This window comes from Microtus oregoni, unplaced genomic scaffold, assembly GCF_018167655.1.
Source record: "Microtus oregoni isolate MIOR12 unplaced genomic scaffold, Mior012 000000F_ref0000247, whole genome shotgun sequence".
In the NCBI taxonomy this organism is placed as follows: domain Eukaryota; kingdom Metazoa; phylum Chordata; class Mammalia; order Rodentia; family Cricetidae; genus Microtus; species Microtus oregoni.
The window spans coordinates 33065785-33137873 of NW_024543059.1; the positions used below are offsets into that span (position 1 = coordinate 33065785).

Here is a 72089-nt window from a genome sequence, read left to right on the forward strand (position 1 = left end):
CAGAGACAACAAGGGAAATGGAATGACTCTCACAATATGGGAAATAATCAGGCCTTCCTGCCTAAATTGTGAAAGGAACAGGAATCCCAAAGCTCTCCAAATTTGGCAGTCAGGGTGGGCACGAGTCCTGCCACCTCCTCTTGCCCTCGTCCCATTGTAGTTATGTCCAATTCATCAGAGAGGATCATTGAGATTCTCTGTAATGAATTCACTGCTTCCACCTCTTTTTGAGTCCTTCTTTCATGCATGTAAGGGCAAATAACTTCAAACCAATGTACAGTCTGGGCTTTCGTATGGTTCTTTTTCGAGGCAGAATATGGAAGCAGAAAGCTGGACAATTTTCACTTCCAGCAAGTTGCTCTTCTCTCAAAATTTAGGAGATCAAAGCCCGTCTGCACTGTAACTGCCTTCCTTTAAAAGGCAAGAGTGCTAGCCATGTTCTGGAAGCATCACGGTCGTCAAGACCACCACTTATCTGGACCTCAGAGGGGTTATGTTTGAGTCAATCAGCGTCCTCAGAAACCTGTTGTCATCATCGATCCAGAGAAGGCAGCTTTGAACACATGAGCATCCCCAGTGACACTGGAAAGCAGTGAAAGATAGACTCTTTGGCTTTGAAGAGGAAGATCAACATTGTGCAGCAGGCTTCTTTCTCAGGATCTCAACTGAGGTAAAGCATCAAGGAGATCATCAAGACATTTTCTCCTATACGTTATAGCCCATTAGTCATCAACAAATATCAACACTCTATTGTGCCACAGGAACAGAACACAAGATAAACACATGATGAATTTTGATGAATTGAATTTGATCTTGACAACTAGCTTCATGGACAAAAAGAAGAAAAGTATAAAATAAAATGCAACAAAAATACAGGGGTGTACTTAATATGTTTCAAAGGGCAAAAATGTTCCTGGATTTCTTGATTACCTATTCAAGATGGAAGTTTTTGATAGTTTCCAATTCCTCCTATTTCATTGTGTCATCATCATCATCACCATCACCATCACCATCACCATCATCATCATCATGATCATCAACATTGTTTTATGCCTTATCATCCACCATTTCTAGCAGCCAATTCTTTCCTCAGTTTACCTCTATGGACATTGCAGTCAGTCTTGCCAGTGTCCATGTTGCTTTCATGTTGAAATTCTTAGCCTAACAACCTCAACCACATGGCTGTCTCTGCCCTCTTGTCATGAGAGGAAAGCCAGCGGAACCAACAATAATAGGCAATTATAACCAATGAATTTAAAATCAATTTTATCTTTCTGGTAGAGTTTTTTGTGTTTGTGTGTCTCTTGTGACAACATGCTCTTTTATTTCATGAATATTAACAAAGGTTCAGCTTCAACTTCCATATTAGGTAAATATTATATAGGACTTGACTCTGATCCTTTCTCTGAGCTTTGGAACCCACAATCGCTCCACACAAACCTACTTTTCAGATTTGAGATAAAATGCTTTTTATAAAATATATATGATCAAGCTGCCATTTGGAGAGGCTCTCCATGAAAAGAAACACACCCAGATGCACCAGTAACCTGGAAGTCTGAAGATTTTTTTTGTGAAACTGAAAGGGGGAAATTTCTGAAATCACATAAATTAAAGACAGAGTAGCAAAACACTTATCTTGCTTCTCAGTATGCTAGATGGCTACATTCAAGGGTGGGCTCGCCGGCAATTCTCAAGAAGAGGACTGCTCAAAACGGGTGGAAAGAAGTGTTGGGTGAATGGAGGTGAGGTGAAAAACCCTTAAATCATGGGATACATGAAAATTGAGCATCCCAAATTTACCATACATCAGAAAGATTGAATAGAATGGTGGTTTGAAGAGACATTTTTGAATAACCTTCACACACCTGAGGTCACTCAATGGTGATATTTCTAAAATTTTTCACTAGCTGAGAAGTGAATTCCCCTCTATGAGACCTAGTATGTCAAAAATGAAGAGTGATAGACTTAAGGACATGGGCAGGAACAAAAACATAATGGTCAAGAGAGTATCACCTTAGAACTTAAACTCTGTGAAATTATGAAGTCCAAGATGGGACTTTTAGAAAGCCCCAGACTTTGCAAAAATGATTGAGCCAAGAGATAGACACTCGGTGCTTACCTTTTCTGCATGAAGAATAAGAAGACCTCCAGGATTCTGTCCTGTAACAGTAGAGAAATAAAAGTTATCAGGGATGCTAAGTTTTCCACACAACACTGTCTGCCTTGATAGCCACATTATGCAGACTACCTAGCATACCCACCCTTTCCATCCAACCTTTACCTGTTTCTTCCTTCCTCTATTTTGGCTTGTCTTACAATGACACCTTTCCTTCCTGATTGCTTCTACCAAGCTGCCAGTCTCTGTCCTTTAGACAATAACCTAAGTGGAGACAGTAGTTTTCCCTTCGATTTACTACGGGCAGATGGAGAGTAGCATGGGGATGTCATGGTGCCTCTCTCTCATACTCCTTTGTCCTGACATCTTCTATTCCACATCTCCTAGCACACTGTATCTGCTTTAAGAAGGATGGGGCCTGACAGAATCTCGGATGTTGCTTTCACATCTTTTAGAAGACATGGCTGAGCAAACAGTTCCCTAGAGGTGTATCATCTTCCGATTCATCATGAGAAAATATTTTTCACCCAAGCACAGCAACAGCATTATGGATGATAGAATCAAGAGAGACATCCATCAAAAAGCAGACAATGTCTGGACCTTGAGCAACTCCACTTAATCCCAAGACAGGTAATATCTTTGAATATGTAATGTGAGCAATTCTTATTTCTCTGAAGTATAGGAAATGGCAACATGAGCTAAACTGGTGGATGGCAATCCAAAATTCTCTTGCGAACTTCTGGTTGGGAATGGTGTATGTCATTTGGAGAGCAGGAGGTGTTGTTCATTCGAATTCCCTACCCATGTACAATGTTGGTGATCATAACATTTCTCTGGATCTTTGGGGAAATCTGAGGATTTTTTTTCATCATGTCTCTGTGTTATATGCAACTTATCTCTGAATCTTTTTCTGTTAGTTGGGAATTGGTTGCGCTGATCAGTGATTGCCTTCACCCCTGTTACACGTGAAAGCTTCATGTGTCTGCTGCATTATTTATGCTCCTCGGGAACATGCTTCCCATTTTGTCCCAGCTGATTGGTTTGGAGGCCTGCATGGAAGTGAAATGCTTGATGGACGTTGGAATTGTATCTCTGAGCCAACTATACTTCTTGTGAATCTCTCAGCATGCAAATAAATCAAAACAGTGTAAACAACGTGAAGGTCCGAATCACAGACCAGGCTGATGAAAAGACAGATTTTAATTGGACTTTATCAAAAAGTTCTCTCATCTTTTAATAAGAAATTATGATAGTAAGATATGAGAGCTGAGAATATCCAGACATGAAAAACAACTCTATATGGTGGCTGGAGCGTGAGATGACCATTAGCATGGAGAATTGATACAGCATCCAGGGAGTGTGATATATTCAGAGACAACAAGGGAAATGGAATGACTCTCACAATATGGGAAATAATCAGGCCTTCCTGCCTAAATTGTGAAAGGAACAGGAATCCCAAAGCTCTCCAAATTTGGCATTCAGGGTGGGCACGAGTCCTGCCACCTCCTCTTGCCCTCGTCCCATTGTAGTTATGTCCAATTCATCAGAGAGGATCATTGAGATTCTCTGTAATGAATTCACTGCTTCCACCTCTTTTTGAGTCCTTCTTTCATGCATGTAAGGGCAAATAACTTCAAACCAATGTACAGTCTGGGCTTTCGTATGGTTCTTTTTCGAGGCAGAATATGGAAGCAGAAAGCTGGACAATTTTCACTTCCAGCAAGTTGCTCTTCTCTCAAAATTTAGGAGATCAAAGCCCGTCTGCACTGTAACTGCCTTCCTTTAAAAGGCAAGAGTGCTAGCCATGTTCTGGAAGCATCACGGTCGTCAAGACCACCACTTATCTGGACCTCAGAGGGGTTATGTTTGAGTCAATCAGCGTCCTCAGAAACCTGTTGTCATCATCGATCCAGAGAAGGCAGCTTTGAACACATGAGCATCCCCAGTGACACTGGAAAGCAGTGAAAGATAGACTCTTTGGCTTTGAAGAGGAAGATCAGCATTGTGCAGCAGGCTTCTTTCTCAGGATCTCAACTGAGGTAAAGCATCAAGGAGATCATGAAGACATTTTCTCCTATACGTTATAGCCCATTAGTCATCAACAAATATCAACACTCTATTGTGCCACAGGAACAGAACACAAGATAAACACATGATGAATTTTGATGAATTGAATTTGATCTTGACAACTAGCTTCATGGACAAAAAGAAGAAAAGTATAAAATAAAATGCAACAAAAATACAGGGGTGTACTTAATATGTTTCAAAGGGCAAAAATGTTCCTGGATTTCTTGATTACCTATTCAAGATGGAAGTTTTTGATAGTTTCCAATTCCTCCTATTTCATTGTGTCATCATCATCATCATCATCACCATCACCATCACCATCACCATCACCATCACCATCATCATCATCATGATCATCAACATTGTTTTATGCCTTATCATCCACCATTTCTAGCAGCCAATTCTTTCCTCAGTTTACCTCTATGGACATTGCAGTCAGTCTTGCCAGTGTCCATGTTGCTTTCATGTTGAAATTCTTAGCCTAACAACCTCAACCACATGGCTGTCTCTGCCCTCTTGTCATGAGAGGAAAGCCAGCGGAACCAACAATAATAGGCAATTATAACCAATGAATTTAAAATCAATTTTATCTTTCTGGTAGAGTTTTTTGTGTTTGTGTGTCTCTTGTGACAACATGCTCTTTTATTTCATGAATATTAACAAAGGTTCAGCTTCAACTTCCATATTAGGTAAATATTATATAGGACTTGACTCTGATCCTTTCTCTGAGCTTTGGAACCCACAATCGCTCCACACAAACCTACTTTTCAGATTTGAGATAAAATGCTTTTTATAAAATATATATGATCAAGCTGCCATTTGGAGAGGCTCTCCATGAAAAGAAACACACCCAGATGCACCAGTAACCTGGAAGTCTGAAGATTTTTTTTGTGAAACTGAAAGGGGGAAATTTCTGAAATCACATAAATTAAAGACAGAGTAGCAAAACACTTATCTTGCTTCTCAGTATGCTAGATGGCTACATTCAAGGGTGGGCTCGCCGGCAATTCTCAAGAAGAGGACTGCTCAAAACGGGTGGAAAGAAGTGTTGGGTGAATGGAGGTGAGGTGAAAAACCCTTAAATCATGGGATACATGAAAATTGAGCATCCCAAATTTACCATACATCAGAAAGATTGAATAGAATGGTGGTTTTAAGAGACATTTTTGAATAACTTCACACACCTGAGGTCACTCAATGGTGATATTTCTAAAATTTTTCACTAGCTGAGAAGGGAATTCCCCTCTATGAGACCTAGTATGTCAAAAATGAAGAGTGATAGACTTAAGGACATGGGCAGGAACAAAAACATAATGGTCAAGAGAGTATCACCTTAGAACTTAAACTCTGTGAAATTATGAAGTCCAAGATGGGACTTTTAGAAAGCCCCAGACTTTGCAAAAATGATTGAGCCAAGAGATAGACACTCGGTGCTTACCTTTTCTGCATGAAGAATAAGAAGACCTCCAGGATTCTGTCCTGTAACAGTAGAGAAATAAAAGTTATCAGGGATGCTAAGTTTTCCACACAACACTGTCTGCCTTGATAGCCACATTATGCAGACTACCTAGCATACCCACCCTTTCCATCCAACCTTTACCTGTTTCTTCCTTCCTCTATTTTGGCTTGTCTTACAATGACACCTTTCCTTCCTGATTGCTTCTACCAAGCTGCCAGTCTCTGTCCTTTAGACAATAACCTAAGTGGAGACAATAGTTTTCCCTTCGATTTACTACGGGCAGATGGAGAGTAGCATGGGGATGTCATGGTGCCTCTCTCTCATACTCCTTTGTCCTGACATCTTCTATTCCACATCTCCTAGCACACTGTATCTGCTTTAAGAAGGATGGGGCCTGACAGAATCTCGGATGTTGCTTTCACATCTTTTAGAAGACATGGCTGAGCAAACAGTTCCCTAGAGGTGTATCATCTTCCGATTCATCATGAGAAAATATTTTTCACCCAAGCACAGCAACAGCATTATGGATGATAGAATCAAGAGAGACATCCATCAAAAAGCAGACAATGTCTGGACCTTGAGCAACTCCACTTAATCCCAAGACAGGTAATATCTTTGAATATGTAATGTGAGCAATTCTTATTTCTCTGAAGTATAGGAAATGGCAACATGAGCTAAACTGGTGGATGGCAATCCAAAATTCTCTTGCGAACTTCTGGTTGGGAATGGTGTATGTCATTTGGAGAGCAGGAGGTGTTGTTCATTCGAATTCCCTACCCATGTACAATGTTGGTGATCATAACATTTCTCTGGATCTTTGGGGAAATCTGAGGATTTTTTTTCATCATGTCTCTGTGTTATATGCAACTTATCTCTGAATCTTTTTCTGTTAGTTGGGAATTGGTTGCGCTGATCAGTGATTGCCTTCACCCCTGTTACACGTGAAAGCTTCATGTGTCTGCTGCATTATTTATGCTCCTCGGGAACATGCTTCCCATTTTGTCCCAGCTGATTGGTTTGGAGGCCTGCATGGAAGTGAAATGCTTGATGGACGTTGGAATTGTATCTCTGAGCCAACTATACTTCTTGTGAATCTCTCAGCATGCAAATAAATCAAAACAGTGTAAACAACGTGAAGGTCCGAATCACAGACCAGGCTGATGAAAAGACAGATTTTAATTGGACTTTATCAAAAAGTTCTCTCATCTTTTAATAAGAAATTATGATAGTAAGATATGAGAGCTGAGAATATCCAGACATGAAAAACAACTCTATATGGTGGCTGGAGCGTGAGATGACCATTAGCATGGAGAATTGATACAGCATCCAGGGAGTGTGATATATTCAGAGACAACAAGGGAAATGGAATGACTCTCACAATATGGGAAATAATCAGGCCTTCCTGCCTAAATTGTGAAAGGAACAGGAATCCCAAAGCTCTCCAAATTTGGCAGTCAGGGTGGGCACGAGTCCTGCCACCTCCTCTTGCCCTCGTCCCATTGTAGTTATGTCCAATTCATCAGAGAGGATCATTGAGATTCTCTGTAATGAATTCACTGCTTCCACCTCTTTTTGAGTCCTTCTTTCATGCATGTAAGGGCAAATAACTTCAAACCAATGTACAGTCTGGGCTTTCGTATGGTTCTTTTTCGAGGCAGAATATGGAAGCAGAAAGCTGGACAATTTTCACTTCCAGCAAGTTGCTCTTCTCTCAAAATTTAGGAGATCAAAGCCCGTCTGCACTGTAACTGCCTTCCTTTAAAAGGCAAGAGTGCTAGCCATGTTCTGGAAGCATCACGGTCGTCAAGACCACCACTTATCTGGACCTCAGAGGGGTTATGTTTGAGTCAATCAGCGTCCTCAGAAACCTGTTGTCATCATCGATCCAGAGAAGGCAGCTTTGAACACATGAGCATCCCCAGTGACACTGGAAAGCAGTGAAAGATAGACTCTTTGGCTTTGAAGAGGAAGATCAGCATTGTGCAGCAGGCTTCTTTCTCAGGATCTCAACTGAGGTAAAGCATCAAGGAGATCATGAAGACATTTTCTCCTATACGTTATAGCCCATTAGTCATCAACAAATATCAACACTCTATTGTGCCACAGGAACAGAACACAAGATAAACACATGATGAATTTTGATGAATTGAATTTGATCTTGACAACTAGCTTCATGGACAAAAAGAAGAAAAGTATAAAATAAAATGCAACAAAAATACAGGGGTGTACTTAATATGTTTCAAAGGGCAAAAATGTTCCTGGATTTCTTGATTACCTATTCAAGATGGAAGTTTTTGATAGTTTCCAATTCCTCCTATTTCATTGTGTCATCATCATCATCATCATCACCATCACCATCACCATCACCATCACCATCACCATCATCATCATCATGATCATCAACATTGTTTTATGCCTTATCATCCACCATTTCTAGCAGCCAATTCTTTCCTCAGTTTACCTCTATGGACATTGCAGTCAGTCTTGCCAGTGTCCATGTTGCTTTCATGTTGAAATTCTTAGCCTAACAACCTCAACCACATGGCTGTCTCTGCCCTCTTGTCATGAGAGGAAAGCCAGCGGAACCAACAATAATAGGCAATTATAACCAATGAATTTAAAATCAATTTTATCTTTCTGGTAGAGTTTTTTGTGTTTGTGTGTCTCTTGTGACAACATGCTCTTTTATTTCATGAATATTAACAAAGGTTCAGCTTCAACTTCCATATTAGGTAAATATTATATAGGACTTGACTCTGATCCTTTCTCTGAGCTTTGGAACCCACAATCGCTCCACACAAACCTACTTTTCAGATTTGAGATAAAATGCTTTTTATAAAATATATATGATCAAGCTGCCATTTGGAGAGGCTCTCCATGAAAAGAAACACACCCAGATGCACCAGTAACCTGGAAGTCTGAAGATTTTTTTTGTGAAACTGAAAGGGGGAAATTTCTGAAATCACATAAATTAAAGACAGAGTAGCAAAACACTTATCTTGCTTCTCAGTATGCTAGATGGCTACATTCAAGGGTGGGCTCGCCGGCAATTCTCAAGAAGAGGACTGCTCAAAACGGGTGGAAAGAAGTGTTGGGTGAATGGAGGTGAGGTGAAAAACCCTTAAATCATGGGATACATGAAAATTGAGCATCCCAAATTTACCATACATCAGAAAGATTGAATAGAATGGTGGTTTTAAGAGACATTTTTGAATAACTTCACACACCTGAGGTCACTCAATGGTGATATTTCTAAAATTTTTCACTAGCTGAGAAGGGAATTCCCCTCTATGAGACCTAGTATGTCAAAAATGAAGAGTGATAGACTTAAGGACATGGGCAGGAACAAAAACATAATGGTCAAGAGAGTATCACCTTAGAACTTAAACTCTGTGAAATTATGAAGTCCAAGATGGGACTTTTAGAAAGCCCCAGACTTTGCAAAAATGATTGAGCCAAGAGATAGACACTCGGTGCTTACCTTTTCTGCATGAAGAATAAGAAGACCTCCAGGATTCTGTCCTGTAACAGTAGAGAAATAAAAGTTATCAGGGATGCTAAGTTTTCCACACAACACTGTCTGCCTTGATAGCCACATTATGCAGACTACCTAGCATACCCACCCTTTCCATCCAACCTTTACCTGTTTCTTCCTTCCTCTATTTTGGCTTGTCTTACAATGACACCTTTCCTTCCTGATTGCTTCTACCAAGCTGCCAGTCTCTGTCCTTTAGACAATAACCTAAGTGGAGACAATAGTTTTCCCTTCGATTTACTACGGGCAGATGGAGAGTAGCATGGGGATGTCATGGTGCCTCTCTCTCATACTCCTTTGTCCTGACATCTTCTATTCCACATCTCCTAGCACACTGTATCTGCTTTAAGAAGGATGGGGCCTGACAGAATCTCGGATGTTGCTTTCACATCTTTTAGAAGACATGGCTGAGCAAACAGTTCCCTAGAGGTGTATCATCTTCCGATTCATCATGAGAAAATATTTTTCACCCAAGCACAGCAACAGCATTATGGATGATAGAATCAAGAGAGACATCCATCAAAAAGCAGACAATGTCTGGACCTTGAGCAACTCCACTTAATCCCAAGACAGGTAATATCTTTGAATATGTAATGTGAGCAATTCTTATTTCTCTGAAGTATAGGAAATGGCAACATGAACTAAACTGGTGGATGGCAATCCAAAATTCTCTTGCGAACTTCTGGTTGGGAATGGTGTATGTCATTTGGAGAGCAGGAGGTGTTGTTCATTCGAATTCCCTACCCATGTACAATGTTGGTGATCATAACATTTCTCTGGATCTTTGGGGAAATCTGAGGATTTTCTTTCATCATGTCTCTGTGTTATATGCAACTTATCTCTGAATCTTTTTCTGTTAGTTGGGAATTGGTTGCTCTGATCAGTGATTGCCTTCACCCCTGTTACACGTGAAAGCTTCATGTGTCTGCTGCATTATTTATGCTCCTCGGGAACATGCTTCCCATTTTGTCCCAGCTGATTGGTTTGGAGGCCTGCATGGAAGTGAAATTCTTGATGGACGTTGGAATTGTATCTCTGAGCCAACTATACTTCTTGTGAATCTCTCAGCATGCAAATAAATCAAAACAGTGTAAACAACGTGAAGGTAAGAATCACAGACCAGGCTGATGAAAAGACAGATTTTAATTGGACTTTATCAAAAAGTTCTCTCATCTTTGAATAAGAAATTATGATAGTAAGATATGAGAGCTGAGAATATCCAGACATGAAAAACAACTCTATATGGTGGCTGGAGCGTGAGATGACCATTAGCATGGAGAATTGATACAGCATCCAGGGAGTGTGATATATTCAGAGACAACAAGGGAAATGGAATGACTCTCACAATATGGGAAATAATCAGGCCTTCCTGCCTAAATTGTGAAAGGAACAGGAATCCCAAAGCTCTCCAAATTTGGCAGTCAGGGTGGGCACGAGTCCTGCCACCTCCTCTTGCCCTCGTCCCATTGTAGTTATGTCCAATTCATCAGAGAGGATCATTGAGATTCTCTGTAATGAATTCACTGCTTCCACCTCTTTTTGAGTCCTTCTTTCATGCATGTAAGGGCAAATAACTTCAAACCAATGTACAGTCTGGGCTTTCGTATGGTTCTTTTTCGAGGCAGAATATGGAAGCAGAAAGCTGGACAGTTTTCACTTCCAGCAAGTTGCTCTTCTCTCAAAATTTAGGAGATCAAAGCCCGTCTGCACTGTAACTGCCTTCCTTTAAAAGGCAAGAGTGCTAGCCATGTTCTGGAAGCATCACGGTCGTCAAGACCACCACTTATCTGGACCTCAGAGGGGTTATGTTTGAGTCAATCAGCGTCCTCAGAAACCTGTTGTCATCATCGATCCAGAGAAGGCAGCTTTGAACACATGAGCATCCCCAGTGACACTGGAAAGCAGTGAAAGATAGACTCTTTGGCTTTGAAGAGGAAGATCAGCATTGTGCGGCAGGCTTCTTTCTCAGGATCTCAACTGAGGTAAAGCATCAAGGAGATCATGAAGACATTTTCTCCTATACGTTATAGCCCATTAGTCATCAACAAATATCAACACTCTATTGTGCCACAGGAACAGAACACAAGATAAACACATGATGAATTTTGATGAATTGAATTTGATCTTGACAACTAGCTTCATGGACAAAAAGAAGAAAAGTATAAAATAAAATGCAACAAAAATACAGGGGTGTACTTGATATGTTTCAAAGGGCAAAAATGTTCCTGGATTTCTTGATTACCTATTCAAGATGGAAGTTTTTGATAGTTTCCAATTCCTCCTATTTCAGTGTGTCATCATCATCATCTGCATAACCATCACCATCACTATCATCATCACCATCACCATCACCATCATCATCATCATGATCATCAACATTGTTTTATGCCTTATCCTCCACCCTTTCTAGCAGCCAATTCTTTCCTCAGTTTACCTCTATGGACATTGCAGTCAGTCTTGCCAGTGTCCATGTTGCTTTCATGTTGAAATTCTTAGCCTAACAACCTCAACCACATGGCTGTCTCTGCCCTCTTGTCATGAGAGGAAAGCCAGCGGAACCAAAAATAATAGGCAATTATAACCAATGAATTTAAAATCAATTTTATCTTTCTGGTAGAGTTTTTTGTGTTTGTGTGTCTCTTGTGACAACATGCTCTTTTATTTCATGAATATTAACAAAGGTTCAGCTTCAACTTCCATATTAGGTAAATATTATATAGGACTTGACTCTGATCATTTCTCTGAGCTTTGGAACCCACAATCGCTCCACACAAACCTACTTTTCAGATTTGAGATAAAATGCTTTTTATAAAATATATATGATCAAGGTGCCATTTGGAGAGGCTCTCCATTAAAAGAAACACAGCCAGATGCACCAGTAACCTGGAAGTCTGAAGATTTTTTTTGTGAAACTGAAAGGGGGAAATTGCTGAAATCACATAAATTAAAGACAGAGTAGCAAAACACTTATCTTGCTTCTCAGTATGCTAGATGGCTACATTCAAGGGTGGGCTCGGCGGCAATTCTCAAGAAGAGGACTGCTCAAAACGGGTGGAAAGAAGTGTTGGGTGAATGGAGGTGAGGTGAAAAACCCTTAAATCATAGGATACATGAAAATTGAGCATCCCAAATTTACCATACATCAGAAAGATTGAATAGAATGGTGGTTTTAAGAGACATTTTTGAATAACCTTCACACACCTGAGGTCACTCAATGGTGATATTTCTAAAATTTTTCACTAGCTGAGAAGGGAATTCCCCTCGATGAGACCTAGTATGTCAAAACTGAAGAGTGATAGACTTAAGGACATGGGCAGGAACAAAAACATAATGGTCAAGAGAGTATCACCTTAGAACTTAAACTCTGTGAAATTATGAAGTCCAAGATTTGACTTTTAGAAATCCCCAGACTTTGCAAAAATGATTGAGCCAAGAGATAGAGACTCGGTGCTTACCTTTTCTGCATGAAGAATAAGAAGACCTCCAAGATTCTGTCCTGTAACAGTAGAGAAATAAAAGTTATCAGGGATGCTAAGTTTTCCACACAACACTGTCTGTCTTGATAGCCACATTATGCAGACTACCTAGCATAACCACCCTTTCCATCCAACCTTTACCTGTTTCTTCCTTCCTCTATTTTGGCTTGTCTTACAATGACACCTTTCCTTCCTGATTGCTTCTACCAAGCTGCCAGTCTCTGTCCTTTAGACAATAACCTAAGTGGAGACAATAATTTTCCCTTCGATTTACTACGGGCAGATGGAGAGTAGCATGGGGATGTCATAATGCCTCTCTCTCATACTCCATTGTCCTGACATCTTCTATTCCACATCTCCTAGCACACTGTATCTGCTTTAAGAAGGATGGGGCCTGACAGAATCTCGGATGTTGCTTTCACATCTTTTAGAAGACATGGCTGAGCAAACAGTTCCCTAGAGGTGTATCATCTTCCGATTCATCATGAGAAAATATTTTTCACCCAAGCACAGCAACAGCATTATGGATGATAGAATCAAGAGAGACATCCATCAAAAGGCAGACAATGTCTGGACCTTGAGCAACTCCACTTAATCCCAAGACAGGTAATATCTTTGAATATGTAATGTGAGCAATTCTTATTTCTCTGAAGTATAGGAAATGGCAACATGAACTAAACTGGTGGATGGCAATCCAAAATTCTCTTGCGAACTTCTGGTTGGGAATGGTGTATGTCATTTGGAGAGCAGGAGGTGTTGTTCATTCGAATTCCCTACCCATGTACAATGTTGGTGATCATAACATTTCTCTGGATCTTTGGGGAAATCTGAGGATTTTCTTTCATCATGTCTCTGTGTTATATGCAACTTATCTCTGAATCTTTTTCTGTTAGTTGGGAATTGGTTGCTCTGATCAGTGATTGCCTTCACCCCTGTTAAACGTGAAAGCTTCATGTGTCTGCTGCATTATTTATGCTCCTCGGGAACATGCTTCCCATTTTGTCCCAGCTGATTGGTTTGGAGGCCTGCATGGAAGTGAAATGCTTGATGGACGTTGGAATTGTATCTATAAGCCAAATATACTTCTTGTGAATCTCTCAGCATGCAAATAAATCAAAACAGTGTAAACAACGTGAAGGTCCGAATCTCAGACCAGGCTGATGAAAAGACAGATTTTAATTGGACTTTATCACAAAGTTCTCTCATCTTTGAATAAGAAATTATGATAGTAAGATATGATAGCTGAGAATATCCAGACATGAAAAACAACTCTATATGGTGGCTGGAGCGTGAGATGACCATTAGCATGGAGAATTGATACAGCATCCAGGGAGTGTGATATATTCAGAGACAACAAGGGAAATGGAATGACTCTCACAATATGGGAAATAATCAGGCCTTCCTGCCTAAATTGTGAAAGGAACAGGAATCCCAAAGCTCTCCAAATTTGGCATTCAGGGTGGGCACGAGTCCTGCCACCTCCTCTTGCCCTCGTCCCATTGTAGTTATGTCCAATTCATCAGAGAGGATCATTGAGATTCTCTGTAATGAATTCACTGCTTCCACCTCTTTTTGAGTCCTTCTTTCATGCATGTAAGGGCAAATAACTTCAAACCAATGTACAGTCTGGGCTTTCGTATGGTTCTTTTTCGAGGCAGAATATGGAAGCAGAAAGCTGGACAGTTTCCACTTCAAGCAAGTTGCTCTTCTCTCAAAATTTAGGCGATCAAAGCCCGTCTGCACTGTACCTGCCTTCCTTTAAAAGGCAAGAGTGCTAGCCATGTTCTGGAAGCATCACGGTCGTAAAGACCACCACTTATCTGGACCTCAGAGGGGTTATGTTTGAGTCAATCAGCGTCCTCAGAAACCTGTTGTCATCATCGATCCAGAGAAGGCAGCTTTGAACACATGAGCATCCCCAGTGACACTGGAAAGCAGTGAAAGATAGACTTTTTGGCTTTGAAGAGGAAGATCAGCATTGTGCGGCAGGCTTCTTTCTCAGGATCTCAACTGAGGTAAAGCATCAAGGAGATCATGAAGACATTTTCTCCTATACGTTATAGCCCATTAGTCATCAACAAAAATCAACACTCTATTGTGACACAGGAAGAGAAAACAAGATAAACACATGATGAATTTTGATGAATTGAATTTGATCTTGACAACTAGCTTCATGGACAAAAAGAAGAAAAGTATAAAATAAAATGCAACAAAAATACAGGGGTGTACTTAATATGTTTCAAAGGGCAAAAATCTTCCTGGATTTCTTGATTATCTATTCAAGATGGAAGTTTTTGATAGTTTCCAATTCCTCCTATTTCAGTGTGTCATCATCATCATCATCATCACCATCACCATCACCATCACCATCATCATCATCATGATCATCAACATTGTTTTCTGCCTTATCCTGCACCCTCTCTAGCAGCCAATTCTTTCCTCAGTTTACCTCTATGGACATTGCAGTCAGTCTTGCCAGTGTCCATGTTGCTTTCATGTTGAAATTCTTAGCCTAACAACCGCAACCACATGGCTTTCTCTGCCCTATTGTGATGAGAGGAAAGCCAGCGGAACCAACAATAATAGGCAATTATCACCAATGAATTTAAAATCAATTTTATCTTTCTGGTAGAGTTTTTGTGTTTGTGTGTCTCTTGTGACAACATGCTCTTTTATTTCATGAATATTAACAAAGGTTCAGCTTCAATTTCCATATTAGGTAAATATTATATAGGACTTGACTCTGATCCTTTCTCTGAGCTTTGGAACCCACAATCGCTCCACACACTCCTACTTTTCAGATTTGAGATAAAATGCTTTTTATAAAATATATATGATCATGCTGCCAGTTGAAGATGCTCTCCATGAAAAGAAACACGACCAGATGCACCAGTAACCTGGAAGTCTGAAGATTATTTTTGTGAAACTGAAAGTGGGAAATTTCTGAAATCACATAAATTAAAGATAGAGTAGCAAAACACTTATCTTGCTTCTCAGTATCCTAGAAGGCTACATTCAAGGGTGGGCTCGCCGGCTATTCTCAGGAAGAGGACGGCTCAAAACGGGTGGAAAGAAGTGTTGGGTGAATGGAGGTGAGGTGAAAAACCCTTGAATCATGGGATACATGAAAATTGAGCATCCCAATTTTACCATACATCAGAAAGATTGAATAGGAGTGTGGATTTAAGAGACATTTTTGAATAACCTTCACACACCTTAGGTCACTCAATGGTGATATTTCAAAAATTTTTCACTAGCTGGAGAAGGGAATTCCCCTCTATGAGACCTAGTATGTCAAAACTGAAGAATGATAGACTTAAGGACATGGGCAGGAACAAAAACATAATGGTCAAGAGAGTATCACCTTAGAACTTAAACTCTGTGAAATTATGAAGTCCAAGATGTGACTTTTAGAAATCCCCAGACTTTGCAAATATGATTGAGCCAAGAGATAGACACTCGGTGCTTACCTTTTCTGCATGAAGAATAAGAAGCCCTCCAGGATTTTGTCCTGTAACAGTAGTGAAATAAAAGTTATCAGGGATGCTAAGTTTTCCACACATCACTGTCTGCCTTGATAGCCACATTATGCAGACTACCTAGCATACCCACCCTTTCCATCCAACCTTTACCTGTTTCTTCCTTCCTCCATTTTGGCTTGTCTTACAATGACACCTTTCCTTCCTGATTGCTTCTACCAAGCTGCCAGTCTCTGTCCTTTAGACAATAACCTAAGTGGAGACAATAGTTTTCCCTTCGATTTACTATGGGCAGATGGAGAGAAGCATGGGGATGTCATGGTGCCTCTCTCTCATTCTCCTTTGTCCTGACATCTTCTATTCCACATCTCCTAGCACACTGTATCTGCTTTAAGAAGGATGGGGCCTGACAGAATCTCGGATGTTGCTTTCACATCTTTTAGAAGACATGGCTGAGCAAACAGTTCCCTAGAGGTGTATCATCTTCCGATTCATCATGAGAAAATATTTTTCACCCAAGCACCGCAACAGCATTATGGATGATAGAATAAAGAAAGACATCCATCAAAAAGCAGACAATGTCTGGACCTAGAGCAACTCCACTTAATCCCAAGACAGGTAATATCTTTGAATGTGTAATGTGAGCAATTCTTATTTCTCTGAAGTATAGGAAATGGCAACATGAACTAAACTGGTGGATGGCAATCTGAAATTCTCTTGCGAAATTCTGGTTGGGAATGGTGTATGTCATTTGGAGAGCAGGAGGTGTTGTTCTTTCGAATTCCTTACCAAAGTACAATGTTGGTGATCATAACATTTCTCTGGATCTTTGGGGAAATCTGAGGATTTTCTTTCATCATGTCTCTGTGTTATATGCAACTTATCTCTGAATCTTTTTCTGTTAGTTGGGAATTGGTTGCTCTGAGCAGTGATTGCCTTCACCCCTGTTACACGTGAAAGCTTCATGTGTCTGCTGCATTATTTATGCTCCTCGGGAACATGCTTCCCATTTTGTCCCAGCTGATTGGTTTGGAGGCCTGCATAGAAGTGAAATGCTTGATGGACATTGGAATTGTATCTATGAGCCAACTATACTTTTTGTGAATCTCTCAGCATGCAAATAAATCAAAACAGTGTAAACAACGTGAAGGTCCGAATCACAGACCAGGCTGATGAAAAGACAGATTTTAATTGGACTTTATCAAAAAGTTCTCCCATCTTTGAATAAGAAATGATGATAGTAACATATGATAGCTGAGAATATCCAGACATGAAAAACAACTCTATATGGTGGCTGGAGCGTGAGATGACCATTAGCATGGAGAATTGATACAGCATCCAGGGAGTGTGATATATTCAGAGACAACAAGGGAAATGGAATGACTCTCACAATATGGGAAATAATCAGGCCTTCCTGCCTAAATTGTGAAAGGAACAGGAATCCCAAAGCTCTCCAAATTTGGCAGTCAGGGTGGGCACGAGTCCTGCCACCTCCTCTTGCCCTCGTCCCATTGTAGTTATGTCCAATTCATCAGAGAGGATCATTGAGATTCTCTGTAATGAATTCACTGCTTCCACCTCTTTTTGAGTCCTTCTTTCATGCATGTAAGGGCAAATAACTTCAAACCAATGTACAGTCTGGGCTTTCGTATGGTTCTTTTTCGAGGCAGAATATGGAAGCAGAAAGCTGGACAGTTTTCACTTCCAGCAAGTTACTCTTCTCTCAAAATTTAGGAGATCAAAGCCCGTCTGCACTGTAACTGTCTTCCTTTAAAAGGCAAGAGTGCTAGCCATGTTCTGGAAGCATCACGGTCATCAAGACCACCACTTATCTGGACCTGAGAGGGGTTATGTTTGAGTCAATCAGCGTCCTCAGAAACCTGTTGTCATCATCGATCCAGAGAAGGCAGCTTTGAACACATGAGCATCCCCAGTGACACTGGAAAGCAGTGAAAGTTAGACTCTTTGGCTTTGAAGAGGAAGATCAGCATTGTGCAGCAGGCTTCTTTCTCAGGATCTCAACTGAGGTAAAGCATCAAGGAGATCATCAAGACATTTTCTCCTATACGTTATAGCCCATTAGTCATCAACAAATATCAACACTCTATTGTGCCACAGGAACAGAACACAAGATAAACACATGATGAATTTTGATGAATTGAATTTGATCTTGACAACTAGCTTCATGGACAAAAAGAAGAAAAGTATAAAATAAAATGCAACAAAAATACAGGGGTGTACTTGATATGTTTCAAAGGGCAAAAATGTTCCTGGATTTCTTGATTACCTATTCAAGATGGAAGTTTTTGATAGTTTTCAATTCCTCCTATTTCAGTGTGTCATCATCATCATCAAAATCACCATCACCATCACCATCACCATCATCATCATCATGATCATCAACATTGTTTTATGCCTTATCCTCCACCCTTTCTAGCAGCCAATTCTTTCCTCAGTTTACCTCTATGGACATTGCAGTCAGTCTTGCCAGTGTCCATGTTGCTTTCATGTTGAAATTCTTAGCCTAACAACCTCAACCACATGGCTGTCTCTGCCCTCTTGTCATGAGAGGAAAGCCAGCGGAACCAACAATAATAGGCAATTATAACCAATGAATTTAAAATCAATTTTATCTTTCTGGTAGAGTTTTTTGTGTTTGTGTGTCTCTTGTGACAACATGCTCTTTTATTTCATGAATATTAACAAAGGTTCAGCTTCAACTTCCATATTAGGTAAATATTATATAGGACTTGACTCTGATCATTTCTCTGAGCTTTGGAACCCACAATCGCTCCACACAAACCTACTTTTCAGATTTGAGATAAAATGCTTTTTATAAAATATATATGATCAAGCTGCCATTTGGAGAGGCTCTCCATGAAAAGAAACACACCCAGATGCACCAGTAACCTGGAAGTCTGAAGATTTTTTTTGTGAAACTGAAAGGGGGAAATTTCTGAAATCACATAAATTAAAGACAGAGTAGCAAAACACTTATCTTGCTTCTCAGTATGCTAGATGGCTACATTCAAGGGTGGGCTCGCCGGCAATTCTCAAGAAGAGGACTGCTCAAAACGGGTGGAAAGAAGTGTTGGGTGAATGGAGGTGAGGTGAAAAACCCTTAAATCATGGGATACATGAAAATTGAGCATCCCAAATTTACCATACATCAGAAAGATTGAATAGAATGGTGGTTTTAAGAGACATTTTTGAATAACCTTCACACACCTGAAGTCACTCAATGGTGATATTTCTAAAATTTTTCACTAGCTGAGAAGGGAATTCCCCTCGATGAGACCTAGTATGTCAAAACTGAAGAGTGATAGACTTAAGGACATGGGCAGGAACAAAAACATAATGGTCAAGAGAGTATCACCTTAGAACTTAAACTCTGTGAAATTATGAAGTCCAAGATGGGACTTTTAGAAATCCCCAGACTTTGCAAAAATGATTGAGCCAAGAGATAGACACTCGGTGCTTACCTTTTCTGCATGAAGAATAAGAAGACCTCCAGGATTCTGTCCTGTAACAGTAGAGAAATAAAAGTTATCAGGGATGCTAAGTTTTCCACACAACACTGTCTGCCTTGATAGCCACATTATGCAGACTACCTAGCATACCCACCCTTTCCATCCAACCTTTACCTGTTTCTTCCTTCCTCTATTTTGGCTTGTCTTACAATGACACCTTTCCTTCCTGATTGCTTCTACCAAGCTGCCAGTCTCTGTCCTTTAGACAATAACCTAAGTGGAGACAGTAGTTTTCCCTTCGATTTACTACGGGCAGATGGAGAGTAGCATGGGGATGTCATGGTGCCTCTCTCTCATACTCCTTTGTCCTGACATCTTCTATTCCACATCTCCTAGCACACTGTATCTGCTTTAAGAAGGATGGGGCCTGACAGAATCTCGGATGTTGCTTTCACATCTTTTAGAAGACATGGCTGAGCAAACAGTTCCCTAGAGGTGTATCATCTTCCGATTCATCATGAGAAAATATTTTTCACCCAAGCACAGCAACAGCATTATGGATGATAGAATCAAGAGAGACATCCATCAAAAAGCAGACAATGTCTGGACCTTGAGCAACTCCACTTAATCCCAAGACAGGTAATATCTTTGAATATGTAATGTGAGCAATTCTTATTTCTCTGAAGTATAGGAAATGGCAACATGAACTAAACTGGTGGATGGCAATCCAAAATTCTCTTGCGAACTTCTGGTTGGGAATGGTGTATGTCATTTGGAGAGCAGGAGGTGTTGTTCATTCGAATTCCCTACCCATGTACAATGTTGGTGATCATAACATTTCTCTGGATCTTTGGGGAAATCTGAGGATTTTCTTTCATCATGTCTCTGTGTTATATGCAACTTATCTCTGAATCTTTTTCTGTTAGTTGGGAATTGGTTGCTCTGATCAGTGATTGCCTTCACCCCTGTTACACGTAAAAGCTTCATGTGTCTGCTGCATTATTTATGCTCCTCGGGAACATGCTTCCCATTTTGTCCCAGCTGATTGGTTTGGAGGCCTGCATGGAAGTGAAATGCTTGATGGACGTTGGAATTGTTTCTCTGAGCCAACTATACTTCTTGTGAATCTCTCAGCATGCAAATAAATCAAAACAGTGTAAACAACGTGAAGGTCCGAATCACAGACCAGGCTGATGAAAAGACAGATTTTAATTGGACTTTATCAAAAAGTTCTCTCATCTTTGAATAAGAAATTATGATAGTAAGATATGAGAGCTGAGAATATCCAGACATGAAAAACAACTCTATATGGTGGCTGGAGCGTGAGATGACCATTAGCATGGAGAATTGATACAGCATCCAGGGAGTGTGATATATTCAGAGACAACAAGGGAAATGGAATGACTCTCACAATATGGGAAATAATCAGGCCTTCCTGCCTAAATTGTGAAAGGAACAGGAATCCCAAAGCTCTCCAAATTTGGCAGTCAGGGTGGGCACGAGTCCTGCCACCTCCTCTTGCCCTCGTCCCATTGTAGTTATGTCCAATTCATCAGAGAGGATCATTGAGATTCTCTGTAATGAATTCACTGCTTCCACCTCTTTTTGAGTCCTTCTTTCATGCATGTAAGGGCAAATAACTTCAAACCAATGTACAGTCTGGGCTTTCGTATGGTTCTTTTTCGAGGCAGAATATGGAAGCCGAAAGCTGGACAGTTTTTACTTCAAGCAAGTTGCTCTTCTCTCAAAATTTAGGAGATCAAAGCCCGTCTGCACTGTAACTGCCTTCCTTTAAAAGGCAAGAGTGCTAGCCATGTTCTGGAAGCATCACGGTCGTCAAGACCACCACTTATCTGGACCTCAGAGGGGTTATGTTTGAGTCAATCAGCGTCCTCAGAAACCTGTTGTCATCATCGATCCAGAGAAGGCAGCTTTGAACACATGAGCATCCCCAGTGACACTGGAAAGCAGTGAAAGATAGACTCTTTGGCTTTGAAGAGGAAGATCAGCATTGTGCGGCAGGCTTCTTTCTCAGGATCTCAACTGAGGTAAAGCATCAAGGAGATCATGAAGACATTTTCTCCTATACGTTATAGCCCATTAGTCATCAACAAATATCAACACTCTATTGTGCCACAGGAACAGAACACAAGATAAACACATGATGAATTTTGATGAATTGAATTTGATCTTGACAACTAGCTTCATGGACAAAAAGAAGAAAAGTATAAAATAAAATGCAACAAAAATACAGGGGTGTACTTAATATGTTTCAAAGGGCAAAAATGTTCCTGGATTTCTTGATTACCTATTCAAGATGGAAGTTTTTGATAGTTTCCAATTCCTCCTATTTCAGTGTGTCATCATCATCATCAAAATCACCATCACCATCACCATCACCATCATCATCATCATGATCATCAACATTGTTTTATGCCTTATCCTCCACCCTTTCTAGCAGCCAATTCTTTCCTCAGTTTACCTCTATGGACATTGCAGTCAGTCTTGCCAGTGTCCATGTTGCTTTCATGTTGAAATTCTTAGCCTAACAACCTCAACCACATGGCTGTCTCTGCCCTCTTGTCATGAGAGGAAAGCCAGCGGAACCAACAATAATAGGCAATTATAACCAATGAATTTAAAATCAATTTTATCTTTCTGGTAGAGTTTTTTGTGTTTGTGTGTCTCTTGTGACAACATGCTCTTTTATTTCATGAATATTAACAAAGGTTCAGCTTCAACTTCCATATTAGGTAAATATTATATAGGACTTGACTCTGATCATTTCTCTGAGCTTTGGAACCCACAATCGCTCCACACACTCCTACTTTTCAGATTTGAGATAAAATGCTTTTTATAAAATATATATGATCATGCTGCCAGTTGAAGATGCTCTCCATGAAAAGAAACACGACCAGATGCACCAGTAACCTGGAAGTCTGAAGATTATTTTTGTGAAACTGAAAGTGGGAAATTTCTGAAATCACATAAATTAAAGACAGAGTAGCAAAACACTTATCTTGCTTCTCAGTATCCTAGAAGGCTACATTCAAGGGTGGGCTCGCCGGCTATTCTCAGGAAGAGGACGGCTCAAAACGGGTGGAAAGAAGTGTTGGGTGAATGGAGTTGAGGTGAAAAACCCTTGAATCATGGGATACATGAAAATTGAGCATCCCAATTTTACCATACATCAGAAAGATTGAATAGGAGTGTGGATTTAAGAGACATTTTTGAATAACCTTCACACACCTGAGGTCACTCAATGGTGATATTTCAAAAATTTTTCACTAGCTGGAGAAGGGAATTCCCCTCTATGAGACCTAGTATGTCAAAACTGAAGAATGATAGACTTAAGGACATGGGCAGGAACAAAAACATAATGGTCAAGAGAGTATCACCTTAGAACTTAAACTCTGTGAAATTATGAAGTCCAAGATGTGACTTTTAGAAATCCCCAGACTTTGCAAATATGATTGAGCCAAGAGATAGACACTCGGTGCTTACCTTTTCTGCATGAAGAATAAGAAGCCCTCCAGGATTTTGTCCTGTAACAGTAGAGAAATAAAAGTTATCAGGGATGCTAAGTTTTCCACACATCACTGTCTGCCTTGATAGCCACATTATGCAGACTACCTAGCATACCCACCCTTTCCATCCAACCTTTACCTGTTTCTTCCTTCCTCCATTTTGGCTTGTCTTACAATGACACCTTTCCTTCCTGATTGCTTCTACCAAGCTGCCAGTCTCTGTCCTTTAGACAATAACCTAAGTAGAGACAATAGTTTTCCCTTCGATTTACTATGGGCAGATGGAGAGAAGCATGGGGATGTCATGGTGCCTCTCTCTCATACTCCTTTGTCCTGACATCTTCTATTCCACATCTCCTAGCACACTGTATCTGCTTTAAGAAGGATGGGGCCTGACAGAATCTCGGATGTTGCTTTCACATCTTTTAGAAGACATGGCTGAGCAAACAGTTCCCTAGAGGTGTATCATCTTCCGATTCATCATGAGAAAATATTTTTCACCCAAGCACCGCAACAGCATTATGGATGATAGAATAAAGAAAGACATCCATCAAAAAGCAGACAATGTCTGGACCTAGAGCAACTCCACTTAATCCCAAGACAGGTAATATCTTTGAATGTGTAATGTGAGCAATTCTTATTTCTCTGAAGTATAGGAAATGGCAACATGAACTAAACTGGTGGATGGCAATCCGAATTCTCTTGCGAAATTCTGGTTGGGAATGGTGTATGTCATTTGGAGAGCAGGAGGTGTTGTTCTTTCGAATTCCTTACCAAAGTACAATGTTGGTGATCATAACATTTCTCTGGATCTTTGGGGAAATCTGAGGATTTTCTTTCATCATGTCTCTGTGTTATATGCAACTTATCTCTGAATCTTTTTCTGTTAGTTGGGAATTGGTTGCTCTGAGCAGTGATTGCCTTCACCCCTGTTACACGTGAAAGCTTCATGTGTCTGCTGCATTATTTATGCTCCTCGGGAACATGCTTCCCATTTTGTCCCAGCTGATTGGTTTGGAGGCCTGCATAGAAGTGAAATGCTTGATGGACATTGGAATTGTATCTATGAGCCAACTATACTTCTTGTGAATCTCTCAGCATGCAAATAAATCAAAACAGTGTAAACAACGTGAAGGTCCGAATCACAGACCAGGCTGATGAAAAGACAGATTTTAATTGGACTTTATCAAAAAGTTCTCCCATCTTTGAATAAGAAATTATGATAGTAACATATGATAGCTGAGAATATCCAGACATGAAAAACAACTCTATATGGTGGCTGGAGTGTGAGATGACCATTAGCATGGAGAATTGATATAGCATCCAGGGAGTGTGATATATTCAGAGACAACAAGGGAAATGGAATGACTCTCACAATATGGGAAATAATCAGGCCTTCCTGCCTAAATTGTGAAAGGAACAGGAATCCCAAAGCTCTCCAAATTTGGCAGTCAGGGTGGGCACGAGTCCTGCCACCTCCTCTTGCCCTCGTCCCATTGTAGTTATGTCCAATTCATCAGAGAGGATCATTGAGATTCTCTGTAATGAATTCACTGCTTCCACCTCTTTTTGAGTCCTTCTTTCATGCATGTAAGGGCAAATAACTTCAAACCAATGTACAGTCTGGGCTTTCGTATGGTTCTTTTTCGAGGCAGAATATGGAAGCCGAAAGCTGGACAGTTTTTACTTCAAGCAAGTTGCTCTTCTCTCAAAATTTAGGAGATCAAAGCCCGTCTGCACTGTAACTGCCTTCCTTTAAAAGGCAAGAGTGCTAGCCATGTTCTGGAAGCATCACGGTCGTCAAGACCACCACTTATCTGGACCTCAGAGGGGTTATGTTTGAGTCAATCAGCGTCCTCAGAAACCTGTTGTCATCATCGATCCAGAGAAGGCAGCTTTGAACACATGAGCATCCCCAGTGACACTGGAAAGCAGTGAAAGATAGACTCTTTGGCTTTGAAGAGGAAGATCAGCATTGTGCGGCAGGCTTCTTTCTCAGGATCTCAACTGAGGTAAAGCATCAAGGAGATCATGAAGACATTTTCTCCTATACGTTATAGCCCATTAGTCATCAACAAATATCAACACTCTATTGTGCCACAGGAACAGAACACAAGATAAACACATGATGAATTTTGATGAATTGAATTTGATCTTGACAACTAGCTTCATGGACAAAAAGAAGAAAAGTATAAAATAAAATGCAACAAAAATACAGGGGTGTACTTAATATGTTTCAAAGGGCAAAAATGTTCCTGGATTTCTTGATTACCTATTCAAGATGGAAGTTTTTGATAGTTTCCAATTCCTCCTATTTCAGTGTGTCATCATCATCATCAAAATCACCATCACCATCACCATCACCATCATCATCATCATGATCATCAACATTGTTTTATGCCTTATCCTCCACCCTTTCTAGCAGCCAATTCTTTCCTCAGTTTACCTCTATGGACATTGCAGTCAGTCTTGCCAGTGTCCATGTTGCTTTCATGTTGAAATTCTTAGCCTAACAACCTCAACCACATGGCTGTCTCTGCCCTCTTGTCATGAGAGGAAAGCCAGCGGAACCAACAATAATTGGAAATTATAACCAATGAATTTAAAATCAATTTTATCTTTCTGGTAGAGTTTTTTGTGTTTGTGTGTCTCTTGTGACAACCTGCTCTTTTATTTCATGAATATTAACAAAGGTTCAGCTTCAACTTCCATATTAGGTAAATATTATATAGGACTTGACTCTGATCCTTTCTCTGAGCTTTGGAACCCACAATCGCTCCACACAAACCTACTTTTCAGATTTGAGATAAAATGCTTTTTATAAAATATATATGATCAAGCTGCCATTTGGAGAGGCTCTCCATGAAAAGAAACACACCCAGATGCACCAGTAACCTGGAAGTCTGAAGATTTTTTTTGTGAAACTGAAAGGGGGAAATTTCTGAAATCACATAAATTAAAGACAGAGTAGCAAAACACTTACCTTGCTTCTCAGTATGCTAGATGGCTACATTCAAGGGTGGGCTCGGCGGCAATTCTCAAGAAGAGGACTGCTCAAAACGGGTGGAAAGAAGTTCTGGGTGAATGGAGATGACGTGAAAAACCCTTAAATCATGGGATACATGAAAATTGAGCATCCCAAATTTACCATACATCAGAAAGATTGAATAGGATGGTGGTTTTAAAAGACAATTTTGAATAACCTTCACACCTGAGGTCACTCAATGGTGATATTTCTAAAATTTTTCACTAGCTGAGAAGGGAATTCCCCTCTATGAGACCTAGTATGTCTAAACTGAAGAGTGATAGTCTTAAGGACATGGGCAGGAACAAAAACATAATGGTCAAGAGAGTATCACCTTAGAACTTAAACTCTGTGAAATTATGAAGTCCAAGATGTGACTTTTAGAAATCCCCAGACTGAGCAAAAATGATTGAGCCAAGAGATAGAGACTCGGTGCTTACCTTTTCTGCATGAAGAATAAAAAGACCTCCAGGATTCTGTCCTGTAACAGTAGAGAAATAAAAGTTATCAGGGATGCTAAGTTTTCCACACAACACTGTCTGCCTTCATAGCCACATTATGCAGACTACCTAGCATACCCACCCTTTCCATCCAACCTTTACCTGTTTCTTCCTTCCTCTATTTTGGCTTGTCTTACAATGACACCTTTCCTTCCTGATTGCTTCTACTAAATCTCCCAGTCTCTGTCCTTTAGACAATAACCTAAGTGGAGACCACTGCTTTCCCTTTGATATAGTAGTGGCATATTAACAGTATTATTGAAATGTAAGGCACATATTTCTCACACTAATTTGTCCTGACATCTTATATTCCACATCTCTTAGCACACTGTACCTGCTTTAATAAGGATGAATCCTGACAGTATCTATGATGTTGCTTTTATAAGTTTAAAATGATATGGTTGAGCAAACAGTTCTCTTGATGTGTATCATCTTCTGGGTCTTCATTTGAAAATGTATTTCACCCTAGAAAAGCAACAGCATTATGGAATGAAAGCTGAAACAGAGATATCCATCAAAAAGCAGACATTGTCTGGACCTTGGGTCATTCCACTTAATCCCAAGAAAGGTAATATCTTTGAATATGTAACATGTGCAATACTTATTTCTCTGAAGTATAGGAAATGACAACATGAACTAAACTGGTGGATGTCAATCATAAATTCTCTTCCTATCTTCTGGTTCGGAATGGTGTACGTCATTTTTTGAGCAGGAGGTATTTTTCACTTAAATTCCCTTCCCATGTAAAATGTTGGTGATCATATTCTTTCTCTAGATCTTTGGGGAAACCTAAGGGTTTTCTTTCATCGTGTTATATGCAACTTACCTCTGAATCTTTTTCTCTTAGATTTGAATTGGTTATTCTGAAGACTGCTTGCATTCACCCCTGGAAAACTTGACAACTTCAGGTGTCTGCTGGATTATTTAGGCTCCTTGTGAATATGTTTCCCAATTGTATTCCCGGCTCTCTGGCTTGGAGGCCCGGATGGATAAAAGCTGATGGACGTTGGAAGTATATCTATGTGCCATGCCAACTATATTCTTTGTGAATCTCTCAGCATGCTAATAAATCAAAACAAATTAAACAAATTGAAGGTCCCAATCACAGACCAGGATGATAAAAAGACACATTTTAATTCGACTTTATCAAAAAATATTCTCATTTTGAATAAGAAATTATGATAGGAAGATATGATTGCTGAGAATATCTTGATGTGAGATCAACTGGATATGATGCCTGGAGTGTGAGATGACCATTATCATGTAGAATTGATACACCATCCAGGGATTATGAAGTATTCAGAGACAAAAAAGACAAATGGAATGACTGTCCCAAAATGAGAAATTGTCAGGCATTCCTGCCTAATTGGGAAAGGAACAGGAATCCAAAAGCTCTCCAATTTTTGTACTTAGGGTGGGCACGAGTCCTGACAGTTCCTCTGACCCTTGTCCAATTGTTGTTATGTCCAATTCCTCAGAGAGGATCATTGGGAATCTCTTTTATGAATTCACTGCTTCCACCTCTTTTGTGTCTTTCTATCTGGCATGTAACAGCAAAAACTTCAAATCAATGTATATCTAGGGTGTAGTACATTGCTTTTTAGAAGCAGAATATGGAAGCAAAGATCTGGACAGGTTTTGCATCCAGCAAATTGTTCTTCTCTCAAAATTTAGGAGATCAAAGCCCGTCTGCACTGTAACTGTCTTCCTTAAAAATACAAGAGTGCTAGCCATGTTCTGGAAGCATCACGGTTGTCAAGACCACCACTTATCTGGACCTCAGAGGCTTTCTCTTTGACTCCATCAGCGTCCTCAGAAACATGTTCTCATCATCAATCCAGAGAAGGCAGCTTTTAACACATGAGCACCTCCAGTGACACTGGAAAGCAATGATAGATAGACTCTTGGCTTTGAAAAGAAAGATCAGCATTGTGCAGCAGGCCTCTCTCTCGGGATCTCAACTGATATAAAGCATCAATGATATTATGAGACATATTCTCCTAGACATTATAGCCCATTTGTCAACAAAATATCAGCAGTCTCTTCTGCCACAGGAACAGTAATCAAAGCTAAACACAACCAGAATTTTAACGAGTTGAATGTCATCTTGACAATTAGCTTCATGAACAAAGAGAAGAAATGTATAAGATAAAATGTAGTAAACATATAGGGGTGTACATAATATGATTCAAAAGGCAAAAACTTCCCTTGCCGTCTTGAATATCTACTCAAGGCAGAAGATTTTGATAGTTTTATTCTCCTCCTACTTCAATGTGTCATCCTCAACATCATCATCACTCTCACTATCATTGTCCTCCTCCTCCTCATCATCATCATCAACATTGTCTTATGACTTATCCTCCACACTTTCTACCACACAATTTTTCCTCAGTTTATCTTTATGAACTTTGCAGTTATTTTTGCAAGTGTCCATGCTTTTTCATCGTGAAATTCTTATTCTGATAACCTCAACTTAGTGGCATTCAACCGTGCTATTATCATAAGGAAAAATCCAACAGAAACAACAATAATAGGCAATTACACCAATGAATTCTAATTCAATTTTATGTTTGTGGTGGAGTTTTATGTATTTGGTTGAATCTTGTGACAACGTGAACTTCTATTTCATGAAAATTTGCAATGTTCACCTTCAAATTCCATATTAGTTAAAAATTCTATTGGAATTGACCCTGATACTTTCTCTGAGCTTGGGAATCCAGATTTGTTTGACACACTCCTATTTTTCAGATTTGAGATTAAATGCGCTCTGCAAAACATATATGATCAACCTGCCATTTGGAGAGGTTCTCCATGAAAACAGACATGCCCAGATGAACCAGTAACCTGGAAATCTGACAAAATAGTTCTGAAAATCAGAGGGGGACAACTCAGAATTCACATGAATTAAAGTCAGAGTAGCAAAACACTTATCCTGCCTCTCAGTGTGCTAGAAAGCTATATTCAAGGGTGAGCTCTGTTGCATATCCCAGGTACATAACAATCACAAAAGCGTGGAAAGAAGAGTTGGGTGAATGGAGGTCAGGTGAAAAACTGTTGGAATATGGGGTGTATAAAAATTGGGCATCTTAAATTGACCATACATCCTAAAGGTTGAATATGATGGCGCTTTTAACAGACATTTTTGAATAACCTTCACACACCTGGGTTGACTCAAATTAATCCTATTCCCTCAATGGTAATATTTCTTTAATTTTTCACTAGTTTGGGAAGGGATTCTCCTCTATGATACCTAGCATGACAAAGGACTGTAGAATGATAGACTTGAGAACATGGGCATGAATAAAACCAAACTGGTAAAGAGATTATCATCTAAGAAATTATACTTTGTGAAATAATGAAGTCAGAGATGTTGACTTTTAAAAATACCCAGTCTTAGCATAAATTATTCAGTCAAGAGATAGAGACTTGCTGCTTAACATTTCTGCACAAAGAATAAGAAAACCTCCCGGATTCTATTCCGTAACAGGAGAGAAATAAAAGTTATCAGGAATGCTAAGTACTCAACACAACTCTGTGTGTCTAGATAGACACATAGTGCACAATACCTAGCATAACCACATTTTCCAATTAACATTTTCCTATTCCAACCAACGTTTACCTGTTTCGTCTTTCTGATATTTTGGCTTGTCTTACAATGACACCTTTCCTTCCTGATTGCTTCTACTGAATCTGCGAGTCTCTGTCCTTTAGACAATAACCTAAGTGGAGACCACTTCTTTCCCTTTGATACAGAAGTGGCACATTTACAGTATCATTGGGATGTAAGGCACATATTTCTCATACTCATTTGTCCTGACATCTTCTAGTCCACATCTCTTAGTACACTGTACCTGCTTTAAGAAGGATGAATCCTGACAGTATCTATGATGTTGCTTTTATATGTTTAAAAGGACATGGTTGAGCAAACCGTTCTCTTGATGTATATCATCTTCTGGTTCATCATTTGAAAATGTTTTTCACCCTAGAAAAGCAACAGCATTATGGAATGAAAGTTGAAACAGAGATATCCATCAAAAAGCGGACATTGTCTGGACCTTGGGTCATTCCACTTAATCCCAAGAAAGGTAATATCTTTGAATATGTAACATGTGCAATACTTATTTCTCTGAAGTATAGGAAATGACAACATGAACTAAACTGGTGGATGGCAATCCTAAATTCTCTTCCTATCTTCTGTTTTGAAATGATGTATGTCATTTCTAGAGCAGGAGGTGTTGTTCATTCAAATTCCCTTCCCATGTACAAGTTGGTGATCGTACCCTTTCTCTGGATCTTTGGGGAAACCTAAGGATTTTCTTTCATCGTGTCTCTGTGTTATATGCAACTTATCTCTGAATCATTTTCTGTTAATTGGCAATTGGTTGCTCTGAGCAGTGCTTGCATTCACCCCTGGAAACATGAAAACTTCAGGTGTCTGCTGCATTATTTAGGCTCCTTGTGAACATGTTTCCCATTTGTATTCCCGGCTCTCTGGCTTGGAGGCTCGGATGGATAAAATGCTTGATGGATGTTGGAAGTATATCTATGTGCCATGCCAACTATATTCTTTGTGAATCTCTCAGCATGCTAATAAAACAAAACAAATTAAACAAAGTGAAGGTCCCAATCACAGACCAGGCTGATAAAAAGACACATTTTAATTGGATTTTTTATCAAAAATATTCTCATTTTGAATAAGAAATTATGATAGGAAGATATGATTGCTGAGAATATCTGGATCTGAGATGCAACTGGATATGATGCCTGGAGTGTGAGATGACCATTATCATGTAGAATTGATACACCATACAGGGATTATGATGTATTCAGAGACATAAAAGACAAACGGAATGACTGTCCCCAAATGAGAAACTGTCAGGCATTCCTGCCTAATTGGGAAAGGAACAGGAATCCAAAAGCTCTCCAATTTTTGTACTTAGGGTGGGCACGAGTCCTGACAGTTCCTCTGACCCTTGTCCATTTGTTGTTATGTCCAATTTCTCAGAGAGGATCATTGGGAATCTCTTTTATGAATTCACTGCTTCCACCTCTTTTGTGTCTTTCTATCTGGCATGTAACAGCAAAAACTTCAAATCAATGTATATCTAGGGTGTAGTACATTGCTTTTTAGAAGCAGAATATGGAAGCAAAGATCTGAACAGGTTTTGCATCCAGCAAATTGTTCTTCTCTCAAATTATAGGAGATCAAAGCCTGTCTGCACTGTAACTGTCTTCCTTAAAAATACAAGATTGCTAGCCATGTTCTGGAAGCATCACGGTTGTCAAGACCACCACTTATCTGGACTTCAGAGGCTTTCTCTTTGAATCCATCAGCGTCCTCAGAAACTTGTTCTCATCATCAATCCAGAGAAGGCAGCTTTTAACACATGAGCACCTCCAGTGACACTGGAAAGCAATGATAGATAGACTCTTGGCTTTGAAAAGAAAGATCAGCATTGTGCAGCAGGCCTCTCCCTCGGGATCTCAACTGATATAAAGCATCAATGATATTATGAGACATATTCTCCTAGACTTTCTAGCCCATTTGTCAACAAAATATCAGCAGTCTCTTCTGCCACAGGAACAGTAATCAAAGCTAAACACAACCAGAATTTTAACGAGTTGAATGTGTCTTGACAATTAGCTTCATGAACAAAGAGAAGAAATGTATAAGATAAAATGTAGCAAATATATAGGGGTGTACATAATATGATTCAAAGGGCAAAAACTTCCCTTGGTGTCTTGAATATCTCCTCGAGGCAGATGATTTTGATAGTTTTATTCTCCTCCTACTTCAATGTGTCATCATCGTCATCATTATCACTCTCACTATCATTGTCCTCCTCCTCCTCATCATCATCATCAACATTGTCTTATGACTTATCCTCCACACTTTCTACCACACAATTTTTTCCTCAGTTTATCTTTATGAACTTTGCAGTTATTTTTGCAAGTGTCCATGCTTTTTCATCGTGAAATTCTTATTCTGATAACCTCAACTTAGTGGCATTCAACTGTGCTATTATCATAAGGAAAAATCCAACAGAAACAACAATTATAGGCAATTATCACCAATGAATTCTAATTCAATTTTATGTTTGTGGTAGAGTTTTATGTATTTGGTTGAATCTTGTGACAACGTGAACTTCTATTTCATGAAAATTTGCAATGTTCACCTTCAAATTCCATATTAGTTAAAAATTCTATTGGAATTGACCCTGATACTTTCTCTGAGCTTGGGAATCCAGATTTGTTTGACACACTCCTGTTTTTCAGATTTGAGATTAAATGCATTCTGCAAAACTTAGATGATTAACCTGCCATTTGGAGAGGTTCTCCATGAAAACAGACATGCCCAGATGAACCTGTACCCTGGAAATCTGACAAAATAGTTCTGAAAATCAGAGTGGGACAACTCTTAATGCACATAAATTAAACTCAGAGTAGCAAAACAGTTATCCTGCTTCTCGGTGTGCTAGAAAGCTACATTCATGGGTGGACTCTGTTGCAATCTCAGGTACATAACTATCATAAAAGCATGGAAAGAAGAGTTGGGTGAAAGGATGTCAGGTGAAAAACTGTTGGAATATGGGGTGCATGAAAATTGGGCACCTTAAATTGACCATACATCATAAAGATTGAATGTGATGGTGCTTTTAACAGACATTTTTGAATAGCCTTCACACACCTGGGGTGACTCAAATTAAACCTATTCCCTCAATGGTAATATTTCTTTAATTTTTCACTAGTTTGGGAAGGGATTCTCCTCTATGAAACCTAGCATGACAAAGGACTGTAGAATGATAGACTTGAGAACATGGGCATGAATAAAACCAAACTGGTAAAGAGATTATCATCTAAGAAATTATGCTTTGTGAAATAATGAAGTCAGAGATGATGACTTATATAAATACCCAGTCTTAGCATAAATTATTCAGTCAAGAGATAGAGATTTGCTGCTTACCATTTCTGCACAAAGAATAAGAAAACCTACAAGATTCTATTCTGTAACGGGAAAGATATAAAAGTTTTCGGGAATGCTAAGTACTCCACACAACCCTGTCTGCCTGGATAGCCACACAATGCAGACTACCTAGCATAACCACATTTTCCAATTAACATTTCCCTATTCCAACTAACTTTTACCTGTTTCATCTTTCCTATATTTTGGCTTGTCTTACAATGACACCTTTCCTTCCTGATTGCTTCTTCTAAATCTGCCAGTCAATGTTCTTTGGACAATAACCTAAGTGGAGACCACTGCTTTCCCTTTGATATAGTAGTGGCATATTTACAGTATCATTGGGATGTAAGGCACATATTTCTCATACTCATTTGTCCTGACATCTTCTAGTCCACATCTCTTAGCACACTGTACCTGCTTTAAGAAGGATGAATCCTTACATTATCTATGATGTTGCTTTTATATGTTTAAAAGGACATGGTTGAGCAAACCGTTCTCTTGATGTATATCATCTTCTGGGTCTTCATTTGAAAATGTTTTTCAACCTAGAAAAGCAACAGCATTTTGGAATGGTACTTGAAACAGAGATAACCATCAAAAAGCAGACATTGTCTGGACCTTGGGTCATTCCACTTAATCCCAAGAAAGGTAATATCTTTGAATATGTAACATGTGCAATACTTATTTCTCTGAAGTATAGGAAATGGCAACATGAACTAAACTGGTGGATGGCAATCCTAAATTCTCTCCCTATCTTCTGTTTTGGAATGATGTATGTCATTTCTAGAGCAGAAGGTGTTGTTCTTTCAAATTCCCTTCCCATGTACAAGTTGGTGATCGTACCCTTTCTCTCGATCTTTGGGGAAACCTAAGGATTTTCTTTCATCGTGTCTCTGTGTTATATGCAACTTATCTCTGAATCATTTTCTGTTAATTGGCAATTGGTTGCTCTGAGCAGTGCTTGCATTCACCCCTGGAAAACTTGAAAACTTCAGGTGTCTGCTGCATTATTTAGGCTCCTTGTGAACATGTTTCCCATTTGTATTCCCGGCTCTCTGGCTTGGAGGCTCGGATGGATAAAATGCTTGATGGATGTTGGAAGTATATCTATGTGCCATGCCAACTATATTCTTTGTGAATCTCTCAGCATGCTAATAAAACAAAACAAATTAAACAAAGTGAAGGTCCCAATCACAGACCAGGCTGATAAAAAGACACATTTTAATTGGATTTTTTATCAAAAATATTCTCATTTTGAATAAGAAATTATGATAGGAAGATATGATTGCTGAGAATATCTGGATCTGAGATGCAACTGGATATGATGCCTGGAGTGTGAGATGACCATTATCATGTAGAATTGATACACCATACAGGGATTATGATGTATTCAGAGACATAAAAGACAAACGGAATGACTGTCCCCAAATGAGAAACTGTCAGGCATTCCTGCCTAATTGGGAAAGGAACAGGAATCCAAAAGCTCTCCAATTTTTGTACTTAGGGTGGGCACGAGTCCTGACAGTTCCTCTGACCCTTGTCCATTTGTTGTTATGTCCAATTTCTCAGAGAGGATCATTGGGAATCTCTTTTATGAATTCACTGCTTCCACCTCTTTTGTGTCTTTCTATCTGGCATGTAACAGCAAAAACTTCAAATCAATGTATATCTAGGGTGTAGTACATTGCTTTTTAGAAGCAGAATATGGAAGCAAAGATCTGAACAGGTTTTGCATCCAGCAAATTGTTCTTCTCTCAAATTATAGGAGATCAAAGCCTGTCTGCACTGTAACTGTCTTCCTTAAAAATACAAGATTGCTAGCCATGTTCTGGAAGCATCACGGTTGTCAAGACCACCACTTATCTGGACTTCAGAGGCTTTCTCTTTGAATCCATCAGCGTCCTCAGAAACTTGTTCTCATCATCAATCCAGAGAAGGCAGCTTTTAACACATGAGCACCTCCAGTGACACTGGAAAGCAATGATAGATAGACTCTTGGCTTTGAAAAGAAAGATCAGCATTGTGCAGCAGGCCTCTCTCTCGGGATCTCAACTGATATAAAGCATCAATGATATTAGGAGACATATTCTCCTAGACGTTATAGCCCATTTGTCAACAAAATATCAGCAGTCTCTTCTGCCACAGGAACAGTAATCAAAGCTAAACACAACCAGAATTTTAACGAGTTGAATGTGTCTTGACAATTAGCTTCATGAACAAAGAGAAGAAATGTATAAGATAAAATGTAGCAAATATATAGGGGTGTACATAATATGATTCAAAGGGCAAAAACTTCCCTTGGTGTCTTGAATATCTCCTCGAGGCAGATGATTTTGATAGTTTTATTCTCCTCCTACTTCAATGTGTCATCATCGTCATCATTATCACTCTCACTATCATTGTCCTCCTCCTCCTCATCATCATCATCAACATTGTCTTATGACTTATCCTCCACACTTTCTACCACACAATTTTTTCCTCAGTTTATCTTTATGAACTTTGCAGTTATTTTTGCAAGTGTCCATGCTTTTTCATCGTGAAATTCTTATTCTGATAACCTCAACTTAGTGGCATTCAACTGTGCTATTATCATAAGGAAAAATCCAACAGAAACAACAATTATAGGCAATTATCACCAATGAATTCTAATTCAATTTTATGTTTGTGGTAGAGTTTTATGTATTTGGTTGAATCTTGTGACAACGTGAACTTCTATTTCATGAAAATTTGCAATGTTCACCTTCAAATTCCATATTAGTTAAAAATTCTATTGGAATTGACCCTGATACTTTCTCTGAGCTTGGGAATCCAGATTTGTTTGACACACTCCTGTTTTTCAGATTTGAGATTAAATGCATTCTGCAAAACTTAGATGATTAACCTGCCATTTGGAGAGGTTCTCCATGAAAACAGACATGCCCAGATGAACCTGTACCCTGGAAATCTGACAAAATAGTTCTGAAAATCAGAGTGGGACAACTCTTAATGCACATAAATTAAACTCAGAGTAGCAAAACAGTTATCCTGCTTCTCGGTGTGCTAGAAAGCTACATTCATGGGTGGACTCTGTTGCAATCTCAGGTACATAACTATCATAAAAGCATGGAAAGAAGAGTTGGGTGAAAGGATGTCAGGTGAAAAACTGTTGGAATATGGGGTGCATGAAAATTGGGCACCTTAAATTGACCATACATCATAAAGATTGAATGTGATGGTGCTTTTAACAGACATTTTTGAATAGCCTTCACACACCTGGGGTGACTCAAATTAAACCTATTCCCTCAATGGTAATATTTCTTTAATTTTTCACTAGTTTGGGAAGGGATTCTCCTCTATGAAACCTAGCATGACAAAGGACTGTAGAATGATAGACTTGAGAACATGGGCATGAATAAAACCAAACTGGTAAAGAGATTATCATCTAAGAAATTATGCTTTGTGAAATAATGAAGTCAGAGATGATGACTTATATAAATACCCAGTCTTAGCATAAATTATTCAGTCAAGAGATAGAGATTTGCTGCTTACCATTTCTGCACAAAGAATAAGAAAACCTACAAGATTCTATTCTGTAACGGGAAAGATATAAAAGTTTTCGGGAATGCTAAGTACTCCACACAACCCTGTCTGCCTGGATAGCCACACAATGCAGACTACCTAGCATAACCACATTTTCCAATTAACATTTCCCTATTCCAACTAACTTTTACCTGTTTCATCTTTCCTATATTTTGGCTTGTCTTACAATGACACCTTTCCTTCCTGATTGCTTCTTCTAAATCTGCCAGTCAATGTTCTTTGGACAATAACCTAAGTGGAGACCACTGCTTTCCCTTTGATATAGTAGTGGCATATTTACAGTATCATTGGGATGTAAGGCACATATTTCTCATACTCATTTGTCCTGACATCTTCTAGTCCACATCTCTTAGCACACTGTACCTGCTTTAAGAAGGATGAATCCTTACATTATCTATGATGTTGCTTTTATATGTTTAAAAGGACATGGTTGAGCAAACCGTTCTCTTGATGTATATCATCTTCTGGGTCTTCATTTGAAAATGTTTTTCAACCTAGAAAAGCAACAGCATTTTGGAATGGTACTTGAAACAGAGATAACCATCAAAAAGCAGACATTGTCTGGACCTTGGGTCATTCCACTTAATCCCAAGAAAGGTAATATCTTTGAATATGTAACATGTGCAATACTTATTTCTCTGAAGTATAGGAAATGGCAACATGAACTAAACTGGTGGATGGCAATCCTAAATTCTCTCCCTATCTTCTGTTTTGGAATGATGTATGTCATTTCTAGAGCAGAAGGTGTTGTTCTTTCAAATTCCCTTCCCATGTACAAGTTGGTGATCGTACCCTTTCTCTCGATCTTTGGGGAAACCTAAGGATTTTCTTTCATCGTGTCTCTGTGTTATATGCAACTTATCTCTGAATCATTTTCTGTTAATTGGCAATTGGTTGCTCTGAGCAGTGCTTGCATTCACCCCTGGAAAACTTGAAAACTTCAGGTGTCTGCTGCATTATTTAGGCTCCTTGTGAACATGTTTCCCATTTGTATTCCCGGCTCTCTGGCTTGGAGGCTCGGATGGATAAAATGCTTGATGGATGTTGGAAGTATATCTATGTGCCATGCCAACTATATTATTTGTGAATCTCTCAGCATGCTAATAAATCAAAACAAATTAAACAAAGTGAAGGTCCCAATCACAGACCAGGCTGATAAAAAAGACACATTTTAATTTGATTTTTTATCAAAAAATATTTTCATTTGAATAAGAAATTTTGTTAAGAAGATATGATTGCTGAGAATATCTGGATCTGAGATGCAACTGGATATGATGCCTGGAGTGTGAGATGACCATTAGCATGTAGAATTGATACACCATCCAGGGATTATGATGTATTCAGAGACATAAAAGACAAATGGAATGACTGTCCCCAAATGAGAAATTGTCAGGCATTCCCGCCTAATTGGGAAAGGAACAGGAATCCAAAAGCTCTCCAATTTTTGTACTTAGGGTGGGCACGAGTCCTGACAGTTCCTCTGACCCTTGTCCCATTGTTGTTATGTCCAATTTCTCAGAGAGGATCCTTGAGAATCTCTGCTCTTTTGTGTCTTTCTTTCTGGCATGTAACAGCCAAAACTTCAAATCAATGTATATCTAGGGTGTAGTACATTGCTTTTTAGAAGCAGAATATGGAAGCAAAGATCTGGACAGGTTTTGCATCCAGCAAATTGTTCTTCTCTCAAAATTTAGGAGATCAAAGCCCGTCTGCACTGTAACTGTCTTCCTTAAAAATACAAGAGTGCTAGCCATGTTCTGGAAGCATCACGGTTGTCAAGACCACCACTTATCTGGACCTCAGAGGCTTTCTCTTTGACTCCATCAGCGTCCTCAGAAACATGTTCTCATCATCAATCCAGAGAAGGCAGCTTTTAACACATGAGCACCTCCAGTGACACTGGAAAGCAATGATAGATAGACTCTTGGCTTTGAAAAGAAAGATCAGCATTGTGCAGCAGGCCTCTCTCTCGGGATCTCAACTGATATAAAGCATCAATGATATTAGGAGACATATTCTCCTAGACTTTATAGCCCATTTGTCAACAAAATATCAGCAGTCTCTTCTGCCACAGGAACAGTAATCAAAGCTAAACACAACCAGAATTTTAACGAGTTGAATGTGTCTTGACAATTAGCTTCATGAACAAAGAGAAGAAATGTATAAGATAAAATGTAGCAAATATATAGGGGTGTACATAATATGATTCAAAGGGCAAAAACTTCCCTTGGTGTCTTGAATATCTCCTCGAGGCAGATGATTTTGATAGTTTTATTCTCCTCCTACTTCAATGTGTCATCATCGTCATCATTATCACTCTCACTATCATTGTCCTCCTCCTCCTCATCATCATCATCAACATTGTCTTATGACTTATCCTCCACACTTTCTACCACACAATTTTTTCCTCAGTTTATCTTTATGAACTTTGCAGTTATTTTTGCAAGTGTCCATGCTTTTTCATCGTGAAATTCTTATTCTGATAACCTCAACTTAGTGGCATTCAACTGTGCTATTATCATAAGGAAAAATCCAACAGAAACAACAATTATAGGCAATTATCACCAATGAATTCTAATTCAATTTTATGTTTGTGGTAGAGTTTTATGTATTTGGTTGAATCTTGTGACAACGTGAACTTCTATTTCATGAAAATTTGCAATGTTCACCTTCAAATTCCATATTAGTTAAAAATTCTATTGGAATTGACCCTGATACTTTCTCTGAGCTTGGGAATCCAGATTTGTTTGACACACTCCTGTTTTTCAGATTTGAGATTAAATGCATTCTGCAAAACTTAGATGATTAACCTGCCATTTGGAGAGGTTCGCCATGAAAACAGACATGCCCAGATGAACCTGTACCCTGGAAATCTGACAAAATAGTTCTGAAAATCAGAGTGGGACAACTCTTAATGCACATAAATTAAACTCAGAGTAGCAAAACAGTTATCCTGCTTCTCGGTGTGCTAGAAAGCTACATTCAAGGGTGAGCTCTGTTGCAATCTCATGTACATAACTATAATAAAAGCGTGGAAAGAAGTGTTGGGTGAATGGGGGTAAGGTGAAAAACTGTTGGAATATGGGGTGCATGAAAATTTGGCATCTTAAATTGACCATACATCATAAAGATTGAATATGATGGTGCTTTTAACAGACATTTTTGAATAGCCTTCACGCACCTGGGGTGACTCAAATTAAACCTATTCCCTCAATGGTAATATTTCTTTAATTTTTCACTAGTTTGGGAAGGGATTCTTCTCTATGATACCTAGCATGACAAAGGACTGTAGAATGATAGAATTGAGGACATGGGCATGCATAAAACCAAACTGGTAAAGAGATTACTATCTTAGAAATTATACTTTGTGAAATAATGAAGTCAGAGACGTTGGCTTTTAAAAATACCCAGCTTAGCATAAATTATTCAGTCAAGAGATAGAGACTTGCTGCTTACCATTTCTGCACAAAGAATAAGAAAACCTCCAGGATTCTATTCTGTAACAGGAGAGAAATAAAAGTTATCGGGAATGCTAAGTACTCCACACAACACATATCTATCCACATAATGCAGACTACGTATTATACCCACACTTTCCAATTAACATTTATCTATTCCAACTAACATCTACCTGTTCGATCTTTCCTATATTTTGGCTAATCTTACAATGACACCTTTCCTTCCTGATTGCTTCTACTGAATCTGCCAGTCTCTGTCCTTTAGACAAAAACCTAATTGGAGACCACTGCTTTTCCTTTGATATAGTAGTGGCATATTTACAGTATCATTGGGATGTAAGGCACATATTTCTCATACTCATTTGTCCTGACATCTTCTAGTCCACATCTCTTAGCACACTGTACCTGCTTTAAGAAGGATGAAACCTGACAGTATCTATGATGTTGCTTTTATATGTTTAAAAGGACATGGTTGAGCAAACCGTTCTCTTGATGTGTATCATCTTCTGGTTCATCATTTGAAAATGTTTTTCACCCTAGAAAAGCAACAGCATTATGGAATGAAAGTTGAAACAGAGATATCCATCAAAAAGCAGACATTGTCTGGACCTTGGGTCATTCCACTTAATCCCAAGAAAGGTAATATTTTTGAATATGTAACATGTGCAATACTTATTTCTCTGAAGTATAGGAAATGACAACATGAACTAAACTGGTGGATGGCAATCCTAAATTCTCTCCCTATCTTCTGTTTTGGAATGATGTATGTCATTTCTAGAGCAGGAGGTGTTGTTCATTCAAATTCCCTTCCCATGTACAAGTTGGTGATCGTACCCTTTCTCTCGATCTTTGGGCAAAACTAAGGATTCTCTTTCATCATATCTCTGTTTTATATGCAACTTATCTCTGAATCATTTTCTGTTAATTGGCAATTGGTTGCTCTGAGCAGTGCTTGCATTCACCCCTGGAAAACTTGAAAACTTCAGGTGTCTGCTGCATTATTTAGGCTCCTTGTGAACATGTTTCCCATTTGTATTCCCGGCTCTCTGTCTTGAGGCCCAGATGGATAAAATGCTTGATGGACGTTGGAAGTATATCTATGTGCCATGCCAACTATATTCTTTGTGAATCTCTCAACATGCTAATAAATCAAAACAAATTAAACAAAGTGAAGGTCCCAATCACAGACCAGGCTGATAAAAAGACACAGTTTATTTGGATTTTTTATCAAAAATATTCTCATTTTGAATAAGAAATTATGATAGGAAGATATGATTGCTGAGAATATCTGGATCTGAGATGCAACTGGATATGATGCCTGGAGTGTGAGATGACCATTAGCATGTAGAATTGATACACCATCCAGGGATTATGATGTATTCAGAGACATAAAAGACAAATGGAATGACTGTCCCCAAATGAGAAATTGTCAGGCATTCCTGCCTAATTGGGAAAGGAACAGGAATCCAAAAGCTCTCCAATTTTTGTACTTAGGGTGGGCACGAGTCCTGACAGTTCCTCTGACCCTTGTCCCATTGTTGTTATGTCCAATTTCTCAGAGAGGATCCTTGAGAATCTCTGCTCTTTTGTGTCTTTCTTTCTGGCATGTAACAGCCAAAACTTCAAATCAATGTATATCTAGGGTGTAGTACATTGCTTTTTAGAAGCAGAATATGGAAGCAAAGATCTGGACAGGTTTTGCATCCAGCAAATTGTTCTTCTCTCAAAATTTAGGAGATCAAAGCCCGTCTGCACTGTAACTGTCTTCCTTAAAAATACAAGAGTGCTAGCCATGTTCTGGAAGCATCACGGTTGTCAAGACCACCACTTATCTGGACCTCAGAGGCTTTCTCTTTGACTCCATCAGCGTCCTCAGAAACATGTTCTCATCATCAATCCAGAGAAGGCAGCTTTTAACACATGAGCACCTCCAGTGACACTGGAAAGCAGTGATAGATAGACTCTTGGCTTTGAAGAGAAAGATCAGCATTGTGCAGCAGGCTTCTCTCTCAGGATCTCAACTGATGTAAAGCATCAATGATATTAGGAGACATATTCTCCTATACTTTATAGCCCTTTTGTCAACAAAAAATATCAGCAGTCTCTTCTGCCACAGGAATAGAAATCAAAACTAAACACATCCAGAATTTTGATGAGTTGAATTTCATCTTGACAATAGCTTCATGTACAAACAGAAGAAATGTATAAAATAAAATGTAGCAAAAATATAGGAGTGTACATAATATGATTCAAAGGGCAAAAACTTCCCTTGGTGTCTTGAATATCTATTCGAGGCAGAGGATGTTGATAGTATTATTTTCCTCCTACTTCAATGTGTCATCATCATCATCATCAGTATCACTCTCACTATCATTGTCCTCCTCCTCCTCCTCCTCATCATCAACATTGTCTCATGACTTATGCTCCACACTTTCTACCACACAATTTTTTCCTCAGTTTACCTTTATGAACTTTGCAGTTATTATTATAAGTGTCCGTATTTCTTTCATCGTGAAATTCTTATTCTGATAACCTCAACTTAGTGGCATTCAACTGTGCTATTATCATAAGGAAAAATCCAACAGAAACAACAATAATAGGCAATTACACCAATGAATTCTAATTAAATTTTATGTTTGTGGTGTAGTTTCGTGTGTTTGTGTGACTCTTGTGACAGCATGCACTTCTATTTCATGAAAATTTGCAATGTTCACCTTCAAATTCCATATTAGTTAAATATTCTATTGGAATTGACCCTGATACTTTCTTTAAGCTTGGGAATCCAGATTTGTTTGACACACTCCTGTTTTTCTGATTTGAGATAAATGCGTTCTGCAAAACATATATGATCAACTTGCCAATTGGAGAGGTTCTCCATGAAAACAGACATGCCCAGATGAACCAGTAACCTGGAAATCTGACAAAATAGTTCTGAAAATCAGAGGGGGACAACTCAGAATTCACATGAATTAAAGTCAGAGTAGCAAAACACTTATCCTGCTTCTCGGTGTGCTAGAAAGCTACATTCAAGGGTGAGCTCTGTTGCAATCTCATGTACATAACTATAATAAAAGCATGGAAAGAAGTGTTGGGTGAATGGGGGTAAGGTGAAAAACTGTTGGAATATGGGGTGCATGAAAATTTGGCATCTTAAATTGACCATACATCATAAAGATTGAATATGATGGTGCTTTTAACAGACATTTTTGAATAGCCTTCACGCACCTGGGGTGACTCAAATTAAACCTATTCCCTCAATGGTAATATTTCTTTAATTTTTCACTAGTTTGGGAAGGGATTCTTCTCTATGATACCTAGCATGACAAAGGACTGTAGAATGATAGAATTGAGGACATGGGCATGCATAAAACCAAACTGGTAAAGAGATTACTATCTTAGAAATTATACTTTGTGAAATAATGAAGTCAGAGACGTTGGCTTTTAAAAATACCCAGCTTAGCATAAATTATTCAGTCAAGAGATAGAGACTGGCTGCTTACCATTTCTGCACAAAGAATAAGAAAACCTCCAGGATTCTATTCTGTAACAGGAGAGAAATAAAAGTTATCGGGAATGCTAAGTACTCCACACAACACATATCTATCCACATAATGCAGACTATGTATTATACCCACACTTTCCAATTAACATTTATCTATTCCAACTAACATCTACCTGTTCGATCTTTCCTATATTTTGGCTAGTCTTACAATGACACCTTTCCTTCCTGATTGCTTCTACTGAATCTGCCAGTCTCTGTCCTTTAGACAAAAACCTAATTGGAGACCACTGCTTTTCCTTTGATATAGTAGTGGCATATTTACAGTATCATTGGGATGTAAGGCACATATTTCTCATACTCATTTGTCCTGACATCTTCTAGTCCACATCTCTTAGCACACTGTACCTGCTTTAAGAAGGATGAAACCTGACAGTATCTATGATGTTGCTTTTATATGTTTAAAAGGACATGGTTGAGCAAACCGTTCTCTTGATGTGTATCATCTTCTGGTTCATCATTTGAAAATGTTTTTCACCCTAGAAAAGCAACAGCATTATGGAATGAAAGTTGAAACAGAGATATCCATCAAAAAGCAGACATTGTCTGGACCTTGGGTCATTCCACTTAATCCCAAGAAAGGTAATATTTTTGAATATGTAACATGTGCAATACTTATTTCTCTGAAGTATAGGAAATGACAACATGAACTAAACTGGTGGATGGCAATCCTAAATTCTCTCCCTATCTTCTGTTTTGGAATGATGTATGTCATTTCTAGAGCAGGAGGTGTTGTTCATTCAAATTCCCTTCCCATGTACAAGTTGGTGATCGTACCCTTTCTCTCGATCTTTGGGCAAAACTAAGGATTCTCTTTCATCATATCTCTGTTTTATATGCAACTTATCTCTGAATCATTTTCTGTTAATTGGCAATTGGTTGCTCTGAGCAGTGCTTGCATTCACCCCTGGAAAACTTGAAAACTTCAGGTGTCTGCTGCATTATTTAGGCTCCTTGTGAACATGTTTCCCATTTGTATTCCCGGCTCTCTGTCTTGAGGCCCAGATGGATAAAATGCTTGATGGACGTTGGAAGTATATCTATGTGCCATGCCAACTATATTCTTTGTGAATCTCTCAACATGCTAATAAATCAAAACAAATTAAACAAAGTGAAGGTCCCAATCACAGACCAGGCTGATAAAAAGACACAGTTTATTTGGATTTTTTATCAAAAATATTCTCATTTTGAATAAGAAATTATGATAGGAAGATATGATTGCTGAGAATATCTGGATCTGAGATGCAACTGGATATGATGCCTGGAGTGTGAGATGACCATTAGCATGTAGAATTGATACACCATCCAGGGATTATGATGTATTCAGAGACATAAAAGACAAATGGAATGACTGTCCCCAAATGAGAAATTGTCAGGCATTCCTGCCTAATTGGGAAAGGAACAGGAATCCAAAAGCTCTCCAATTTTTGTACTTAGGGTGGGCACGAGTCCTGACAGTTCCTCTGACCCTTGTCCCATTGTTGTTATGTCCAATTTCTCAGAGAGGATCCTTGAGAATCTCTGCTCTTTTGTGTCTTTCTTTCTGGCATGTAACAGCCAAAACTTCAAATCAATGTATATCTAGGGTGTAGTACATTGCTTTTTAGAAGCAGAATATGGAAGCAAAGATCTGGACAGGTTTTGCATCCAGCAAATTGTTCTTCTCTCAAAATTTAGGAGATCAAAGCCCGTCTGCACTGTAACTGTCTTCCTTAAAAATACAAGAGTGCTAGCCATGTTCTGGAAGCATCACGGTTGTCAAGACCACCACTTATCTGGACCTCAGAGGCTTTCTCTTTGACTCCATCAGCGTCCTCAGAAACATGTTCTCATCATCAATCCAGAGAAGGCAGCTTTTAACACATGAGCACCTCCAGTGACACTGGAAAGCAGTGATAGATAGACTCTTGGCTTTGAAGAGAAAGATCAGCATTGTGCAGCAGGCTTCTCTCTCAGGATCTCAACTGATGTAAAGCATCAATGATATTAGGAGACATATTCTCCTATACTTTATAGCCCTTTTGTCAACAAAAAATATCAGCAGTCTCTTCTGCCACAGGAATAGAAATCAAAACTAAACACATCCAGAATTTTGATGAGTTGAATTTCATCTTGACAATAGCTTCATGTACAAACAGAAGAAATGTATAAAATAAAATGTAGCAAAAATATAGGAGTGTACATAATATGATTCAAAGGGCAAAAACTTCCCTTGGTGTCTTGAATATCTATTCGAGGCAGAGGATGTTGATAGTATTATTTTCCTCCTACTTCAATGTGTCATCATCATCATCATCAGTATCACTCTCACTATCATTGTCCTCCTCCTCCTCCTCCTCATCATCAACATTGTCTCATGACTTATGCTCCACACTTTCTACCACACAATTTTTTCCTCAGTTTACCTTTATGAACTTTGCAGTTATTATTATAAGTGTCCGTATTTCTTTCATCGTGAAATTCTTATTCTGATAACCTCAACTTAGTGGCATTCAACTGTGCTATTATCATAAGGAAAAATCCAACAGAAACAACAATAATAGGCAATTACACCAATGAATTCTAATTAAATTTTATGTTTGTGGTGTAGTTTCGTGTGTTTGTGTGACTCTTGTGACAGCATGCACTTCTATTTCATGAAAATTTGCAATGTTCACCTTCAAATTCCATATTAGTTAAATATTCTATTGGAATTGACCCTGATACTTTCTTTAAGCTTGGGAATCCAGATTTGTTTGACACACTCCTGTTTTTCTGATTTGAGATAAATGCGTTCTGCAAAACATATATGATCAACTTGCCAATTGGAGAGGTTCTCCATGAAAACAGACATGCCCAGATGAACCAGTAACCTGGAAATCTGACAAAATAGTTCTGAAAATCAGAGGGGGACAACTCAGAATTCACATGAATTAAAGTCAGAGTAGCAAAACACTTATCCTGCTTCTCGGTGTGCTAGAAAGCTACATTCAAGGGTGAGCTCTGTTGCAATCTCATGTACATAACTATAATAAAAGCATGGAAAGAAGTGTTGGGTGAATGGGGGTAAGGTGAAAAACTGTTGGAATATGGGGTGCATGAAAATTTGGCATCTTAAATTGACCATACATCATAAAGATTGAATATGATGGTGCTTTTAACAGACATTTTTGAATAGCCTTCACGCACCTGGGGTGACTCAAATTAAACCTATTCCCTCAATGGTAATATTTCTTTAATTTTTCACTAGTTTGGGAAGGGATTCTTCTCTATGATACCTAGCATGACAAAGGACTGTAGAATGATAGAATTGAGGACATGGGCATGCATAAAACCAAACTGGTAAAGAGATTACTATCTTAGAAATTATACTTTGTGAAATAATGAAGTCAGAGACGTTGGCTTTTAAAAATACCCAGCTTAGCATAAATTATTCAGTCAAGAGATAGAGACTGGCTGCTTACCATTTCTGCACAAAGAATAAGAAAACCTCCAGGATTCTATTCTGTAACAGGAGAGAAATAAAAGTTATCGGGAATGCTAAGTACTCCACACAACACATATCTATCCACATAATGCAGACTACGTATTATACCCACACTTTCCAATTAACATTTATCTATTCCAACTAACATCTACCTGTTCGATCTTTCCTATATTTTGGCTAGTCTTACAATGACACCTTTCCTTCCTGATTGCTTCTACTGAATCTGCCAGTCTCTGTCCTTTAGACAAAAACCTAATTGGAGACCACTGCTTTTCCTTTGATATAGTAGTGGCATATTTACAGTATCATTGGGATGTAAGGCACATATTTCTCATACTCATTTGTCCTGACATCTTCTAGTCCACATCTCTTAGCACACTGTACCTGCTTTAAGAAGGATGAAACCTGACAGTATCTATGATGTTGCTTTTATATGTTTAAAAGGACATGGTTGAGCAAACCGTTCTCTTGATGTGTATCATCTTCTGGTTCATCATTTGAAAATGTTTTTCACCCTAGAAAAGCAACAGCATTATGGAATGAAAGTTGAAACAGAGATATCCATCAAAAAGCAGACATTGTCTGGACCTTGGGTCATTCCACTTAATCCCAAGAAAGGTAATATTTTTGAATATGTAACATGTGCAATACTTATTTCTCTGAAGTATAGGAAATGACAACATGAACTAAACTGGTGGATGGCAATCCTAAATTCTCTCCCTATCTTCTGTTTTGGAATGATGTATGTCATTTCTAGAGCAGGAGGTGTTGTTCATTCAAATTCCCTTCCCATGTACAAGTTGGTGATCGTACCCTTTCTCTCGATCTTTGGGCAAAACTAAGGATTCTCTTTCATCATATCTCTGTTTTATATGCAACTTATCTCTGAATCATTTTCTGTTAATTGGCAATTGGTTGCTCTGAGCAGTGCTTGCATTCACCCCTGGAAAACTTGAAAACTTCAGGTGTCTGCTGCATTATTTAGGCTCCTTGTGAACATGTTTCCCATTTGTATTCCCGGCTCTCTGTCTTGAGGCCCAGATGGATAAAATGCTTGATGGACGTTGGAAGTATATCTATGTGCCATGCCAACTATATTCTTTGTGAATCTCTCAACATGCTAATAAATCAAAACAAATTAAACAAAGTGAAGGTCCCAATCACAGACCAGGCTGATAAAAAGACACAGTTTATTTGGATTTTTTATCAAAAATATTCTCATTTTGAATAAGAAATTATGATAGGAAGATATGATTGCTGAGAATATCTGGATCTGAGATGCAACTGGATATGATGCCTGGAGTGTGAGATGACCATTAGCATGTAGAATTGATACACCATCCAGGGATTATGATGTATTCAGAGACATAAAAGACAAATGGAATGACTGTCCCCAAATGAGAAATTGTCAGGCATTCCCGCCTAATTGGGAAAGGAACAGGAATCCAAAAGCTCTCCAATTTTTGTACTTAGGGTGGGCACGAGTCCTGACAGTTCCTCTGACCCTTGTCCCATTGTTGTTATGTCCAATTTCTCAGAGAGGATCCTTGAGAATCTCTGCTCTTTTGTGTCTTTCTTTCTGGCATGTAACAGCCAAAACTTCAAATCAATGTATATCTAGGGTGTAGTACATTGCTTTTTAGAAGCAGAATATGGAAGCAAAGATCTGGACAGGTTTTGCATCCAGCAAATTGTTCTTCTCTCAAAATTTAGGAGATCAAAGCCCGTCTGCACTGTAACTGTCTTCCTTAAAAATACAAGAGTGCTAGCCATGTTCTGGAAGCATCACGGTTGTCAAGACCACCACTTATCTGGACCTCAGAGGCTTTCTCTTTGACTCCATCAGCGTCCTCAGAAACATGTTCTCATCATCAATCCAGAGAAGGCAGCTTTTAACACATGAGCACCTCCAGTGACACTGGAAAGCAGTGATAGATAGACTCTTGGCTTTGAAGAGAAAGATCAGCATTGTGCAGCAGGCTTCTCTCTCAGGATCTCAACTGATGTAAAGCATCAATGATATTAGGAGACATATTCTCCTATACTTTATAGCCCTTTTGTCAACAAAAAATATCAGCAGTCTCTTCTGCCACAGGAATAGAAATCAAAACTAAACACATCCAGAATTTTGATGAGTTGAATTTCATCTTGACAATAGCTTCATGGACAAACAGAAGAAATGTATAAAATAAAATGTAGCAAAAATATAGGAGTGTACATAATATGATTCAAAGGGCAAAAACTTCCCTTGGTGTCTTGAATATCTATTCAAGGCAGAGATTTTGATAGTTTTATTTTCCTCCTACTTCAATGTGTCATCATCATCATTAGTATCACTCTCACTATCATTGTCCTCCTCCTCCTCCTCCTCATCATCAACATTGTCTCATGACTTATGCTCCACACTTTCTACCACACAATTTTTTCCTCAGTTTACCTTTATGAACTTTGCAGTTATTTTTGCAAGTGTCCGTATTTCTTTCATCGTGAAATTCTTATTCTGATAACCTCAACTTAGTGGCATTCAACTGTGCTATTATCATAAGGAAAAATCCAACAGAAACAACAATAATAGGCAATTACACCAATGAATTCTAATTAAATTTTATGTTTGTGGTGTAGTTTCGTGTGTTTGTGTGACTCTTGTGACAGCATGCACTTCTATTTCATGAAAATTTGCAATGTTCACCTTCAAATTCCATATTAGTTAAAAATTCTATTGGAATTGACCCTGATACTTTCTTTAAGCTTGGGAATCCAGATTTGTTTGACACACTCCTGTTTTTCTGATTTGAGATTAAATGCGTTCTGCAAAACATATATGATCAACCTGCCATTTGGAGAGGTCTCCATGAAAACAGACATGCCCAGATGAACCAGTAACCTGGAAATCTGACAAAATAGTTCTGAAAATCAGAGGGGGACAACTCAGAATTCAAATGAATTAAAGTCAGAGTAGCAAAACACTTATCCTGCTTCTCGGTGTGCTAGAAAGCTACATTCCAGGGATGAGCTCTGTTGCAATCTCAGGTACATAACTATAATAAAAGCGTGGAAAGAAGGGTTGGGTGAATGGGGGTAAGGTGAAAAACTGTTGGAATATTGGGTGCATGAAAATTTGGCATCTTAAATTGACCATACATCATAAAGATTGAATATGATGGTGCTTTTAACAGACATTTTTGAATAGCCTTCACGCACCTGGGGTGACTCAAATTAAACCTATTCCCTCAATGGTAATATTTCTTTAATTTTTCACTAGTTTGCGAAGGGATTCTTCTCTATGATACCTAGCATGACAAAGGACTGTAGAATGATAGAATTGAGGACATGGGCATGCATAAAACCAAACTGGTAAAGAGATTACTATCTTAGAAATTATACTTTGTGAAATAATGAAGTCAGAGATGTTGACTTTTAAAAATACCCAGTCTTAGCATAAATTATTCAGTCAAGAGATAGTGACTTGCTGCTTACTATTTCTGCAGAAAGAGTAAGAATACCTCTGGGATTCTATTTTGTAACAGGAGAGAAATAAAGTTATCAGGGATGCTAAGTTTTCCACTCAGCTCTGTGTGCCTTCATAGCTACATAATGCAGACTACCTAGCATACCCACATTTTCCAATTAACATTTCTCTATTCCAACTAACATTTACCTGTTTCGTCTTTTCTATATTTGGCTTGTCTTACAATGACACCTTTCCTTCCTAATTGCTTCTACTAAATCTGCCAGTCTCTGTCCTCTAGACAATAACCTAAGTGGAGACCACTGCTTTCCCATTGATATAGTAGTGGCACATTTACAGAATTATTGAAATGTAAGGCACATATTTCTCATACTCATTTGTTCTGACATCTTCTATTCCACATCTCTTAGCATACTGTATCTTCTTTAACAAGGATGTATCCTGACAGTATCTCTGATGTTGCTTTTTTATCTTTAAGTAGACATTGTTGAATTTTTTTGTCTGCAGTGTCCTTTGAACTGCCAGGTATCCCTGTTTTATTCCTGAGGAGTTCGATCCAGAGGGATCAATGTGTGTTATCCAGGGGCAGACTGTCCTGGAAGAGATCACAGCCCCCCCCCTCAAGGTCCTGCCTCAAGTTCTTCTGTGGTCCATTTCACCCTGCCCTGCCCACATGTTTGCCTTTTTGTCTGTGGTGTTTGTGGACTATCAGTTATCCCTGTTTCATTGCTGAGGAATTCCATCCAGATTGGTGAGTGTGTGCTATCCCTGGGCGGACTGTCGCAGAAGAGAGCACAGTCCTACCCCTCTCCCCAGCTCCTGCTGTCGTGTCTTTGGTGTTCCACTGGTCCCTGCCCTGCCCCCATGGTTGCCATTTTTGTGTGGTGTCCTTGGACTACCAGGAGATTCCTGTTTCTGTGCTGAGGAGTTCCATCCACACAGCAACAGTTCCTGCTCCTGTACTGAGGAGATCCACCCAGAGAGTAAGTCACAGCAAAGCCTGGACCAAGACACCAAGACTCTCCTAACTCCATTTGAAGGAAGAGATGGCAGGTACCAATACAAGAATTCTTCCAACAATCTGAAAAACAACATGGTAACACCATAACCCAACAAACATACAACAGGAAGACGTGAACATCCTAATCCAGAATAAGTAGAAAAAATTGACATTATGAAAGTGATAGAGTCCCTTAAACAGGACGCAAAAAACTCCCTTAAAGAAATGGATGAGAAGAATAACAAAAAGTATGAAGAACTGAGTAAATAGTTAAAAGATACCATATGAAACCAAGAAAAAGCAATCAAACAGATAGTGGAAACAGTTCAAGACTTGAAAACTGAAATGGAAGCAATGAAGAAAACACAAACAGAGGGCAGACTGGATATGGAAAATCTAGGTAAACAAACAGAGATGAAAGAGACAAGCATAACCAACAAGAGATAGAAGAAAGAATCTCAGATGCTAATATCATAGAGAAAATAAATGCACTGATCAAAGAAAACAGCAAATCCAACAAATTCTCATCACAAAACATCCAGGAAATCTGGGACACAATAAAAAGACCAAACCTAAGAAAAATATGGGTAGAAGAAGGAGAATTACAGCTCAATGGCCCAGAAAATACATTCAACAAAATTATAGAAGAAAGCTTTCCCAACCTAAAGAAGGATATTCCTATGAAGGTTTACGAAACATACAGAACACTGAATAGACTGGATCAAAAAATAATCCCCTCACCATATAATAATCAAAATGCAAAACATACAGTACAAAGAAAGAATATTAAGAGCTGCAAAGGAAAAAGTCAAGTAACTTATAAAGGTAAACTGATCAGACTTACACCTGACTTCTCTGTGGAAACCCTGAGAGCCAGAAGGTCTTGGATAGATGTGCTGCAGAAACAAAGACTGCAAGCCCAGACTGCTTTACCTAGCCAAGCTTTCATTTCATTTAAAAAAGCTTTCATTTCATTTAAACAATATGTAGACACAAAGCCAGCCTTACAGAAATTAATAGAAAAAAATCACAAGCAAAGAATCCAATAATTGCCCACAATAATTCAGATATCTAGTGACCCTTCTCCAGCACAACTCAAAGGAGGGAAAAACACAAACTCTACTACCAAAAACAAATAAACAGAGTTAACAAACACTGATCATTAATATCAGTTAATATCAATGTACTCAATTCACCTATAAAAAGGCACAGGCATTTTTTTTCTGAGCTAAAGGGGAATCAGTTTATAAGTCAATGGATACCTTTGTAAGATTTTCTCTGGGAATAAAACAGATGAGGGACAAGGCAGAAAAGAAAATCCAACAAGAGAGGCCTCCATGTTAAACACTTCAATTGCTTCTCCATGTGATAGATTTCTGCATTCTGGATAGGCACTGTGGTCTACCTCAGCAAGAGGAAACTTAACAGTTTGGAAAGAAGAGTTTATTGAAAGGAGTTCAAAGAAAAAAAAAACTAAGGAGTTTTGTGTTGCATGAAAATGGATAAGGATAATTTTACCATATATCAGAGACTGATGGTGGACGTAGGCTGAAAGGTATTGTAAAATATCCTTTCCACAACTGAGGTCACATAAACCAAGGAAATTCTAGAAATAGTAATATTTCCTTACATTTTCACAATCTGGAGTTGGGAATCACCCTCTTTTAGACACAGTATGCCAAAGGACTGAAAAGCAATAGACTTGAGGCTTTAGCCAAAAAACAAAACAAAAAAAAAAAGGTCAAGAGTGTGTAATCCTACAAATCATAGTCCTTGAACTCCTGAAGACATAGATGTTGATTTTTAGAAATTCCAAGTCTTAGTGAAAAATTATTGAGAATACAGACAGACCCTCAGTGCTTACCACTTCTTCCGGAAGAAGAGGTGATGTTCAGTTTTCTATTCTGGAAGAAAGGAAAAATAAAATTATTGAGGATGGAATTGTCTCCACAGAAATCTGTCTTCCTTGCTAGCCTCAGCCTGCACACTCCCAACACTTTTCTGCCCTAAAATAAAACCACTGGTTTGATACATTCTCCACTCAATTTTGGATTGTGTTTCAGTGACTACTTTCCTTCTTGATCGTTTCTTCTAAATGTGCCATTCTATGTACATTTGAGAGAGAAAGAAGTGGCTGGGAATTGTTTCTCTTTAATATAATAATGACAGATGTACTCTAGCAATAAGAGGACATGAGAGGTAGATATCATATAAATTGGTTCTCACAACTTTTTTTCAGAACTTAGAACAAAGGAACATGTGTCAAGCAGGAGGAGTCCTGACCATATCTATGCTGTGTGTGCCATGTTATTTAGAGACTTGGCTAAGGAACTATTTGCTTAAGTGTATAATTTTTGGGTTTATCATGTGAGTCTGTGTGTCTCCCATGCAAAGCAAGAGCATCATGGAATAAAAGATGAAACCAAGATGTCATGCAAAACCCAGATATTGTCAGACCTTGGGCAATTCCACTCTCTGCTGTGTTATGTAAGCTACTTGATAGGACAAAAAAAAGTTTATTTTTTGATGAAGCAAATAACTACATGAACTTCAAAAGTAGATTGCAAAAGTGAAAACCTTTTGTAATTTTTGTTTGAGAATGATGTATATCAAATGTAGACCAGGAGAGGTTCTCCATTCAATTTTTCACTATCCAGGTACAATGTTGGAGGTAGTGTATATTCATCTGATGTACAATGGATCCTATAGATTTCCTTTCAAGTTATGTCCATGAAATATAATATAGTTCTTTGATTTTTTTCATTCTGAGGTAATTGTTTGTTTAGAGAAGTGCTTGATTAAACCTCATTACAATTTAGGAATTTAGAGTATCTACTGCATTTTTATGCTCCTTATGTGTCTGATCCCTATATTTTTTCCACAGCCTTACATGTTTAAGTAACAGATCTCAAGGAAGTGCTTCCTAAAAGAAGGAATTGGACCTATTTTCCAACTGTGCAGTTTGTGAATCTCTCAGCGTGCTTATAAATCCAAACAATATAGAAATGCTGCAGGACAAATTTACAGACAAGCCTTACACCAAAGACTGCTTTTAAAATGAGATCTTCCTGTGTTTTAAGAAGAGTAGATGATAGTAAGATACGGTTGATGATCTGGTCAAAATCTAAAACCCAATGGATGTGGTGCACATACAGGTCATCTTTTGCACAAATAACTGATATACCTGCTAAAGAGTATGGTATATTTAGCAAAATCTGTTGAAAATGAATGACACTCACAATAAGGGAAATTATCACAAGTTTTTCCTGGATTTGGAAAGAACCATATGTCCACCAGCCCTCAAAATTTCTGAGTTATGGTGGAGAGCAGGCCTTTCATCTTTACTTGCCCCTCTGCCAATGTGGGAATGTCCAATTCATCAGTGAAAATCATGGAGGATCTCTGGGATAATTTCCCTGCCTCACTCACTTTTGGGTCTTCTATTCATGCATGCATAAGTCAACAAGTTCAAAGCAATGTAACGTGAATGATGCGGTACAGTGCTTTCTAGAGGCAAAGTATTGAAGCAGAGAAATGGAAAGTTTTTGACACACTACAAAATTGTTCTTTCCTCAAAATTTAGAAGACCAAAGACAGTGTGCACTTTGATATGACTTTCTTCAAAATGGAAGAGTGCAAGCCATGTTCTGGAAAAATCATGATTCTCAAGATTATTTGGACCTCAGATTGCCATTTGTTTGAATCAGTCACTGTCCTCAGAGACTTCTTGTCATCATCGATCCAGAGAAGTCAGCTCTTAACCCATGAGAATCCGGGGACATGGGAAAGCAGCCATGGATAGTCTCCTTGGCTTTGACAAGGTACATCAGGGTTGTGCAGCAGGCTTGATTCTCACGTTCTATGACAGAGATACAGAATAGGGAAGGGCAGAAAAATTTTGGTCCTGTACTTTTGAGCACATTTGAGATGGACCCATATCAATCATTTAGTGTGCCAAAGATACTGATAACAAAGAGAAAGACATGGGTTTGAAGGGTTGAAATTTTCACTGAAAACTTGCTTAGTTGACAAAACGAGGAAAAGCTTACACCCGAAATTATATCACAGAAACTATATTAATTCAATAAGTCCTTACTATTATCTCTCACTTTTTATTGTCTATCTTTTACATAATAACTTAAATCACTTTTATTAATCTGTAATTGACAAACCTAGCTGTGGCTTATCACTTAAAATTTCTATGCATTGTCTCTAATGTCTCCATGGGTTCTAACTCTGCCCTTTTTCTCTAAACATAACTCCTCTCTCCCCTGCCTAGTTCTAAATTTCCTTGTCATAGGCTCAAAGCTGTGCTTATTCATTAACCAATAGAAGCAAAAGAGAGATAGAAGGACCACCCACACCAAATCTCATTTGCATTTTTTGGCAGTTTTTTGTGTTGTGTGCTTGTGTCTCTCTTGTCAAACCAGGCTTTATTGATTCATTGGAATGTTGAAAATTACAACTTCAAGTTTCAAGTAAGGCAAATATTTCTATAATAATTGACTCATGATTGCTTGTCTGATTTTGGACACCTAGAGAATTTCCTCCTTCTCTTTTTCAACATTTGTGGTAAAATGTTTTTCTGAAAAATATATGGCAAACACAAAGTTTTCAATCTAACCATGTAAACAGATGAATTAAGAAGACAGGTAACATGGAAAGCACAGCACCTAGTCATGAAACTCAGAGGGAGTTATTTAAGAATTCACATCCATTTATGCCAAAAAAAGACAAACACTTCAATTGCTTCTCCATGTGCTTGATTTCTGCATTCATGGATAGGCTCTGTGGTCTGTCTCCGCAAGAGGAAACTCAATATTTTGGAAAGAAGAGTTTGTTGAATGGAGTTCAAGGTAAAAAAAACTAAGGAATTTTGGGTTGCATGAAAATGGAACATCATAAATTCACCATACATCAGAATAATTGAATGTGGACGTGGATTGAAAGACATTGGAAAATATTCTTCTCAAAACTGAGGTCTTTTAATCAAGGAAATTATATGAATGGTAATATTTTCTCACATTTACAACAACTGCAGTTGGAAATCACCCTTTCTTAGACACTGTATACTGAATGACTGAAGAGCATTAGACTTGATGGTTTGGCCAAGAAAGAGAACAAAATGGTCAAGAGAGTGTAATCCTTCAAATCATAGTCCTTGAACTATTGAAGTCATAGATGTTGATTTTTAGAAATCCAGAGTCTTAGTGAAAAATTATTGAGAATACAGACAGACCCTCAGTGCTTATCACTTCTACGCTAAGAAGATGAGTTGTTCAGGATTCTATTTTGGAAGAAAAAAGAAATAAAATTATCGAGGATGGAAGTGCCTCAAAAGAAATCTGTCTTTTGTGCTAGCCTCAGCCTGCACACTCCCAAGCATATCCCACATTCCCCCTATCATAAAATAAAACCACTGACTTGAAATATTCTCCCTTCAATTTTTGAATGTGTTTCAGTGACTACTTTCCTTCTTGATCTCTTCTACTAAATGTCTCATTCTATATTCATTTGAGACAGAAATTTGTGCCTGGAAATTGTTTCTCTTTAATATAATAATGACCGATGTACTCTAGCAATAAGAGGACATGAGAGGTAGATATCATATAAATTGGTTCTCACAACGTTTTTTCAGAACTTAGAATAAAAGGAACATGTGTCAAGCAGGAGGAGTCCTGACCATATCTATGCTGTGTGTGCCATGTTATTTAGAGACTTGGCTAAGGAACTATTTGCTTAAGTGTGTAATTTTTGGGTTTATCATGTGAGTCTGTGTGTCTCCCATGCAAAGCAAGAGCATCATGGAATAAAAGATGAAACCAAGATGTCATGCAAAACCCAGATATTGTCAGACCTTGGGCAATTCCACTCTCTGCTGTGTTATGTAAGCTACTTGATAGGACAAAAAAAGTTTATTTTTTGATGAAGCAAATAACTACATGAACTTCAAAGGTAGATTGCAACAGTGAACTCCTTTTGAAATTTGTGTTTGAGAATGATGTATATCAAATCTCAACCAGGAGAGGTTTTCCATTCATTTTCACTATCCAGGTACAATGTTGGAGTTGCTGTATATTTCACCCTATCTATTGTAGATCCTAAGAATTTTCTTTCACCTTGTATCCATGAAAGATAATAAATTTCTTGGATTTTTTTTCTTTCTGATGGTAATTGTTAGTTTAGAGCAGTGCTTGACTTTGCCTCATTTCAACATAAAAATTTAGGGTATCTAAGGCAGTTTTATGTTCCGTATGGTTCAATCCCCATATTTTCTCTTCAGTTTTTCAGTTTGGAGAAACGGATCTTAAGGAAGTGCTTCTTGAAAGAAGGAATTGGACCTATGTTCCAACTGTGCAGTTTGTGAATCTCTCAGCGTGCTTATAAATCCAAACAATATAAAGAAGCTGCAGGTCATATTTACAGACAAGCCTTACAGCAAAGATTGTTTTATAAATGAAACTATATGAAAACATCTTCCTGTGTTTTTAGAAGAAATTATGATAGAAAGATATGGGTGGTGATCAGCTCCAAATCTGAAATCCGATGGACATGGTGAACAGAGAGTACGGTTACCTTTTGCACACATAACTGATACACCTGCTAAGGAGTGTGATATATTAAGCGAAACATGTTGAAAAGGAATGACACTCACAGTAAGGGAAATTATCACAAGTTTTTCCTGGATTTGGAAAAGACCATGTGTCCACCAGCCCTCAAAATTTCTGAGGGTGGACAGCAGGCCTCTCATATTTTCTTGCCTGTCTCCCAATGTAGGAATGTCCAATTCATCACAGAATCTCTGGGATAATTTCCCTTCTTCATGCACTCTTGGGTCTTTCATCCATGTATGCATCAGTCAATAACTTCAAAGCAATGTAACATGAATGATGCAGTACAGTGCTTTTTAGAAGCACAGTATGTAAAGTTTTTGGCACACTACAAAATTGTTCTTTCTTCAATATTTTGGAGACCAAACCAGTGTGCACTTTGATATGTCTTCCAAGTGGAAGAGTGCTAGCCATGTTCTGGAAAAATTGTGGTTCTCAAGAGGACCTCCTATCTGGACCTCAGATTGCCATTTGTATGAGTCAGTCAGCATCCTCAGAGACTTCTTATCATCATCAATCCAGAGAAGTCAGCTCTTAACCCATGAGCATTTCAGGGAAATGGGAAAGCAATCATGGATAGTCTCCTTGGCTTGAAAAGGTGCATTACGGTTGTGTAGCAGGCTTGATTCTCATGTTCTATGACAGAGGTACATAATAGGGAAGAGAAGCAAAAAATTTGGTCCCATACTTTTGAGCACATTTGAGATGGATACTTATCAATCATCTAGTGTGCCAAAGATACTGATAACAAAGAGAAAGTTATCATGGGTTTTAAGAGTTGAGATTTTCCCTGAAAACTAGCTTCCTTGACAAAATGAGGAAAAGCTTATGCCATAAATTATCTACAGTGTCTATATTAATCCAATCACTGCTTGTTCCATTATATCTAGCTTCTTATTGTCTATCTCTCACTTATCATTTAACCCTGTAACACTCCTGGCAGCACCAATATACTTCAAGTGTATGATGGACATTATGGAGTTGGTTAGCCATTTTAGCAAGAAACTGCTCTTGCCTGGACTGTTGCATAAACTGGACATAAAGAACCCCCAGTTAAAGGACTGCTGAACTTGCCTAAAATTGAGATGTTCTTTCGGTGTTCCTCTTTCATAAAAGAAATTGCAAGACATTCTGTAGGATACAGAAAAAAGTGACTGAACTGTCTTTGATATTTCCTGCTTCATGGAAATGTCTGCTGGATACTATGGGCCTGAAGGCTGAAGATGGATGCCCCAATGGTAAAAAAAAAAAAAAAAACTTTGTGTGACTATCCAGGCAGCAAGATTTCTCCGTAATTTCTAGATTTTTTGAAGTTACTTTCTTCTTGTTTACTTGGGTAATATTGTATCTTTCTGGAGTCTTTGGAAAAAATTTATAGTTATAGTTTTCCTTAGTTATGAAAAATAGATATAAATATAAATATAGTTGTGACTCTAAATCTTGCTTGATAACTGTTTTGTATGTGATTTCACTATGTTAAAGTGAAAGTCTTTCTTTTTTCTTCAAAGAAAAAAAGGAAATGGTGTAGGAGTGTTTTCTTTCTATGTGTTGCTTTCATTGGTGAAATAAAGAAACTGCCTAAGCCTTTTGATAGGGCAGAAATTAGATAGGCAGGGAAGAGAGGACTGGATGCTGGTAGTGTTGCAGACGCTATGATTCTCCTGACAAAGATGGATGGTGGTTAGACTCATGCTGTTAAGCCACAGTCAAGTGTTGATACACATTAATGGAGATGGGTTAATCAAGATGTGAGATTTGGCCAATAACAAGCTAGAACTAATGGGCCAGGCAGTAATTTAATTAGACACATCTCCATGTGGTTATTTCAGGGGATAAGCTAGCCAGTCACTGGGAACACAGCCCCCTTCTCACTACAACAAACCCATTATTATAAATCTGTCATTTGTCACCTAGCTGTGGTTTATTGTGTAAAATTGTCATCCTGTGTCTTTAGTGGTTTTATGGGTTCTAACACTGCCTTCTTTTCCTAACATGAATCCTTGTTTCCCTGCCTAGGTCTGTTTTTCCTTGTCATAGGCTCAAAGCTTTCTTATTCATTAACCAATATAAGCAAAACAGAGACAGAAGGACCTCCCACACCAAAGCTCTGTTGCATTTTTTAGCTGTGTTGTACTTTTGTTTTTTGTCTCTCTTGTCATACCATGCTGTATTGTAATTTAGAAAATTACAACTTCGTTCATGCTTCAATGTAAGGCAATTTTTATATGAATTGACTCTTGATAATTTGTTTGATCTTGGGCATTCTCTTTTTGTTCACCTTTCAGGTAAATTGCTTTTCTTAAATATTATATGCCAAATACAAGTTTTGAGTGTCTACCCATGAAAACAGATGTATTAAGAAGACCAGTAACATGGAAAGCAAAGAAACTAGTCATGAAACTCAGAGTAGCCATTTAAGTATTCATATCAATTCGATCAAAGAAAACAAACAGTTAAATTGCTTTTTCGTGTGCTAGATATCTGCACTCAAGAATGGGCTCTGTGGCTTATCTCAGCAAGATGACTCAACAGTTTGGAACAAATAGTTAGGTGAATAGAGTTCTTTCATTGACCACTTTCCTTCTTGAGCACGTCTTCTAAATGTGCCATTCTATGTACGTTTAAGACAGAAAGAAGTGGTAGTGAATTGTATCTCTTTAATACAATAATGACAGCTGTTCTCTAGCAAAAAGGGGACATGGCATGGATATCTTACATATATTTGTCATCAAGACATCTCAGTAGTTTAGAAAGAAGACCTTGGTGAATGGATTTCAAAGGAAAAAAAACCCAGGAATCAAGGGTAGCATGAAAATTAAGCTTATTAAATTCACCAATTTTACATCAACAAATATCAATACTCTATTGTAACACCATGCTCTTTTATTTCATGGAAATTTACAAAAGTTAAACTTCAAGCTTCCATATAAGGTAAATATTTTACAAGAATTGACTCTTGATAATTTCTCTGAGATTGGGCATCCAGAGTTTTTCCACATCCTCCTATTTTTCAGATTTTTCTTAAAATGATTTTGGCAAAATATGTATGATAAACTAAAATTTTGTGTGTCTCCCCATAAAAACAGAAGTACTCAGACATACCAATAACATGGAAAGGTAACCAAAGAGTTTTGAAACTCAGAGTGAGACATTTCAGAATTCACATAAATTCAAGTCAGGGAAGCCAAACACTTATATTGCTTTTCAGTGTACTAGGGAGCTATATTCAAGGCTGAGATCTATTGCAATTCTCAGCAGGAGGACTCGACTCAAAAGGGTGGAAAGAAGTGTTGGGTGAACAGAGGACAAGTGAAAAACTGTGGGAATCAGGGGATGCATGAAAATTGAACATCTTTAATTCACCATACATCAGAAAGATTCGATGTGGTGGTGATCTTAGAAAACATTATGGAATGCCCTTCACACACCTGAGGTCAATTAAAACAGAATTATACAAGCAATGGTAATAATTTTTTACTTCGTCACTCCCTGGAGAAGGCAATTCCCCTCTAAGAGACCTAGTATATCACAGGACTGAAGAGTGATAGACCTGAAGACTTTGTCAGGAAAGAAAATATAATGGCCAAGAGAGTAGCATCCTAGAAATCATAGATTCTGGATTCCTGAAGTCATAGATGTTTACTTTTTGAAATACCCAGTCATAGTAAAAAGTTATTGAGTGAAGAGATAGAGACTCACTGATTACCTTTTCTGCCTGAAGATTAAGGTTCAAGATTCTAACAGTAGAGAGATAAAACTTGTCAGAGGTGGTAAGGTCTCCACACAACTCAGTCTGCCTTGATAGCCGCAGTGTGCAGACTCCCTAGCATACCTAACCTTTCCAACAAAGACTGACTTGTTATTTTTGCCTAAACTTTGGCTTGTCTTTCAATGACACTGTTTCTTTTCTATTGCTTCTACTAAAGCTATCAGTCTATGTATATTAGAGAATGAAGTAAGGGAGAGAGAATTGTTTTCCTTCAATATAATAGTGGCAGATATTCTCTAGCAAGGGTAGGACATGGCACATATATCTCATATTGATTTTTCCTGATATCTTCTATTCAAAGTTGATAGGAAACTGAATATATGTTTAGAAGGAAACGTCCTGTGTCGTTACTCAGCCTCAGAGGAAGCAAGAAGTCAGTGCCTCACCAAAAAAGTTACTAGCCATGTAGCTATCTCAAACAATTATTATGTGCTAATGATCATTATTCCTGAAAACCAGTTACAATGCAAGACCAAGCCCCACCCACCCTCTATCAGCTTTCAATAAAAAGTTTACTGGAGCAGGAGTCCTTGGCTAATTCTGCTATGGTGGGCATGTCCTATTTGCTCTTCCCAGCATCATTCCTCATAACCTTCAGAAATAATCATATCAACATTCTGAGGGTCATGGTACTTGCCTGGCCATTAAATACCTTTCTATAGGAGAGACCAGATGAAGACCCACACCTGGAGACTTTGAAGACTTTGCTTGATGGACTACATTTGCTTATTACAGAAGAGGGTTGGCCCAGGAGGGAGAAAATCAGAATTCTGGATTTGACAAATGTGGACTGTGATTTCTGGTACATATGGGCTATAACCTATTAAGGGTGACTACTCTCATCAGTCTTTGAGACAGAAGAAGCCAGTAGAGACATTTTCTGACTATGGGATGAAAACTACTTGAACATGATAAACTAATTTCAAGCTTGTTAATGTCAGCCCTATGAACGTGCCATGTACTTTTGGCAGTGGGCCCAGCAGAAAATAGGATCTGTTCATTTATGCTGTCTGAAGCTTCAGATTTTGGAATCACCCTTGTCCACTTCCACAGATGAATTACAGTCTGGAGATCTCCACTGTTTATGGGACTTGGGGCTTAGAAATATATAAATAGAAGAAATGTTTCATTTTGGACCTTTCTGGGGCAGGTGAGAAACCTTCACACGCTCAAACTGTAGTCATGCCAACTAACCTCAGTTGGAGAAAATCTGAAGATCTGTAGGAAGAGTGGATATGTACACTGTCTTACTATTGCCTTAATTCCCCTGTCTCCAGCATCTCTATGTAGATGTTGTTTATGTTCAAGTCAGCAGCCTGACAGAGTGGTGCAGCATAGTTGCCTTAAGAAGCCCTTAGAGATACTGTGCCATCACTTACTGAAACTCTCACAGCCAGACTTGGATTACCTGCACCAGAGCCTGAACTTTTCTAAGCTCAAATATCTCTACATGAATTTCTAACTTTTTGGATAATGGCTTAGCCCACTTGGAGATCTCCTTGAGAGAGTCAAAGACACCTTGCAACTTCTGTAACTGGAGAAATATAGGCTGTAGGATGCTCAATTTATTGCTTTTATGCCTGCTCAGAGCCAATGCTCTCAGTTCCTCAAAATAAATTTCTACAAAAATAAACTGTCTCTATCTATCCTGAAGCAACTCCTTCAACATACTGCCAAGCAGAACAAGCTGATCCAGAAGCTTTACCTTGCCCCTCTGGATATTATGCAAGCAGTAGTATCATATGGCATGCATTCACCATTTGTTAGGGAGATGGTAAAATCATGGGCTTCAAGCAATGACTACTCCACATGATATGCTTCAATTAGTCTCAGAGGTTCTTAAAGATGGCCTTCCATTACAGTGGAAGTGCTACTAGAGAGAGGAGGCAAAAGCTTTAGAACAGCATGAAAATGTCAAAGGATTTGTGGCTTTCCAAGATACAAATTTTTAGCAAGGGCTGTTATGCTACTCCACAGACTCCAGATGTTTATGACACATCTTGTCCCTATGCCATACAGCAGACTTAAATGCTTGGGATAGAATTCAAGTACCAGGAAGAAGATTTAAATCATATGCTCAAGTTAAACAAGGCCGAAGAGAACCTTTTGGTGACTTTTACCAGACTTACTAAAGCTGTCCAAATAGGGATAACAGATCCAGAAGCTAGATGAGCTCTTATTGAATCTCTGGCTTTTGAAAATAACAGCTTAAAATGCAGAAAGATACTTCATCTTTTAAAGTACAAATTGCACCAATGGATTAATAGATTGTGTCCACAGTAAATGTTGAGTTATTTGACTATAATATAATTCTGGGTAGGAGAAGCAATTTGGAAAGGTATGAGGATACATTGAATTGACAAATATTTTAATTGTGGTAGAACAGAATATCCAAGAAGTAATTGTAGACAAGGCATTCCTGGAAATAATAGTTTCTCTGGGGAAAACAAAAATAAAATGTCTCAATCTTCTGGATTATATTGAAGATGTGGCAAAGGCTGACAGTGGACCAATGAATGTAGATCAACAGGAGTCAAACAAGGCAACCTGTTACTATCAGGGAAACTGTTTGGGGGGCTTCTTGTAGGTCCCCAGTCAAACGTATTCCAGTTATTCCCGGTCACTGTGAAGGACATGTTTTCCAGAAAAAAATTTAAAAATCTAATGCTTGTAAAAATATCCTTACTGTTCTAGGTGATGTAATAAACATGGATGATAAATCAAACTTCCAATAGAAATTATGAAACATATATGTTGGCAGACTTCTATATATGATAAAAAACCAAACCTGAGAGTACAAATAAATAACATACTAATTGAAGGATTACTGGACACAGATATGGATGTGAATATTATTACTCCAGAATCTTGGCATCCAAATTGGCCTTTTCAGTTCTTAGGAATTGGAACCCAATCTCAAGTAAAACAAACCACAAGATGGGTTGAATACATAGGTCCAGAGGGATAGAGAGGAAGGCTGACACCATATGTGGCTAATATAACAAAGAATCTATGGAGTCATGATCTACAGCAACAATGGAATACCCAAAATAACATTCCTACAGTCTTAGAAATGGAGCATAAAAATACTCATGTTTCTGGAAAGGATATAATAAAGTACTATAAAAAACATTCACCACCCATTCAGGCTGTACAAAAACACAAAACAACTAGGAAACCTTCAGACATACAAATTTCCCTGCCTTTAAAATGGTCAACTAATGAAAAAATATGGATAAAAAAATGGCTTCTAACAGAAGTCAAACTGTAAGCTTCAGAACAGCTGGTACAGGAGCAACTAGATGCTCAGCCTATTAAAAAATCAACCAGCCCTTAAAATTCTCCTCTATTTATTATTAAATAATCTGTAAAATAGAGAAAGCTCACAGATCTTGGAACTGTAAATAAGATAATTCAACCAATTAGCCCTCTACAATCTGAAATTCCTTTGCCTTCCCTATTAACTAAAGATGGCCCTTTGTTGTTATTGGTTTTGTTTCTATATTATACTTTTACAAGAAAAAGGCAAAGAAAAATTTGCCATCAGATCCCCTTCTTAAAATGAATATCGGCCTACTAGGAGATATAAATGGAGGATTCTCCCCCAGTGAATCCTTAATAGCCTCACCCTGTGACAATATTTTTAAGTCAGCCATTGTTAGTATACATAAGAAATTTCCTAATTCTATTGTTTATCATCACATGGATGACACTTTTTGATCTGATTTGAATGTAAATACTTTAGAAAGAACATTTGAAGAATTAAAGAACATTTTTGCCTAAATAGGGATTATAATTTGCTCCTTAAAAAATACAAAGAGGACATTTTATCAATTACCTAGGTTATAAAATAGGTTTGCAGAAAATTAGAACACAAAAAGACCAAATTAGGAGAGATGGATTGTGAACTCTTAATGACTTTCAAAGGTTCCTAGGAGACATTTACAATCTATGACCCACTGTTGTAATAACACCTAATCTAATAATTATTTTGAACTATGCCTTAGATAGTAACAAAGACTTAAATAGTCCCAGGGAATTAACAGATGAAACTATGAAAGAATTGTCTATGATTGAAGAGAAATTACAGGAGGCACATGTGGATCAGGTCGATCTGAATCTTAATGACATTCTAGGCTTATTTCCCTTCAAAATTTCCCCTATAGGAATTCTAATGCAGAGAAAATGTATTATTTTAGAATGGAACTTTTTACCACATAAACAAAATAAAAAATTTAAAATGTATGTGGAAAAGGTTTCTAAATTAATTACACAAGGAAAATTGAAACTTTGTCAATTAGCAGGAATATATTCAGCAGAGATTATAGTTCCCTTTACTAGTGATGGGATTAAAAATTATAGGATGATAATGAATGCTGGCAAAGAGGTTGTGCAAATTTTTAGGAGCGATTAATAACAACTATTCAAAAAGCAATAGAATTAACCTTATAAAGAGAGCTACTTGGATCCTTCTCAACAATATTTATGATACATCAGTAAAAACAGAAAGACTTGCTGATCTTGAGCCCCATGTTGGGCACCAATTTGTTGTAAGAGCTGTTTGTTTGTTTGTTTTCCATCCACCCAGACTCCTGAAGTAATCACCCAGAAACTATATGATTTAAATCATTACTTGTCCCATTATCTATCTCTAGCTTCTTATTGGCTAACTCTTACATCTTAATTTAATCCATCTATATTAATCTGTGTGTCACCATGAGGTCACAGCCTATCAGCAATGTTTTAGCATGTTTAGCTCCTGCAGAGGCTCCATGGCTTCTCCCTGACTCTGCCTTCTCTCTCCCAGAATTTAGTTTAATGTTCTCTACCTAGCTCTGTTCTACCCTATCAGGCCCATTCAGTTTCTTTATTGGTATTCATAGCAAACAGAGGGGGATCCCATATTAAGACCAAATGAAGCATAAGAAAACAATTTTAAACATAACTTTATAAGGATAATGGAGACCTTTTAAGAGGAAATGAAAAATTGGGGCAAAAGACAAACAAACATTGAAAGAAATTAATAAATCTCTTTAAAAAAACAAGGAAAAACAATCAAACAGGTAAAGCAAGCAGTTCAAAACTGTTAAAGACTTAAAGATTGAAATAAAAATAAAGAAAACACAAACTGAGGGAATTCTGGATAAGGAAAATCTGAGTAAATGAACAGGGACTAAAGAGAAAAGTATAACCAACAGAATATAGAAGATAGAAGAAAGAATCTCAAGCGCTGAAGATACTATAGAGGAAATCGACTCAAGCTTCAAAGAAAACAATAAATCCAATAAGTTATTAAAACAAAACATCCAGGAAATCTGGTACACCATGAAAAGACCAAACCTCAGAATAGTAGGGGTAGGAAAGGAAGAAGAACTCAAGCTCAAAGGCACAGAAAATATATTCAACAAAATCATAGAAGAAAACTTTCCCAACCTAAAACAGGATATCCTTATGAAGGTACAAAAAGCTTACAGAACACCAAATAGACAGAATCAAAAAAAATTCCCATGGCCATATAATAATTAAAACATAAAACATACAAAATAAAGAAAGAATATTAAGAGCTGCAAAGGAAAAAGATCCAGTGACATATAAAGGTAAAACTATCAGAAATTCACTCAGCTTCTCAGTGGAAACCATGAAAGCCAGAAGATAAGTAACTGAACTGCCTTTGAAATTTCCTGCTTCATGGAAATGTCTCTGAATACTATGGGCCTGTAGTGCGAAGATGGATGCCCCAACGGTACAGAGGAACTTTGAGTGACTGTCCAGGCAACAAGATGTCTCTGTGATTTCTAGAGTTTGGAAGTTTCTTACTTCTCATTTACTTAGGTAATATTATATCCTTCTGGAGTCTTTGACGGAGTTGGAGAATAGATAGATAGTTATAGTTGTTTTCCTTTGTTATAACAAAAGATAAAATAGATATAAATATTGTAACTGTAATTTTTACTTGATAACTGTTTTGTTATGTGTAATTTTGTTATGTTTAAGTTAAAGCCTTCTTTTTTGTTTAAATAGAAAAAGGGGAAATGATGTGGGAGTGTCATATATCAATCTGTTGATTTCATTGGTTAATTAATAAAGAAACTGCTTGGCCTGATAGATTAGAAAACTAGGTAGGCAGAGTAAACAGAACAGAATGCTGGGAGGAAGTGAAGCAGACGCAGTGAAGCAAGCCTCCAGGTAAGACATGCTGAATCTTTTCCAGTAAGGCTGGTGTTACACACATTACTAAATATGGGTTAGGCAAGATATGATAGTTAGCCAAGAAGAGACTAGAGCTAAAGGGCCAAGCAGTGTTTAAAAGAATACAATTTTGTGTGTTGTTATTTTGGGGCATAAGCTAGCCAGGTGGCCAGGAGCCGGGTGTCAGGAATGCAGCCCACAGCTCCATCTACAAACCCTTACAAATTGGGGAAGGAAACAGAAGAAACACAGTCTTGAAATATCCTTATTTATGATAGCAGTGAATTCTATAATCGCTTCCTGCATGTTACCAAATGTAGGAATGTGAAATTCACTTGAGAAAGCAAGGGAGATGCTCATTGATGATTTCACTTCTTTTGATTCTTTCAGTCCTACATTAAGCAAAAACTTAAGAACAATTTATAACAGTACTTTTCAGAGAGAAAATAAAGATTCAAATATTATGACTAATTTGAATCCTAAAAATGACATTTCCTCAAAATATAGGAGTCCAGAGACAGTGTGCATTTTTCGCTGTCATCACTTGAATAAGAAGAGTGTGAGATGTGCTCTGGAAACACCAAGTCCTGAAGAGGACCTCCTATCTGGACCACAAATTCCCATTTGTATGAGTTCATCACCATCCTCAGAGGTTTGCCATCATTGATTCAGACATGCCCTCTCTTAACACATGAATATTTCCTCTGCCACATGAAACCAGGGATAGCTAGTATCTTTAGCTTTAAAAAGGAAGATCAGGAATGTGCAATGGGGTTGTTGCTCAGGTTCTCAATAGATGTACTGAAACAGAGAGAACATGAAGAAATTGTTTCCTGCATCTTACATCATATATGAGATTCACAATATCAAAACCTTTATTTGTCATAGGTACTAAGAAGAAGGAGAAATACACTAAAGGATTTTTATGTGTTGACCTTTCATCCTAAAATCTGATTTCCATGACAAAAAAGAAAATGTTCTAAAAATGCATTTTAAATGCTGTGGGTCATCTTTAAATGTATTTTTGTAGTCACTGTATGTTTAGATTTCATTAGAATCTTTTTTTGGTAGATTCCTTCACCTCCTCATTTTTATCCTCCTTCTACTGTTATACCACAAGAATTTGTGCTCTGTTTCACAGACCAGTATGAACTGTCCAGTTCATTTTGAAACTGTCAATATTAAGTCAAATTCTGATTTTTGTGTTCCAGTACCATCACTTTTCTAGATGTTTCTTTGCTCTATTAGTAATAGGAACCACAGGGTAAACAACAAAATGCCTCAAAATGTCACTACTAAACTCAGATACCTTTCAGAATGGCTGGTACTTGGTTTGTCAATTGAGTCTGGTTAATCTTTATTTGTTATCACACGATATTATATATATTCACATAAATTTACAGAGGTTTCATTTTAGGAATCCCTAAAGTACCAAGTTTTTTATACAAACAAAAGTTTTTTTTTTCCTTTATGTCTGATTATGGGCATCTAGAGTTCTTCCACATCCTAATCTTTTGTACGGATGTCCAGTAAAATGCTTTACTTAAACCAGGTGTGAAAAAAGGAAGTTTTGAGTAAATTCCCATAAAAAAATATTTAAAGGCAACTGTAACATGAAAGGCAACTAAAGAAGTAGCAGAAATCCAATGGGAGCAATTTTCGAACTCATATCTATAGAACTCGGGTAAGTTAAATACTTAAATTGAGTCTCTCCTCTTGGAATCTACATTCTGGACTAGTCTAAGTTGACATACACATTACTGTAGGGCATTATCAGACAAGGTAGGCATAGACATTGTATGATGCTTGGAGTTTAGAGGAGATTAAGACATAAAATTGTGTATTATGATTAAACATTTGAAATTTACCTTTAAACTGAAAGTTTGAATGTGGAAGTGGTCTACAAAGTCATCACCATTATATTTACGGGCTTTATTTGAATCAGGAAGAATACAGAGAATTGTAATATTTGCTTACCTTTTTACCAGCTTGAGAATGAAATTCTAGTATATGAGATGAGATTAACAGAGGACCTAAAATTGATAAGCTTGATAATTTTATCATCCATCCAAACATAACTGTCAAGAGGGTGAAATTATAGAAATAATATTCCTTGAAATACTGAGGTCATAGGTCCTGATTTGAAGAAATCTCCAATTTTACTAAAGAATTTCCCTGTCACCAGAATCAAGTTCGATACTTACCTCTCTTATACGAAGAATAAGGAGCCCTCAGGTAGTCAAACCTACAACAAAATAGAAATAATATATATCAGAAATGTAAATTTGTTTCCCTCTTTCATGTGCTATACCCTACAAACATCCTATTACATAGAATTTTTCCAACAAACCCTCAGGTTTGCTTTCCTTACTTTTGGCTTATCTTGGAAGGAATCCTCTCTTCCTAATTGCTTCCTCTAAAGCAGTCAGTGAGAGCACATTTGACATTGCAAGAAGAATGAGAGTTATCTCTTTGAAACGGGAGTGGTAGTTTAACTCAAGACAGGAGATGATATGCCATGTGTATCTTAGATACATTTGTTCTGATTCCTTTTTCTATTCTAGGGTTTAAGAGCATGTTGAACATTTATTAAGAGATAGAAGGCCTGACCCTATCCATGATATTCATGTCAAGTCTTTATGAATTCTCAGTTAAGTACTTAGTTATCCTAAACTAGGTTTATTTGAAGTTTTACTTCCCTCATACATAGCACTTGCTTTATGTTTGGTGGTTGAAATCCAAGATGTTCCTCTGTATTTAGATATTTTCCTGCATCTTGGACAATTGCATTCATTTCTGAAGACGATATGTTCTAGAATCATCTTCTGTGAGGGGTATTTGTTTCTAAGAAGTGAAGGCATTTTTTACTAGTGAATGATAAATAAATGTCAATCTTGAATATCTTTGTTAATTTCTGTTTGAGAATAGAGTACATCAGTGGCAGTCTGGGACAAGGATTTCTATTAAATTCCCCTTTCAGCAAACATTTATTTGTAGGGATAAGTCCTGCCCCTAAGGGGGCGTATTTGCCATGGGCTAATGTTTGCCTATAAATTTGGCGAGCATGCTCCCAGCCATCCCTTCTGCTTTCCTGGTCTCCACTGGAACAGTGGTTCTGTAAGTCTATTTCACCATTAAAGCTGTATATATATTTTTACAATCTGTCTGCATTCGCTTACGACGTTACATTTTGGTGTCCAATGTCGGGCTATTTTGCCCCCAACTCAAGCGGGTAGCCCGCTAGCTAACACAGCACCCTCCTGGGTGCTGATTTTTAGTTCGTGACTCGGGCCCCAGTGCCGAGTCCGAGACACACTCGGCCACACAGGCCCATTCTGCCCCACCTGCTCGCCAGAGCAATTAACCCCTCC

The 72089-nt window shown here is 38.2% G+C and overlaps 18 non-coding genes across 18 annotated transcripts; all 18 read right to left on the bottom strand.

Annotated features, from left to right (window-relative positions):
* Nucleotides 1-477: 477 nt before the first annotated feature.
* LOC121455199 lies at nt 478-542 on the bottom strand. Its single transcript, XR_005975451.1, has one exon. It is a non-coding gene; the product is annotated as a small nucleolar RNA SNORD109A (small nucleolar RNA).
* A 3420-nt stretch (nt 543-3962) lies between these two features.
* On the bottom strand, nt 3963-4027 carry LOC121455211. Its single transcript, XR_005975454.1, has one exon. It is a non-coding gene; the product is annotated as a small nucleolar RNA SNORD109A (small nucleolar RNA).
* Nucleotides 4028-7464: 3437 nt separating this feature from the next.
* On the bottom strand, nt 7465-7529 carry LOC121455214. The gene has a single exon (XR_005975455.1). It is a non-coding gene; the product is annotated as a small nucleolar RNA SNORD109A (small nucleolar RNA).
* A 3437-nt stretch (nt 7530-10966) lies between these two features.
* Nucleotides 10967-11031, bottom strand: LOC121455219. The gene has a single exon (XR_005975456.1). It is a non-coding gene; the product is annotated as a small nucleolar RNA SNORD109A (small nucleolar RNA).
* Nucleotides 11032-14475: 3444 nt separating this feature from the next.
* Nucleotides 14476-14540, bottom strand: LOC121455225. Its single transcript, XR_005975457.1, has one exon. It is a non-coding gene; the product is annotated as a small nucleolar RNA SNORD109A (small nucleolar RNA).
* A 3426-nt stretch (nt 14541-17966) lies between these two features.
* Nucleotides 17967-18031, bottom strand: LOC121455272. Its single transcript, XR_005975466.1, has one exon. It is a non-coding gene; the product is annotated as a small nucleolar RNA SNORD109A (small nucleolar RNA).
* A 3426-nt stretch (nt 18032-21457) lies between these two features.
* Nucleotides 21458-21522, bottom strand: LOC121455233. Its single transcript, XR_005975458.1, has one exon. It is a non-coding gene; the product is annotated as a small nucleolar RNA SNORD109A (small nucleolar RNA).
* Nucleotides 21523-24948: 3426 nt separating this feature from the next.
* LOC121455238 lies at nt 24949-25013 on the bottom strand. The gene has a single exon (XR_005975459.1). It is a non-coding gene; the product is annotated as a small nucleolar RNA SNORD109A (small nucleolar RNA).
* Nucleotides 25014-28428: 3415 nt separating this feature from the next.
* Nucleotides 28429-28493, bottom strand: LOC121455241. Its single transcript, XR_005975460.1, has one exon. It is a non-coding gene; the product is annotated as a small nucleolar RNA SNORD109A (small nucleolar RNA).
* A 3462-nt stretch (nt 28494-31955) lies between these two features.
* LOC121455084 lies at nt 31956-32020 on the bottom strand. The gene has a single exon (XR_005975429.1). It is a non-coding gene; the product is annotated as a small nucleolar RNA SNORD109A (small nucleolar RNA).
* A 3463-nt stretch (nt 32021-35483) lies between these two features.
* On the bottom strand, nt 35484-35548 carry LOC121455091. Its single transcript, XR_005975430.1, has one exon. It is a non-coding gene; the product is annotated as a small nucleolar RNA SNORD109A (small nucleolar RNA).
* A 3443-nt stretch (nt 35549-38991) lies between these two features.
* LOC121455248 lies at nt 38992-39056 on the bottom strand. Its single transcript, XR_005975461.1, has one exon. It is a non-coding gene; the product is annotated as a small nucleolar RNA SNORD109A (small nucleolar RNA).
* A 3433-nt stretch (nt 39057-42489) lies between these two features.
* On the bottom strand, nt 42490-42554 carry LOC121455253. The gene has a single exon (XR_005975462.1). It is a non-coding gene; the product is annotated as a small nucleolar RNA SNORD109A (small nucleolar RNA).
* Nucleotides 42555-45991: 3437 nt separating this feature from the next.
* Nucleotides 45992-46056, bottom strand: LOC121455258. Its single transcript, XR_005975463.1, has one exon. It is a non-coding gene; the product is annotated as a small nucleolar RNA SNORD109A (small nucleolar RNA).
* A 3437-nt stretch (nt 46057-49493) lies between these two features.
* LOC121455268 lies at nt 49494-49558 on the bottom strand. The gene has a single exon (XR_005975465.1). It is a non-coding gene; the product is annotated as a small nucleolar RNA SNORD109A (small nucleolar RNA).
* A 6268-nt stretch (nt 49559-55826) lies between these two features.
* LOC121455079 lies at nt 55827-55892 on the bottom strand. Its single transcript, XR_005975426.1, has one exon. It is a non-coding gene; the product is annotated as a small nucleolar RNA SNORD109A (small nucleolar RNA).
* Nucleotides 55893-59214: 3322 nt separating this feature from the next.
* Nucleotides 59215-59280, bottom strand: LOC121455074. Its single transcript, XR_005975424.1, has one exon. It is a non-coding gene; the product is annotated as a small nucleolar RNA SNORD109A (small nucleolar RNA).
* Nucleotides 59281-69325: 10045 nt separating this feature from the next.
* On the bottom strand, nt 69326-69388 carry LOC121455285. Its single transcript, XR_005975468.1, has one exon. It is a non-coding gene; the product is annotated as a small nucleolar RNA SNORD109A (small nucleolar RNA).
* Nucleotides 69389-72089: the final 2701 nt, after the last annotated feature.